At 42.2% G+C, this 72,089-nt stretch overlaps 2 long non-coding RNA genes across 2 annotated transcripts; both read left to right on the top strand.

Moving 5' to 3' along the window:
- Positions 1-33,572: 33,572 nt before the first annotated feature.
- Positions 33,573-38,948, top strand: LOC144365392 (uncharacterized). Its single transcript, XR_013423764.1, has 2 exons — positions 33,573-34,976; positions 36,361-38,948. It is a non-coding gene; the product is annotated as an uncharacterized LOC144365392 (long non-coding RNA).
- A 7,588-nt stretch (positions 38,949-46,536) lies between these two features.
- On the top strand, positions 46,537-57,735 carry LOC144365391 (uncharacterized). The gene is made up of 2 exons (XR_013423763.1): positions 46,537-52,192; positions 52,409-57,735. It is a non-coding gene; the product is annotated as an uncharacterized LOC144365391 (long non-coding RNA).
- Positions 57,736-72,089: the final 14,354 nt, after the last annotated feature.

Here is a 72,089-nt window from a genome sequence, read left to right as displayed (position 1 = left end):
AGGAGGTAGACCTCACTTAGAATCCATGTTTCTATGCATCAGCTTTCATGACTGTAACAGATACCTGACATAATCAAGTTATAAAAAGAAAAGGTTTATTTTGGCTCATAGTTTTAGAAGTTTCAGCTCATGATTATTTATTTAACCCTATTGATTTTAGGCCTCTAGTGAAGCAACTCATTATGGTGGGAAGCATCTGCTATAACAAAATTGCTTTCCTCATGACAGGGACCTGAAAAAATAGGACCTAAATCCTATTCCTCCCATTTTTTGCTCATGAACTTCAAGCCCCAGGCTCCTATCTACACAATGCTTTGAGGTCTGAAAAAAGAGAGAAGAGGAAGAGACTGGGGTCCCAAAATCCCCTTTGAGTACATTCTCCCAGTGACCTAAAGCCTGCTAAGCTCCACTTCTAAGTTTCTACCACATCCCAATAGCATCATGCTGGGACCAAGCATTTTACACACGGGCTTTGGGGGATATTCCAGACTCAACCACAGCACTGCGGTGAGGATAGTGATTGAGGGACCCAGACTGCAGAAATAGGACGTGCAGGGTATCAGTTCTCCAGCCAGGCGTGCAAACGGGACCCCTGTGTGCTAAAGGAAAGCTGGGGTCTTCGTTAGTGCCGTCCTTTGGCGGTTTTAGCTTTGGGCTTTGCTGTTGACCTCTCAGTGGGATTTGCTCACTCTCACAGAGATATCAGGAGGACCTGAACTTGTTGTCAAGCTAATGTTTCTTACCTCTGCACAGAGGTTTCTGCTGTGAGCCACTGAGGAATCTGAGTGAAAGGGTGTGGCGCCAGATGGGATTCCAGCAGCAGAGCCTCAAAGCCATGGTGGTCTGGGGCCGTCTGCATGGACTAGTTGGGTTTGAAGATGGCGGGATCCAGCCACGGCAGGGGAGGGGCTGTGGAAACTTGTGGCCCAGAGTTGCACTACTACAAACTAAATCATTGCCTAGGGTTACCGGGATGAGATGCAGGTCGAACACAGGATTGGGGGACAAGAAATCACAGAACAAGTGAAGAGCCTGCAGATTGAAAGGGACAGGCTGGCCCCCTCTCACTGCACCGGAGGACCAAAAGAAAGCAGTTTGAAATATAAATTCTTGTCTCACGTCAAAGTCAGAGAAGCAAGAACTTCCTGGGACTAGACAAAAGGGTCTTTTAACTTTCCCGGTGGCTGTGTTAAAGTCACAGAATATCAAAACTAGAGTTTAATACTAAGGTAGATGGTTACAGTGTTGGTAGAATTCCAGCTCTTGCCTCGTTGCTTGTGTGACATTGGGACGTGGAACAGGAGACAGTAGAACTCTCCCACCCGTGATGCCACCCAGCCACAGGTGAGGTCTGGCTGAGTTATACCAGGCCAGGGGGTGAAGCCCAAGCCGTCACTCCCCCCCAGGTCCTGCCTCCATAAACATTTTACCTAGACACTGCCGTCTCCCTACAGAAGGGACCGGCTCCTTGTGGGGAGTCTCGATGAGCAAGGTCCCTGGAAGTCCAAGTTCCACAGCATGTTCTTGATGGGAGACCACAAGTCCTGTGCTTTCTGCTGAAAAGGGGGGGAGCATCGAGTTCCTGACCACAGGAGCTCAGCATGTGGCTGAGGGAGTTCCAAGAGAGCCTGCCCACCCTGCGTGGATCTCTTTGAAGTACAAAGTCAGATTAAGTTAATTTTTCCTTTAATTGGCACGTTTTAGCCAGAGCAGTCAAATGCACTGTGTGGTGGTTTTATGTTTTAGAGAAGTGAGCAGAGCTCCTGGGCTACTGAAGTGAAAGCCCACCTGTGGTCACAGCAGAGGGCCCGAACGGTGGTGCAACATCTGTCTTCAGGTGCTCAGTTACAAAGATGGATCATCAGCGGGGCCATGGAGGGGGATGGTTGAAAGGGCTGGGATGGATTGCTGTTGCTGCATTGCTACTTGATAAAACCAAAGAGAGTGGAAAGGGGCTTTTGGACTAGGTGACAATAAAAAATAAAAGTGAGCATTTGGCTGGATGAAAGGCTCAGCGACGTGGCATATGCCACTCATATTGATGTGGCACTGAGCCATTTCCACTCATTGTTTCGGACCTGTTATGGCTTGGATACAAGAGACCTCCAAAAGCTCTTGTGAATGCAGGCCTCTTCAGAGGTGAAATGGTTATATGATGAGAGCTGTAACCTAATCCCTCCACCCTAAACTGAATGGACCAACTGGGTGGTAACTACAGCAGGTGGGATGTGGCTGGGGGAGGTGGGTCACTGTGGGCCACCTGGAAGGGCACATCTTCCTGTGGCCCTTCCCCTCCCTCTCTGGGCTTCTTGAGGGCCATGTGCCGAGTATCTTTCCTGTGCTGGGTCCTGCCCCATGATGTGCTGCTGCCTCACCTTGGGCCTAGTAAAACAACAGAGCAGCCATCTATGGAGTAAGACTTGTGTGTATGTCTGTGTGTGTTAAAGAAAAGCTTCTTCTCAGCAAAGGAAACAATAAAGTGAGGAGACAGCCTACAAATTGGGAGAAAATCTTTACCTCATCCACCTCCGATAAAGCACTAATCTCTAGGAGAAAGAACTCCAAAAACTTAACACCAAAAAACCAAATAACCCAGTCAATAAATGGGCTAAGGAACTGAACAGACACTTCACAGAAGAAGAAATACAACTGATCAACAAATATATGAAAAAGTGTTCACCATCTCTAGCAATTAGAGAAATGCAAATCAAAACTACTCTAAGATTTCATCTCACTCCTGTCAGAATGGCAATCATCAAGAATACAGGCAACAATAAGTGTTGGCAAAGATGGGGTAAAAAAGGCACACTCATATATTGTTAGTGGGACCGCAAATATGGAAAGCAGCATGAGGATTCCTCAGAAATTGGGGAATGGAACCACCATTTGACCTAGCTATCCTACTCCTGGCTTTATTCCCAAAGAACTTAAAATCAGCATACTACAGTAACACAGCCACATCAATGTCTATAGTAGCTCGATTCATAATAGCTATACTATGGAACCAACAGCTAGACTATGGACATCAATCTAGGTGTCCCTCAATAGATGAACAGATGAAGAACTGTGGTATATATATATATATACTCAGTGGAATATTACTCAGTTTTAAAGAAGAGTAAAATTATGGCAGCTGCCAGTAAATGGTTGGAGTTGGAGAATATCATGCTAAGTGGATAAGCCAATCCCACAAAACCAAAGGCGAAATGTTTTCTCTAATATGTGGATGCTAATTCACAATAAGGTGGGGGGCACTAGGGAAGAATAGCATTACCTTGGATTAGGTAGAGGGAAGTGATGGGAAGGGAAGGGAAGGGAAGTGGATTAGGAAAGATGGTAGAATGAAACAGACATGATTATTGTATGTGTGTATGTGACTACATGACCAATATGATTCTGCAACATGTACATTCAGAAAAGTGAAATTTTATCCCATCTATGTATGATATATCAAAGTGCATGAATGTATTCTACTGTCATGTATAACTAATTAAAATAAATTAAAAAAATTAAAAAAAACCCATTTAAAACGGGATCTATCTTTTTTACCTATTTTAAGTGCACAACATCATAATACTGCATTGCTATTGGTTCTCTGTCCTGGAACAGATCTCTGGGACCTTGCTGTCTTGGGCTACTTACGCTTTAAACTCACTGAGCGGCGACTCCCTGAGTCCCCTCTCCACCTCTGACAACCACCCTCCCACTCTCTGCTTCCACATATTTGTCTATTTTTATGAAGCACACATAAGTGGAATCATGAAGTATTTAGTTCCCAAATTCTGGCAGCCAGAGTTGCCACTACGACAGCAGCTTTTAAGAGTCTGTTCTGGGAAATCTGACCAGTTTAGGCAGAAGATGCCAAGTGCCTGAAATGGTGGTTTCCAGGGAGTGGGCCCAGCTATGTCACCCTGCAGTGAGACCCACAGCCCCGTCTGGCCATGCTCAGAGCTTCTGATCATCTTCTGATGGTTCCATTTCTAAACACAAACAGACAAACTCAGTTTCCCAGGCAAGAAAATGTGTCACAACTAAGTGCATTTCACAGTCACTGAAATGGGACAAGCTGGGAGAAGATACATATGATGATTCTAACTATCATTAACATCAGCACATATGTTACGATGTTACAAAACTAAAAAAAAAAAAAAAAAAAAAAATCCCAGGGAGACCTAGAGAATAAAAAAAAAAATCTTAGAAAATCCAAAATTTCAACAGTAATAAAATTCTGAGTACAATGTTTGGAAAGTACGACTAAGATTTTCTAGAAAGCAAAACAAACAAAAACCCAAGAAGATTAGAAGAGAATATGATAATAATATAAAGATGATTAAGTGGAGAAAAACATAGTCCAAGAGGTCCGAATTCAAAACAATGAGAGGTTTATGAAGAAAGTTTTTAATTATAGGGAATTAAAAACCAAGCAATTCAAGAACATTTTCTGGAATTTATGTATGACTTTCAATTTTGAAGGATACACCCAGTTTCCAGGGGAAACAAAACAAAACACCACACAAACAAGAAACCTCACAAAGCCTCCTGTCTTCCCTCTAAGTATTCCAGATGTGCTACAACAAGACCGCCTGTACGCCTACTTGAGATGCAACCTACAGAGGACCCAGGGCTTGGGGTAGAGGCAGCAAGAACCCTCCAGTGGATGGCAAAGGAGGCCCTGGGAAACAGTTAGGGGTCAAGTGAGCCAGGGGGCCCAGACTGAAGAGAGCCAGAAAAATCCTAAGGAAATTCTTTAGACATTAAGGATGTTTTTGTTTGTTTGTTTGTTTAATAACACAAAGGAGAGAGCACAGAAAATGTGCCATATGAGAGGCTGGTTTGTAACATCCTGAGAGTTGAGTATCAGTCTAAAGGAAACCCACACTGGAGCTAATAATACTTTACACCGGATATTCCCCCTAAGATCTGGGGCCTTTCCAAGCCCGTAATGAACAGTTGTGAGCAGCAGAGGAAGCAATTATGGCTTCCACCCTGTCGGATGCATTTCAGCCATGATTTACGGCTGTGGTCGTCTGCCCACTTTGCCTTCCACCCGGAGGAGCAGGTGCCACGAGCAGTCTGCAGTCGACCTCCCAGGTCTTACGTCAGAGCATCTCTCAGGCTCCATTCATACCTGGCACCTGTCCTAAAAGGAGGCAAGCTGGCCAGGCAGAGCAAGAGGAGTCGTCCTAAAAATATCATCCCAGACCACCTCAGCACCATTAAAACTAAGTGGTACCATGTAGGGAACACATCCGTCATGCTGAGCTCTGTGCTCAGGGTACTGTCCCTATCCTCTGATTTATTTCTCAAGACATTCATAGGACAAAGATATCACCAAAAATATTGTTTTATGTGCCAAGAAACTGAGTCTCAAAGAGACAGGTTCGTTGTCTCCCATTTGCATAGCTAAGGTTCAACCCTGAATCCAGCAACTGCTCTTGATTGCATAGCTAAGGTTCAACCCTGAATCCAGCAACTGCTCTTGACTTTTACGCTACTTACATTGACACGCTAACAGGTATGTGCTAGACTTGGGCAAGTTACATTCACAAATCATATGTCTTGGAAAAAAATTGTTTTTTTGGTTTTTCATTTTCCACATTAAATTACATGAAGAATTTTTAATAAAATATAAAATACTCAGCATATAAATATTCAGCAGCTGCTGGCTATTATTTCTGTCATATTTCCTCTTACCTCTCTATTTCTTCCTTCCTTTCATCAACATGTATGAAGCTCTGGCTCCATACCAGGCACCAGTACATACAAGACAGATAATCCACTCATTGAGAAATCCTTTTTCCAGTTTTTGCCCTAGGAAAGAGAAGCTCTGCCAGCTAGAGATTTGAGCAAATCAGCTTCTTTTTCTTCTTGAGAAGAAAGAAGAATCGATGCACTAAATAGAACTAAATTTAAAAATAGTAATAGGATATCATGACGTGTGTTCAATCAGCCCTGTTGCAAAACCACAACAGAATAAGGTGATCTCTTGTCTTCATCTCTTTGTCTCAAACAAATCTGCTGCATACCTTGGGTAATTTAGAAGCAATTTTAAATTTTAATCTTAGGGGGCACATTACTGAAGAGAAAGGTGGAGGAAAAGAAACAACAAAGTTAAATTAGCTCCCAATACTGATATTCTAACCTTGATATCATATACACGGTGTCTACACACTCACACAGCCAAGAGTTCATCAAATTCCCAATAATAAAATATTTGTCTTTAGGTGGAAATGATTACACAAATGAGACGGCACTGGAGAAATACCCAGTATCCTAAATATGCTTATGCAAATAGGTCCACGCTGGCTTCTCCACTCCACTGACTTGAGGAAATCCTCTATGCTGGAGAATCCATTCTTTCCAAACCAGAGTTCCTGGACCCAGGAAGTTGTGACTTGGTCCCTGCCCTCAAGGTCTACATTGTATGATCTAGGAATAGACGTGAAAAAGTCCAACACTGACCAAATTATATTGCTACATTGCGTGCAGGTACAAATATGTCACAACAAATCCCGCTGTTATGCGTAACTGCAATGTACCTATAAAACGTTTTCATCTAAAGAAAGGGTCCCATCACTGAGAGATGTAAGGGGAGCTGAGAGGATGGGGCATGGGCTTCAGAAGCAGAGGAGCTCTTCCGGTGAGGGCCAGTGCCAGAAGGCGGAGAAGAGACCTGTTCAGACGGAGGAGCGCAGGTTCAGCTCAACTTCCTGAGCACTGAGAGGAACTCAGACGGCCACCACCTGGTTAGCAGTCTCCTAGGCTGCCCTGCCCCTGTTCAATGGCAGGAAAAGGGATCGTTTATTCTTCTCATTGCTTAGAAACTTAAGAATTTCCACTCCCCTAAAACTCCCCTCTGCCTTTCCTTGTCTCCAGGGCTGGCTCCCTGGGAAGCTGCCCCTTCGCTCTGCAGTGCTGCCCCTGCCCACACCTGCTGGCTGAGCCCTTCTACGGCTAGATGTTTGGGTACCAAGAGCCTTTTCCTCCCTTCTCCATGTAATCGGCTCTCATGGATAACATCCGTGTCTTTTGGAAATGAAGGGCCCGCTTCTGAAGTTTGAAGCTCAGCTGATATCCCGGAACTCGCTGACACCCATATGAACTACCCCTCCCCCAAAGAGAATCCTACCTCGTGATATTGAGGTCTTGAAGCATGTTCATTCAAATAGAGGGTTGTGCCTCTGAGCTGAGTTATGGATTGCCTTGTCTTTAATGACCTGCCTTTCCAGTGTCCCCTGTCTGGCTGTCATACTCTTTTATATTGCTAATTAGGTTATCAGTTCATCTAGGGAACAATAGAACTCATCTCCTACTGAGTCTTTGGATGGTGATAAGATCTGACACCAGTCTGTTTTCATCTTCCTCTCTGAGTCCCAGATTCCTGACCTTTGAAGTTCAAATCCAGTGTGCACGTGGCTTTATGAGATAATCACTGATAAACACAGGCACCGGCCACATGGATGGACCATCACAGAAGAGGCTTTAATAAATTACTGACTTCTGTCAGAAAATGCAGGAAATTGCCCTTGATGCCCAACAACTCATCCTCTAGATAGTGTCAACACATTCATGTGAAAGTCCTTTCTACCCAGACCCTCACTCCAACTCCACCACAGCAGATTTGGACATTCTCTGTTTGGTCTGGGAGAGGGGCAGGGTCCAGACACCATCCCCAGTGACACAGGGGTCACTTGAGTACTAAGGCACTCACTTGAGTACTAAGAATTTTGGCCACTCCAGCACACTGTCCCAATGAGGTTGAATCTCAGGATTCACGATCTCCTTTTCCTTCACAGTTTCTGCTGCATGTGGTTACAAAAATACAACTTCAAAACAAGTCTGGACTCCTTGGAATATGAATAGGTTTGGAATACATTTTTTATTTAGTTTGAAATTAAATAATGAGTACACTGTAGACCACATTCATCCCTAGATATCTGGGGCAGCATTCTGTCACCAAGCACAGTGATATTTTTGGCACAAGTTAATGTGTCGAAGCAGGATTAATAAAGATTACAGAAATGTACAATAAGCAGGATGAATAAAGATTATAAAAAGCAGGGAGGGTTAAATTGTCCCATTAACTAGCTTTACCTGGAAATTTCAGACTTCAGAGCTGAGGCCAGGACACTGGTCCATGTCAGTTTAACTGCTGCTGTTAAGGTCGCCTGTGCCTTGCTGGCCTCCATCTGGCTGGCCCCTGTCATTCCAATGAAGCCTCGCAAGGTCCTGGTGTCATTTCATGGATGAGGACATCCTCCGGCAAGAGGCTCAAGGTGAGGGCAGTTTCCGTGCACACATTCTCACGGGCAGAGCCGAGACTGGAGCGCTGGACTGCTTGGCCGTGTGCCAGTACCCTGCTGGCTTCATCGCATGCCGTAATTCAGACTTTTGGCAACTTCAGTTTAGGGTGATTCTTGTTTACTGGGGGGTCTTTTCCCCTAGGTAAGGCAAGAGTGTCGTAGTATTCATTTCTGACAAAGAAATGAAAGTAAAAGCCTTTCTAAAAGCTGACTGTAAAATGATCTTCACAAATATGTCAAGTTTACAATTCAAAAATCCGACCCCCAAACCCCTCATGTAATTTGTTTCTTATCTGTTCAGTTTACAGGATCATCAGAATACCCTTCTGCACTTAGACATCCTGTCCAGGCTTTGAGGGTTTTTATTCATTTATCCAACATTTTTTAACTGAACACCTAATGCGTGCCAGGTTCTATTTGAGGCACCAAGGACAAAGAAATGAGCAAACCAGGAAAAGATTCTTGTCTCTGTGAAGCTCACAGTCTAGGTGAGAGAGTCGATAATCAGCATAAAATAAGTGTACGTAATTAAATGTGGAAACTTTATAAATGATCAGGAAGGGGCATGGGAGTGTAGAGGGGGTCGTAGTTTTAAATAATTTATTCTCAGAAATCCTCATGGAGAAGGCAATATTGAACAAAGGTAGAAGCAGACATGAAGGGAGAAGTTTGCAGGTCGTGTCTGAGAAGCAGTAAGGACACCAGGGTGGAGGGACAGGTGGAGGGAAAGCACCTCACGGCTGGGAGCTGAAGAAAGCAGCACAGATGCCCCAATGTGGACCTGCACTCGGGATGAGGTGGAGACACCAGAGGCCTTGAGTATGTGGGTGCAGGTGTGTTGGCCTAAGAGAGACCAGAGGAGAGCAAGGGCGGAAGCAGCAAGGCTGGACGCTCCAGTCTGGCTCTTCACATCCTGCAGGCAGGCCCAGAGGAGCTGGCCTTGGGTCTGGATCTGGTTCTCTGGATCTAGCACTCTACTTTCCTAACTCCTGAGATCAGATTAAGGCTTAGCCACACAGGACAGGGGAGACTTCAGCCACACCAAGGCCACCCATCACAGGAGCACCACTCAGGGTCCCCGTGTCCCCAATGTTGGTCCATAAGTAGAACCCAGGTGTGATTTCCCAGCCAAGGCTCAGAGTCCGGTTGGAGGAGATGAGAAAACAGGGGGAGGTGAGAGTTGGACTTTGATGGTGGTGAGCAGGGTGGTTATCTCCCACTTGTCCTTGTGCCAGGTCCTGGGAGGATCATTACCTAGGCTAGGATGGTTTGAAGAACCTAAGGAACAAGACTTCTCCCTCCATGGATCACTGAAGTGAGGAGGGAGAGGTAGCAGAATAAAGCCCCAGACCCTTCTGTGCGCCAGCCCAGGCCTAGGACAGCCACATCCATGGAGCAACAGGGAGTTCAGGGGATTCGCAGATAGGATTCAGGGACCTGGGGAAATCGTATCAGGGTTCTCCAGAGAAACAGAACCGATAGGCTGTATAGGTGTGCACGGGAGAGACTTGTTGGGGTGGGGCTGTGTGATGGTGGAGGGGGGGGTCCCACAGTCTGCCCTTTCCAAGCTAGAGGCCCAAGAAAGCTGTGAGTGAAGATGTCATGATCCTAAATGTCTAAATGTCCTAGTGTTGCAGGAAACAGACTGGTCCAGGGACAGACTGGAGAAGGAGCAGGAGAACTCCAGACTTTATTGTATGCTGGTCTGCCCAGAGGAGATCAGACTCCATATTCTGGGCGCCTACCACCCGTTTTTCACATTTATAGGCTATCTAGTGTCATAAATTTTCTAGTATAAATGATACATAGTTGTGCACAGGGTTTCAAGCGGGAGGCATAGAGTGTAATACGGGAAAGAACTCCTTTTACGAGGCCTTGGATGAACCTATAGCCTGGGCCTGGGGGCTTCACAGGGGTTTCATTTCAAAGGAAATAGTTAGGTCCTAGGGGGAGTCATTTACAATCCAGAAGGTAGGAGTGAACGGAACTGACCAAGTTCTCTGAAGGCAAGCTGAGTAGAGAGGGGAGGGGAACGCTCCCTGTCCCAGGCACTTATTCTCAAGATAGTGTCCTTAGTTTTCACCCAGGCTTGGGTTCCTTACACTGGAACTAATTACACTGGAAGAGAGGGCAGCAGGAGAGGAGGGGCATCAGTTCACAAAGCCAATCCACCCTTTCTACACCTTTCACTTCTGTTGGCCCTGGAAGGACTGGGGATGCCCCTGCAATGGAGAAGGGGATCTTTACAGGTCCACTGACCCTGATGCTCTTATCTTCTGGAAACACCCCTACAGACAAACCCAGATGATGTCACACAGGCTCACCATCCATTTCTTGTCTCAGTCAAGCATCATAGTGAGTTCCTGACCGTGAGTGCTGATTTTTTTTTTTTTTTACATTGCCAGGGGAAGCCTCATCTTTAGTATTTTTTGAATGGACTATAATACTGCATTTCCCACAAATCCTATGAGCTACCTTGCTGTTGTTCTAGGAATATAATTGCTATTGTTGATGTGAACTATTCATCCTGGCAATCTCTCCATTCCAGGGAAGGTCTTATGAGAGCATCTTTTTCTTTCTGGCAAAATTCTTTAAAACCTGGGGGATTTTTTAATGACATTTTTTTTCTTAATAAATTGTTATAAATTCTTTGACCATTCATATTCGAAATATGTAGTTTTATCCCTCAGAGTATGGTTTTCCATATGCCTAGAGAACATTTAATTCTGAGATGGAGTTTTCTGGCTCCCCAACACCAGTGAGTTTTCTAGTTGTTAAGGAGGTAACAACTCTGCCTTCTCAAAGAGCTTCGCTGGCATCTGAGTTAGTCCCTCACCAGGGCCCCAGCCTCCTGGAATCCTGTAGTCGAATGCGCTCCAGTTTGCTGTTGTTATGATCAACAGGTGTTATGATCAATTCTTGTGCCGTCTGCATGGTGCTACGGAAGCTTCCATTCATTGCAAAATGAATGTAGTGTTTGAGGTTGGACAGACTGGATACAAATTGTGCACATGAATTTTGTTGTGATTCTGTTGCTTCCTGGCACATGAGTGAATCAGTTTCCCATCTATAGAATCAGAATAGGACAATTGCCTGAGATGATCATTGTGAGAAGGAAATTTTTAAAAATTATGTGTAATGAAGAACTCTTTATTCCATAAAGAACATAGCAAAAAATGATTAAATATTTAGGATTACAGGGCTGAGTTCATAATTCATACTATAGATGATAAGAGAATTAGGAGGGATTGAATGATTAAATATAAATATGGTGAAACATTAATAGAATTCAGCTCTTCAGTTCTTGATGTCTACCACATGCCAGGTAATTGTAACTACTAGGAATATAATAGTGATCAAAAGAGACAAAATTCATATTCTTTTTAGTCTTACCCACTGGGGAAGATAAAAATAAATACTACATTCTTTGATCAGTGAAAATACAAATAAATAAAATGGGTGAATGATTTCTATGAAAGGAATTTAAGCAGAGCAAGACAAGGGGACTGTTTGAGGGAAGGGTAACAGTTTAAAATAAGATTCTCACAAGTCTTGAGAGAAGGTGGAGCAAGTGGGAATTGAACCACTTTACCCACCCCACCCCACCCCGCCCTGGGGGCAGGGAGAATGTTCCAGGCAGTGGAAAGAGCAGCACAAAAGTCCTCAAGTGGGAGAACCACTTCATAATCTTGGAGTGTGAAAGAATTTCTATTTCTCAAAATCCAGGAAAACATCATTAATAAAAAATTAAATCATTTGCATGGTTAAAAATTTAAATTAGAAAAGAAAGGGAATACTTTCAATCCCTCTCGGAAAGAAAGGGGAAGAATTCTCAACCTACAAAGGACATAAACAAAGAGCCCGTAGGAATGTAGAACCCCATATGAAGGGTACTATCTATCAAATTATAAATTCATATAAATTCATATGGTCCAGAATCTTCTGAAAACTCATACTACAGAGTTAATTGCAGATGTGAAGAATGTCATATGTGAATGACTGTTCACTGCAGCGGAGTCTCTAGTAAAGCAGGAAAGTCCTTCTATGCCCTAGCTGGGGCATGCATGGAGGGCAGGAGAGCACCCAGGGGAATCAGGATGCTCAGGGAGAAGCAGGAGGGAGAGGAAGATGGAGATTGAGCACAACCTGGCATCTGTTCCTCACCCAGGAAGCCTCCATACTGATGCTGGGATTGGCAGCCCACTGTAAATTCTTCAACGAGTCCTCGTGTTGAACCACACACAAGCCCTCCACTGGGTACTGTACTTACCAACTGCTTTGCTCATTGGGGTTTGAAAATTAGTCATGAAGTCAGAGTTTTATGGTTGGGTGTATTGTAGACCTTGTCTTCCAGTGTGGGTAAAGTAGGGACAGGAAGCTCAATATTCATTGTGGGACTCTTCTCATGCACAGTGCTAGTTATTTTCTATTGATTTCAATGCTGAGGTCTAAACCTGTATGACTCTTTAGATATCTGCCTCTTTGTCTTTCTTATTATCACGTGGGCGGGCTTTATTGCAAAACCTGAAGGCAGCTTCCCTTTTGCTAGATAGTTCTGAAGGAGAAATGAACAGGTCTAGAAAAGGGACACCTTTGAAAGTTGGCTTCAGTCTGAATTTTTCTACTAGAACCAGTGAGCTCAGTACATAATAAGTGATCAATGCTGGAAAAAAATAAAAAGAAGAAGGAAGGAAGGAAGGGAGGGAGGGAGGGAGGGAGGGAGGAAGAAAATTCTGCTTCGGTTCCCTTATTCCTACTCTTTTTGCAAATTTCCTGCCCTCAGCTTCTGATTTTTATTCTTCATCATGATCTGCAGGTTTCTTCAAATCCAGTTTAAGAAATTAAATTTTTTATCTCTATTTCCCTCTTGCCTTGTTAACCATATTTCACTTTATCTTCCTATATTTCAACCGTGGCCTCTGAAAATGAATGGTTTGACTAGTCCATCCCCATCTTGAAATCCTTATCTTCATGTAGGTCATGATCAGAGTTTCTAGATAATCCATTTAAAATGTCATAAACAAGACTTTAAAAATGCCCAAAAGGATATGGAAAACGCTGGGTTAATAGAGGGCGATTGCATATTCAAAAAATAAGGCAAGGCTGAGGTTGTGGCTCAGAGGAAGAGTGCTTGCCTGGCATGCGTGAGGCACTGGGTTCAATCCTCAGCACCACATAAAATAACATAAAGGTACTATGTCCATCTACAGGTGGACCCATAAATAAACAAATGTTAAAAAATGAGTGTGTGTGTGTGTGTTTATGTGTCTAAGAAATAAGCAGAATTCAAGAGAGGAAAACGAAATCCACACAGTATTCAGTGTAATTGTGAGCCCCACACTTTTGGATATCAAGGTCAAAAAATTGGGCTGACTACCAGGGAGATCTAACAGGTCTGACCCTGACTGTCGCTGGTTTTCAGTCTTTCAATCTGGGCCTGACGGGCAAGAGCAAGACCTGGACAATGATTAAGGAACTTTGACTAGTCTCTTATTCCTTACCAGGACCTCCTGGGATAGGACATTCACTCCAGTCACATAGCACCACGAAGAGCATAGGTCCCCATCCCTGTCTTGACACCTCTGGACATGGGGCTGTGGGCAGGATTCTTAAGCTCTCTTGTCTCTGAAATGGAAGGAAGAAAGGCTTCGCATCACTATTGTGAGCAGGTGAGAAGCCACAGTTCTTCAAATCTTCTTCAAAAGCTACATTGTTTTCTGTCACTGTGAGGGTAAAGGAGGAAGTGCTCTCAAACACTAGCATTTTATGAATCAGGAAAATTTTAGGTAATGAGGAAAATTTGCCAAAGTCCAAACAGCTATCTTGGGTCAGAGTCTGACTAGAACTCAGGATATCTAGTATTAATATCAATTTTAATATTAACAATGATAATAGCAGACATAAATTGAATGCTGCATTTTGAACTTGATCATAGTTGAATTCATTTTGAAAAAGCAATCTATTAAGTTGATTCAAAAGGAAAGTTTAAAAAAAAATGTAGCACGGTGAAAAGCCTCACTCCCTAATTGTGCTTGATACATAAAATTATTTGCAGTTCTTCCTTACACAGTTTTAATTTTTCACTTTCTTTTTTTTCATATTTTTTAAAGTTGTAGATGGACACACAATATCTTTATTTATTTTTATGTGGTGCTGAGGACCGAACCCAGTGCCTCACACATGCAAGGAAAGTGCTTTACCACTAAGCTATAGCCCCAGCCCTGTAATTTTCTATTTTCACATATATTAATAATAATTGCTGGTGGTGCTGCTGAGGAAAAAAGACAAGCGGCCCTCTGTCCTCCCAGCAAGGCCCTCCCTTCAGGTGCTGCCTACTTGTAGTTCAAAACAAGCGCACGTGCATTTTAAAATTTTTTTTTATTTTTATATAAAAATATCACAATACATAACTTACCTTCCTAAATGTATTATATTTTGGAAATAATTCCACATGAAAGATTTTCTATTTCTCTCTTTTTGCAACTTGCACTGTAATTACATACAAGTGCCAGAACCTACAAACCTCTGCTTGCTCATTAACATGAGGGGAATTCAGCTGAGATATAGATGCAAGCTCTGCTTATAAACTTTCAGAGGCTTCCAGTGCCTTGAATCATTGTTTTTCACTATTTCTAAGCCTGTGCTTTCCTACAAAGCTTTCTCATACAAAGGTCCCGAAACATGTATGACACATGGTTAAGTCTACAACAAACAATTATCAAAGCCATCCCCATCAACAGCATCCTAGTTCACATTTCCTCACTAGTCAGGATTTTGTGAGATTTACTTTTTCAGAATTTGTGTTAGGAAAACAATAGATATGCTGAATTTTCCTTTTAAAGTGAGAACTAATTTTCCCTTCCAGAGTCTCCCCAGTTCTTGTATCTCTGCCCACCCCTAGCCTTACTCTTCTTACTGAGTCAGATGCCCCAGATATGAATTCCAAGGCTCTATGTGTGTACATTGTGCATATTGTTGCATGTACCCCTCCGGCTTTATCTCTGGCTGCTCCTCTCTCTCCTATAATGTTGCAGAACTACAAACCTTATGCCAGTGGCTGAAATCACTGGTGATTTGGGAATTTCTGGCTTGGCCTATAATTCCTCAGGCATTAACTTTCTTCAGGGATATTTCCTGCTAGGAAGCCTTCCCTGATGAGGATTCTCCAAGATTTGACTAACACCTCTTAGAGTTCCCAAGAAGCCCTTGTCAGTCTCTGGCATTGCCCGGATCTTATAATGACTGTACCTGAGATCCTAATTAAGGCTCCAAACTCTGAGGATCAGCACCTTGGCTGACTGTTAGTGAATTCAGAGGGTCAAGCTTAGAATGTGGCACTTGGTGTGCATGTCTCTTGAGTGGATTGGAGCACCAAGGCAGGAGCGACCTCTCCAAAGGCCCACTGAGATCAGGGAATGGGCTCCCTCAGAGCCCCACACCTGGATCCTCCATGAACTGTCTCTCTCTAGAGAATGGCTGAGCTGGGATTCTACCCCAGCTAATCTGGCTGCTTTGTTATAGCAAGGTTGCTGCCCTCTCCGACTCAGAAGCGATGATTTCTCTTCTTTATTTTCATCTCCTGGCCTCCTGTCTTTTACTATGCTGGTGGCTCCTGGAACTTGTAGGTCGCAAAAAAAAAAAAAAAAAACGAATTCACACTGATTTTCCTCCCCTGGACAAGAGGCCACTAGAGTCCTGAGTCCCAGGAAATTGGGATGGTGGTCCAGCTCATGCTGAGGACTTTTCTCATGGATGATGTGACTCATGGGATGTATGTGAGATGGATCGAGAAATGGAGGGGTGGGAACAGGTATTTGAGGGTGGGTTACAGTTTGAGAGAAATTTGGTAAGAAAAATCCTCACACTTCTATTATGTGTCTGGACAGACCTATGTTTCCAGCGGCTCTGGGTTTCAGAATCAGACGAACATCCCTACAGCTTAAAGGATGCCTTAATTGTGCCAGGCGATTTAGATGCACTTAGAAGTGACAATACCTGCGTGCTCAGCCCTCGCTGAAAGAAGTGTCGTTTATCAAAACGGCTTCCAAACGGCTGTTTTGTGTAAGCTCCATCCAAGGTGCTCATCAGTGTCGAGACTGAAGGCAGCAGCCAGTGTTCTGAGACTGAGAGCAGCCACCGGGGAAAGTGCTCGCTGGCCTTTCATTTGCAGCCCTGAAATCACTTTCTGCTGGTGGATGGAGGCCCTGATACGTTGTGATTCTTCAGGGGCTGAGGTTTTTAATCTCAGCCTCCGGTATGCTTTGGAAACCAACGATTAATTTTCTGATTGCTGCAGGGTTGTTTTAGGATCCACACCCCCCCACAGCCCCCCGAGTTTTAATTTTATTTTAGAGCTGGGGCACCGCAAGCCTCTGTAAACAATGTAATCGATCAGTGGCTATCAGCAATTCTTGTGAGAGGGCAGAATAATTTGATGGATTCCGGACAATAGGAAAAAAAAAAATAGAGCAAGCAAGTTGAATAAGTTAATGAGCATTGTTATCAGCAGAAATGGAGGTTCCCTCTGGTGCTTTTAAAGGTGCACACTCATACTTACGCTCAGGCTATCACAGGCCACATGCGGGTGGTGACCCATGGAAGGTTCAGGTTCACAGCCTCCAGGTCTGCTGTCGATCTCCGTGCCCTGAATTGCAGGTGGCAGAGATTTAAAATGGATCTTTGTTTATTATAAATGATTCTGAGAATCCTCATTCTAATTCTGCAGGAAGAGGGTCCTGCCTCCTAGACTCTCCTGTGAGAAGTGAGGATGCCACATCCCAGAAAGGATCACTGGTAGGGTCACGGTGACAGCTGCTGATTAACACAGGTGTCGGGCCTCACGCTCGCCTTTTCTGTCTGCACCTCTGTGCTCACCACATCCCCCTGCCAGGCTTCCTTATGTAACTGTGGCCTCTTCGCTGTTGCTCCTACTCCTCACTTCTTTCTTGAGTCCTTCTGTCACATGGCCCCTCTTTCATTTCTCCCAAATACTATTTTCATCCTTGGTAGGACTAGAGAGCCCCGAGCAGAGTTCACCATTCAGTGCTTGCTCTGTGCTGTGCTGACTGTGTACAAGCCTCCCCTCCTGCGTTTAAATCCTCTCCATATCCTTGCTGGGAGGGCCAGCCTCCTGCTGCTCATCCACAATCTCTGGCTCCAAAGCGGATGTCAGTGGGTTCATGTTCTGATCGTTAACACCCTCCACCCACATCATTTATTAAAATTCTCTTGGTGTTCAAGAAGCACGTTAGTTGACCTCTTTCATGAAGTTGTGACAGTTCTCCACACCTCTGACCTCCTGTGTACCATTGCCTTGCTGGCTCAGTTTCCGGAATGACTTTGCCATTCCTCTATTGAAGGTGGTAGAGCCACAGGATGGAAAGAACTTGGGGTCCTGAGTGGCCACGTGAGGGATGATTGTCCTACGCAGAACAACATTTGGGACTTTATTTGGGCAAGAAATAGAACTGTAAGGTAGAGTGGAGAATTATCTGACCAAGAGCTTTGTGGGTTGTTCAAGATATAGTGAGTCATTGTCTGTACGTAGATCAGGTTCTGTGACTCTGTCCCATGGTCTACATTTGGTCCTCTATCCAACTTTAAAAAGTTTTACTGGGACACAGGCACACTTATTGGTTTACACAGGACCTATGGTTTTCTTCATAATACAATAGCTGAGTCAATTAGTTGTGGCAGAAACTCTGCAGGCCATAAAGCTGAAACAATATATTATCCATCCCTTTTCAGAAAAGCATGGCCAACACCTGCTCTCTGCTGTCTCACCTCTGCAGAAAGAAGATAGGAAATGGGGCTCTTGATGCCATAAGTAATTTGCACTGTTCTGGCAAATGAGGACAGTAACCGTACCCAGCTCTTGTGGTTGTCTGAGGATAACGTGAATGAATACACAGTAGCACCTAGGATGACAGGTGTGCCTCGATTGTCTTGAAGAAAAGGAGGTACGATTATGGAATACATCGTGGACATGTTCCAAGTCACATATTTAAGTTAATTACATTTCTGCCCTACACAAGGACTTCGTAATTGAGGGGAAGAGTAGTGGATGCAGAGGCCATGGATAGAGCCTTCCAAGATGCTCTTCCTTTCCCAAAGAATACCCTAAATGAATTTTACTTAATCAGTTGCTGGTTAAACAAACTCAGGTACTCTTAATAAGATATTCTGAAGATGTCTGGAGATGTTTGACAGCTCTGAACTGGCGAGTTACTTGCTCTACACCTGCGTACTTCTGCTCCCAAGGGGCGAGTCGGTGCTTCCTGTAAAGCACTTGTGTTTGTGTCAGTTAAACTTGTTGTTGTATCTATACACTTAATTAATCACTATGAAAATGATGAAATGTGAGCACAAGGACAAGGAGAGTTGTTTCCATGAATCAAATGTAAATCCTTGGGGAAGATTTGATAAAGTGAGTGGTTTTAAAAAATATGGTTAAATCAGTAAAAGGAGGTAATAAAGTAAAAAAAAAAAATCCTGAAGTTTCTATTTTGTTGCTTTCCAAGGGTCCTTACATTTTTACTTTACTTTCAAGAAATTCATATTGGAAATCAAAGATCATACATTATGAGTACGGTTTATGTAAAAAAAACCAAAAACTAGGAGGAACTTCAATCAATCTAGAACCCATCTTTAAATCCAGGCCTTGGCTGTACGTCTGAACCATGGCAAATGAAGGCTCATTTTTATGTTTTAAGTTAGTATAAAATGTTTTAAGTGTATATGCATCATTTTTAAGATCTTCTCTTTAACTGATTTTTTTTTGATTAATTAACCAATGACAGCAGCCCTATTTTCTTGAGTACAAGGGTGTGAACGGATTTGAAGTCTCTTGAGACACTACTTCCCTATGAATCCTGCCATTGGTAGGTGTTCCTTTTCTATGACCCAGACTCCCAACCTCTCATAGAGCTGCATTAACACCTGTTTGCTTTAGATCTTAGTGTCCCCCAAATTGCTCATGTGGTGAAGGCTTGTCCCCCAGTGCAGCATGTTTCAGGAGTGGAGCATTTTATCAATGATCAGGTCTGATCTTATGGTTTTAGGGACTCATTGGAGGTGGGACCTAATTCAAGGAAGTTGGACACTCGGGACATGCCCTGGAAGGGTCTCCCTGGCTACCATGAGATGAACAGCTTCCTCCACCATGGCCTTCTGCTGTGATGTTTTGCAATGGACCAGGCCAACCCTGGACTGAGGCTTGGAAACCAGGAGTCAAAATAAATCTTTGCTCTCCTAGCTTGTTCGTGTCAACAGGCCTCCCTGAAAAGCTGACATCATACCTTTTGTTTTGAGATGCTTTGAGACAGGTTTCATCTTTGGTCTTGTTTTCCTAGTATTTGGTCCAAATTCTGGTGTAATTAAATTCCTCTACTCTGTAAGTGTTTAACTGTTTGGATGTCTAAGGGAGAGTTCAGGAGTAACTTGCCCTACCTTCTCTGCACACTGTCCTCCCGTCCTCCCATCTCAGTAGTGGGGGCTCTAGCTCAGGCCCAGAGTCAAGTCATCCTTGGCTCTCCTCTGTTGTCTCCCAGCCAGTCCATCCATTCACCCCGCACACTCCCCTCTCCATAACAAGCCCGCCTTGACCCCTTCTCTCCAGCTCCACTGTACCACGGTGTTCTGAGACCACTTCCTTTTTCATCCAGAAATTGCAATAGCCTCCTAACTGTTCCCTCTGCTTTCAGACTTGTCTTTTTACTGACTTATTCTCAATACAACAATCAGAATCATAATTCTGAAATATAAATGTAATTCTTTCACCTCTTTTCTCTCAAAGTACTTCGTAGCTTCCTAGCTTACTAAGAGCAAAAGTTGCTCAGTAAAGGTGCTTAAATGAACGACTGAGAGCTACTATTATGACTACAGTAGTAAACCCCGTAGTAATAAAAGCAAAAGCTAATGTGACTACTTAGTGGTAGCTCCTGTAACTCTCAGAAGAGACAGCAGCAAAGATAATGGGAAAATGAGGGAATCAGCACAGAACAGGAAGGTCTGTGCAACACTTTCAAATTGATATGACCGCCGGGATCAGGGAGGGCTACGCAGTCCCCAGGCAGGGGTCCTATCACTGCACAGAATGTGGAGAGGAAGAGGTGGCAGTTGGAGCCAGAGTGTGACGGGCCTTAAATGCTACACTGAGAAGTCTAGATTCTATTTCACGACCACCGCAAATAACACCAAAGCCCAGCCCAGGGCTGATGGAGGACAAGACACAGATCATCTCAACGTGCAATGACTCCTTATGTAGTAACAAAATTGGAACCCAATAGTTATTGGTTAAGTGTTTGGATGAGTGAATGAATACATGAATAGAAGAAAATCCCCAAGTAGGAGACATGAGGGGTATTGGAATTACTTACAAATATGAAGTTTCAGTCACCTGTATCCCACCTTCCCTCTAACAGGCCTCAATATGCCTCATGGGCATGACTTTGGGGAAACCAGGATGCTCTCTGTGCTTCCTGCTTTTCATGTTCTCATTCCCTTCCTCCATGATGTTCTGCCTCGCCTCTGGCCTAGAGCTACGGACTCAGCTGACCAGGGATTGAACCATAATAACCGTTTTCTCCTCTAAGTTGTTTTGTTGGGTCTTGGGGTCATAGCGACAACAGAAGCTGACTGAAACATCCCATCTCAGGAAACAGCACCACGATCCATCCAGCCGCTCAGGCGGGCCCTTTCCTAGTCCTCCATTTCTCTCATAAGCCACCTTTGGTCTTGGCTGAAAATCTTGTGTCAACCACAGGGTCATCTCAGATGGGGACGTATCTTACCACTGATGCTGTGGCCACCCCGGCCTCGGCACCACCATCTCTGGCTCATTATTTATCAGCATGGCCTCTAACGTGTTCTCTCCATTTCCATTGTCTTCTCTGTGCTTCAGTCAACTCTGATACAAAACTAACCAAGACTGTACCCTCAACATTTTCTTTGTTGTTCCTCTTAAATTCCCCATTAATCTCCTTTGGTGTAAAGTCCAAAGTTCTTACCATGGTTTGGGAGGTGACATATGAACTGTCCCACGACCTTCTCAAGGGTCATCCCTTTTCTGTTGCCCTTGCTTGTCCTCCTCCAGCCAGACCCCAGAGAATTCTCACTTAGGGGGCATCCCTTGCTCTCTCCACCTGCAGTGCCAGCCCCAGAGCTCCCCGGGGTTTGCTTTTTGGCACCACCAAATTTAAACTCAGCCCTTCTGCAGAGAGGCCTTCCCTGCCTCCTTCTAATTTGGGAACCATTGGCATTCCATCACCCCCTATCATTGAACATTTTTAATTTTATGAATAGCCTTAAGCATGACCTGAGACAGTACCACTTATTTGTTTACTTGTGTTTCCACCATGGAGGAGAAGCTTTATGAGAGTAGAGACATTAAAAACCAAAACAAAACAAAAACAAGTCTCTGTTTGCTCAGTGCATGGAATAAAACTATGCACATAGTAGGTGCATGGTAATTATTTACTGAATGAATGCATTGAAAGGACAAGCACTCTTTCTTAGATTCGGATTCTTTGGTTTGAGCGGCTGTTTTTTTCCCCCTCTTTAAATGTATTCAACATATTCTTGGCAAGAGAACACAGGAGAGTGAGTGTAAGTCAGATGATATATGGGGAAATGAGAAAATAAAATGGAAAAACTGCTGAGCTACTGAATAGTGAACCTTAAGGGGGAACTTTCTTATTTTCAATATCTTTATTTCCCGGAACAGAAGTAGAATATCTTCGTTTGGAAAGGAAATCCCAGTGGACTTGCAAAACATGAAAGAGAATTGCTTTGCCTTTTTGGGTTTTGTTTTGCTTCAGTGTATGAAAGTGGGTTTCTGTGCATCTTTATTAGGTCAATGTTTGCAATAATATTATCCTCAGGGTAGTGAGGGAGCATTGGGAAAGGGCATTGGGCAAGAAAAGGAGATGTGTTTTCAGACCACTAGAGCTTAGGGTTTCAGAGCAAGTGCGATAATAGCTGAAATTAACGTAGAGGTTCATCATTGTGTGTCACATGTACCCTCTGAGGTGGTTCTGCCTACTCGTGATGGCATCTGGATATGTTAGTGTGACTATTACTATTCTTGTAGATGAGGAAACTGAAACTCAGAAACAGTCTCCCTTTCCGAATCACAATGCACGTTCCTCTGCGTTGGTCCCACTGTGGGTGCTGGGGAGGACTCCCATGCACTCTAGTGTATTGCAGGGGTTACTTTAACTATTTCCTTGTCTCCAGGCTCATGTTTCCAATTCTTTCTCAGATGTGGACAGTTACTCCCTCATTCCTCCGGACATCCAGTGTGGGAAAAATGCTACTGTTGGTGCGAGGCCTCTGAGGTGCCACGGAGGGAACTTGAGCTTCCACTGAGGGTAGGAATGGGGGGAATGTGGAAAGCTTGGGCATAGGTCTTGAGCATTGTTCACCTCTGTATTTCCAGTGCTTACCATGGTGCAAAGAGCAGATGACACGCCATTTAATTATTCTTGATTATCTCCTAAGCATTCTTTTGCAGATCTTGAGTGTTGATATATGAGGCAACCAGGGGCAAATGGGAATAGAAATGGTGGCTAGAAACCACCTGTCCTTTCTACAAGGTTCTGTAGCAAATGTAGAGAAATAACAGTGTGTCATTTGTGGATTCCAGAGACTGTGTGGGATCAGTTTGAAGATCTTTCACTTAGCAATCTGTGGCCTTGGAATATTTCTGAAATCTTCTCATTTTCCTCCTCTCTAAAATAGATGAAGCTAAATAATCACACCTCCCTCCTGAGATGTCCGTGAGGATTCAGTGAGTTGAGGTACAACATGTAAAATGATACCAAAGAGTATAACAAGCATCAGTGAGTGTGATTTAAAACTGTGACCTTTCTTACCTAAACCTTGTGAGCCCCATCGATGCACATTCTGATGGTATAGATGCTATTGAGCCTTTGGAGGTTATGTGACTTGTCCCAGGATTCACAGCAAAGAAAGAAAAGTCCCTGGCTTGGTACCAGTGTCTGTTTGCCTCTCACATGTGGGCCTGAACTGGGAGCAGATTCGTTCTCCTATTTACAAGGCCTGGGGACAGCTGTATGTTCATAACTGGGTGGTCTACTGGCACTCCTGTGAAGAGGCCCAAGACACATCCTACAATAGGTAGGACAGTCCCTACAACAAATGACAATTCTATCATATGTTTCCTGGGCTGAGGTTGAGGAACCAGGCTTTATTCAACAACCTACTAGAGTCATTAGCCACTATACTGCAATCACAATGCAATAATGAAATGACCAGAAAGATGACCTCCATAGGCAGCACTTCAAGTCCTAATGACCAAGGGACCTGCCCATGCCCAGCTGAATGAAGTCTGGTTCCCTACACACAGAGCTGATCCAATTAGGTAGTCAGGGCTGTGAGCTGATCTTTCTCAGTAATAGTGAAACTTCCAGGAGCCTCTTTGGGTCACAACCTCAAAGTTATTTTTTATGGCTTTTATCAAAACTATAATTCATTAATTCAGAATGCTACTGAGTTTTTAAAGTTGTTCCCTCTACCTTGTAAATGCTGTAGTGACGAGAGCCACCTGGGTTTTCCCACTTCTTATCCTTAGCATTGAGAATCTACATCAACCATGTAAAGTCCCAAATAAATCCAGGCTGGAGAAATATGAATGAATGGGTAAAGAAAAGGGCATTCCAGCATTGGAAACATGGAAACAGGGTCCAGAGCCCAGGAGAGGAGTATATAATATTTGAGTGTTTAAGAGCACAGGATTCAAAGTTCAGGATTCATTCATTCACTCATTCATTGACCAGAGTCTGTGTTGTGCTTGTTGCAGTGAGACTAGGGGGATAGAGCTCAGGTACAGTGATGGGTCTGGCTTCATGTCCTGGACTTACCAATCCCATCTCTCAAGATATGCTAAGAGGATTAAATAAGACCATGTAGGGTATGGTGTAGTATCTGGGTAGAGAACATATTCAGCAAAGGGGTAATTCCATGTGATGACTTTAAGACATGTCCACACATGTACTGATATACTCTGCATCAAGAGGTAGCATCAATGTCCTCTCCCCTTGGGCAGAGGCAGGCTCTGGGAACAGAATGGGTAGAAGTGACATCATGTGGCTTCAAGGCTAGGTTGGGAAAGACCATGTGGTTCCTACATATTTCTTCAGGGACACTTACTCTTAGAGCCACTCTGAGGCTACCATGTTGATACAAAGGACAGAGATGAGGGGAGAAAAAGAGAGACGGAATACAGGGAGTGGATTTCAGGTATTTTAGTTGTGTAAACAAAGATGACTGAGGACCCAGACACCACTTGTTTGCAGTCTTACAATTGACTGCATTTGGAATACCCCTGGTTGGGCCCAGTGAACCTTAGATTTATGGATAGAGATAAATTACTCTTGTGTAAAGCCACTGCTTCAAGGTGATTTGGGGGGCAACAAAAAATGAATAAAATACTACAGTTTCTGCTTCTTAGTCAGATTTGATGTTTAGGTGGTGCTCTAGTGTCAGGGGTGCCTGGGAACAGGAGTGACAGAAGCCAACATGTGTGCTGGAAAACATGGCGGCAAGACATGGAGACTGCTGTCTGGTAGCACCAGGCCCACCAGACCTTGTACTTTGGGCAGCAAAACCAATAAAATACATTTCCTGTGTTGAGAATGTCAAATATGGAAAAATATGGTAATGAGGAGGTACTGTAGAAAAGGAGTCAAAACAGCTACATGGAAATAATATTTTAAATATTTATATGTCATTATGAAGATTGTTCAAGAATGGACTATTGAGATTTTTGTTCAGCATGAAGGCAATAAATTTAAAAAAACTTCAGAAGATTCAAGCCACTGTGAACAATAACTTCAGTGTATTATATAAGCCAGAGTAATAAAAGATTATAAGGTAGATAATAGCTTTACATCATTTATGCTGAAGAAAGACAATTAGAATCCAATCAAAGAAAACCAGCTTGCTATTGTTCTTTCATAATTTTTCAAGGTGTAAAATGTATTCAGAGTAGATCAAATAAATAGGAATTGATAGGCAATTAGGAAACTCCTAGAAGAAAATGTAGGGTTAATACTCCAACACATAGGCATGGGCAACAACTTTCTCAATAAGACCCCAAAAGCTCAGGAAATAAGAGAGAGTTTAATAAATGGGATGGAAGCAAATTAAAACACTTCTTTTCAGCAAAAGAAACAAGAATGGGAGAGAGAAAACTTAAAAGAGGAAATAAAATCTTTTCTAGCTACTCTTCTGACAGAGGATTAATATCAAGAATGTTAGAACTCAAAAATCTAAACACCAAAAAGATGAATAAGCCAATTAATAAATGGGCAAATGAACTAAACCAGACACTTCCTAAAATAAGAAATACAAATGACAAACAAAAATATGAAAAAGTGTTTAACATCATTAGCAATTAGTGAAATGCAAATGAAAACTACACTGAGATTTCATCTCACACCAGTCAGAATGGCAGTCATCAAGAATACAAATAATAAGTGCTGGAGAGAATGTGGAGCAAAAGGAAGACTTACACTGTGGGTGGGACTGTAAGTTAGTTTAACCACTGTGAAATCAGTATGGAGTTTCCTCAAAAGACCAAGAATGGAACTACCATAAGTCCCAGCCATACCACTCCTCAGTATTTATCCTAAAGAATCAAGGTCATCGTACTACAGTGATACATGCATAACCATGTTTATAGCAGCACAATTCATAATAGCCAAACTGTGGAACCAGACTAGGTGTCCATTAGTGAATAGAGGGATATATAAAATGAGGAACATATCCACAATGGAGTTTTATTGGGCCCTAAAGAAGAATGGAATGGGGCTGGGGTGGTGGCTCAGCGGTGAAGCTCTCGCCTCACACGTGCGAGGCCCTGGGTTTGATCCTCAGCAACACATAAAAATAAATAAAAATATATTTTGCCCAACTACAAATAAAACATGAATATTAAAAAAAGAAGAATGGAAGTATGTCATTTGCAGAGAAATGGATGGAACTGGAGACCATTATGTTAAGTGAAATAAGCCAAATTTAGGAGGTCAAGAGTCATATGGTTTTTCTCAAATGTGGAAGTTAGGGAGGAAAAAGGAAAAGGAAGATGTTGGGGGGAGAATCTTATGAAAATTGAAGGGAGATTGTAGAGGACAGGGCCAGGGAGAAGGGCTGAGGAGAGAAAGAGGAAACAGAGGACCTATTGGCTAAATTGTACTGCTACATTCTTTTCGTGTATGCACATATAACAACAAATCCTACCATTATGTGCATCTACAAATGTTCTGCTAAAAACAGGGAATAAAGAAGGTAATGATAGTCTTCACATTTTGCCCCACCTATTCTTCTAATAAAAACGTATGACATTTAATCATGTAACATTTCAGATATCTACCTCCTATTAGTGGTGAAAACAGCTATTTTAATCAATGCCCAAAGATTAGTTTCAAAAGAAATGAAACCAATTATTCATTTTTTTTGTTACCATAGAGAACAAGAAAAAGAATAATGTCAAGAAAGGAAGCCAAAATAAGCTTCCCTAAGGCTATGATCTTCTCCGTAGTAATCAAGGTCTGGCACATAAGGTATCGCGGGACACCGAAGATCAGAACGGAGATCTTTTCTCTGGGCACTTCATGTGTGGCTCCACCTTCTGACCTCTGAATCGTGTTACTGTGGGATTTGATGTCATCTACCATCGAGGTCACTTTTACTTAGTACCTGCTGGAGAAAGAATGCCCATCCTCATTTGGACCATTGGCTCTCCTCTGCCTAGGAAGCAGTCGCCTCAACAGGACACAGAGGGCTGAAGCACTGAGCATAGAACAAGCAGTGTTTGTGCAAAACAGCAGACTCTCGGCTTCTCCAGGTGCTTGAATGATTGATGGCCACTCCCGCACATGGCTAGTGAAGCCCGAAGCTCTTGTGACCCTTGGCTGGATGAGACGCAAGAAATGTTCCCAGAGCCAGGGACCTGTCTTACTGGAGACATGGGTTTTAGCACCACGTTGTAGGAGTGGGGGTTTGTGTCCCAGAAGCCCTTGGAAGACGATGTTGTTGCAGTGGGTTCTGGTGGGTCTCTGATAAACCATAAACTCTCCACATGTCTGCTTGTTCCTTGATTCATTAAATCCCCAGGGCACAGAGGATAGCCATGAGCTCTGACCTGCTAATACGTTAATATAAATGTAAAACCATGGCAGACACACAGAAAAGACACAATAAAAGTCAGGGCTGATTATTGGCAACCATGTAGGGACTTGGAGTGTCGAATGTGACTTGTATTACTGCACGCTGCTGCTTACACTCCTCCATGTTTCCCGTTGCTCTTAGAATAAACTGCACAGTAGGGTCCTGCCATGACCCAGCACCCACCTGCCCCTGCATCCTTGGCTCTGTTCCCAGAAGAGGCTGCCGTGGCTATTCCTTGATTAAGCCCATTCCCAACCAGTGGTGTGGCCTGTTGCTTCTTTCCTCTGGAAGGGTCTTCCTCTGACTCCTCTCAGTCCTGGCTTCTATCCCATGGCTTCTATCTATCTGTTCAAGCACCATGCCCCTGGAGTGGCCTGCAAAGACGGCCCTTGCTCATCAGTTACTCTCTTACAGTCCCATCCTCTTGCCTTCTGGAGTTATCACCATCTGCAGTTTGTTTACCAGTTTATTTTCTGTCTCCCTCACTAGAATATAAGCATCAAGGGGGCCAGGATCATGTCTGGTTTGTTCATTTCTCTATACTACCTGTCTCCATGGGGGTCTGGTTACAGCAAGTGCGCACTAAAATTATGTAGATTGAATGAATGGAAAGAACATGGTCTGTGGGCATAAACCCACCTGGATCCTAACCCCCACCCTACTGTCTGTGGATATTTAACCAGGCAAGACATTAAATCCGTGTTGCCCAGCCTCTGTCTCATCACTTCGAAAAAATGAGGATTGTACTCATGGTTATATCAGCATTGTTTATAATAGCAAAAAGGCAGAAGTAACCCATGTGTCCATCAGCACATAAAAGGACAAAAAAATGTATCTGCACGTAAAGGAACGTTATTCAGCCTCAAAGAAGCAAAGTAATTCTGACATGTGCCGTACTCCCGACGAGCCCCAGGGACAACAGCTAAGAGAAACAAGCTGGCCACAAGAAGGTAGCACTTTTATTTGGCTTAAATGAGACTTTTAGAGAAAAAAAAAATAGTAAGGGCAGAACATTGAGTGCTGTTGCCAGGATGGGGGAAGGAGGGAGGGAACAGGGGATTGTCTAACGGCAGCTTTTCAGTTTTGCAAGGTGAGAAGTCCTGGAGGGTGGTTTTACTGCCATCAGAGGGTACCGAACACTACCAGATTACACTCTCAGAAGTGGTTAAGATGCCAAGGTTTATGTTATACAGTTTTATAATTAAAAAAAAGGGGGGAAATAACTTTGTTAAAAGAAAAGATAAGAAAAGAAAGCACTCACCTTGTTAAAAAAAATAAAAATAAAAGCACTCAGGCAATCAAAAGTCCTCATGGGGGCTTTGAGTCTAGACTGGTACACACAAACTGTCCACCATAGGCAAGACTGGGTGTGGCACTGTTACCGCTGTTGACCGGTGAGAGTCCTTGCTTTCCCATTGCTGAAGAATAACACCAAAGAAGCACGCAGAGGCAAGGTCAGAGTAGAAATTAGAAGTTTATTAAAGGACAGCAGAAAAGACTTCTCCCGGAGGAAGAAGGGGACCCAAGAGGTGGAATCCGTGGAAGTGCGGTTGTCTCCCCTTTTTATAGTTTTGGTGATGGAATGTAGGTTGGAGGGCCAGAGGGGTGGGACACAGGTGGGCCAAAGAAGTAATCTGGGCAGGAAGGACTTCATTATCACTTCTTGGGATGAGCTATCTCCAAATCTGTTGGGGGCTGTTTCCTGGGGTCCATTAACATTTCTTTGGGGTGGACTTTGGCCTAGAGCCTTTCTGGGACTTCATTAACATTCCATGAGTTGTCCTGGTTTCCCTGGAATCATTATCAGCATGGCCTCCATTTTAGATTTCACTCGATGTGATATTAGACCCTTTACCTAACTACACTGACTACCTAATTTTAAATCTGGCTTCAGCACTTGACAGCGTCAGGAGAGCTACACACTGAGAACTGAGCTACTAAAACTATTATTAAACCCTAAATGACCTAAGCTTGCAATTAAATACTTTATATTAGAAACAAATATGAGAAATAAAATTGAGTGACCTTGACATATTGATACTTTTAGCATCTTCTGCACATAGTCAAGCGTATTTAGTTTATTGATCACTGCGGTGGTCTTCACACAAGAAACTAGGAAGGTCATTTAGCCTTGTTCCTTCTCTGCAGGGAGTGGCATTCAGCAATTGTTTAAAAAATATGGTCCCAGGGAGAAGAGGCCTGCATGTGCTCCTCACACACCCAGTTCAATAGATGTGTTTTCCTTTCCTACATATTGGGGTGTGTGTTAATATCTATAAAGCAACTGTGGTGGAACTGCAGTCTTGGCCACCCTTTATTTCCTGCTACCCTAAACCCAGATGCTGCCCCTTCTGTTTTCCGCTGGGTCTGTTTCTGCCGCCTTCTTTTCTCTTGATTGTTCTCCTTTTCCTTATGCTAAGACCTTTCTTCTGCAAATACAAATATGGAGAACTCTCTGAGGCTATTGCTGGGCAGAACCTGATCCACCCAGAATCAGGGCAGAGGCGGGCCAGAATGCTGGGGTTCATCTCCCTGGGAACAGCCCTAGCTGGGGTAGAGGTCACGGGCAGTGGGTATGATGCAGTCTTGCTGTCTGGCAATGGTGTGGACCCCACTTGCCTGCAGCAGGCACAGCTCATCAGTGCCCGTGCATTGTGTTCCTACATTCCTCTCCTCAGGTCTCCATGGATCTATGGAGCTTCTGGAAACTCCTCCCACCCAATGAAGTGCACTGAGACCTTGGCCCAGGGTGGCTTCCGGGACCTGCATTCTGAAGATGTCACAGCACTTCTGGCCTCTGCAGTACTTTTGGAAGCTTGCTTTTTCATGGCAAGCACAGCTGGGGTCTTTGATAGACTGAGCTGAGGGTGGTGAATGTGGATGGTGTGGTTTGGGCCCAGCCCCTCTGTGAGCATCAGTTCTAAGAACCTCTGTGACTGACCAATTGAAGGGCTGAGAGCCATGATGATGTCACTTTGACTCCTCTCCTTTCCCATGGCTGTTTTTCCCCCTCATATTTTTACTGGTGCATTACAGTTGTACATAGTGGTGGGGTTTGTTGTTACCTACTCACACATGCACATAATATAACAATATAATTTGGTCAATATGATTAGCCCCACAGCTGATTTTCAAGTTGGGAGATGGCACAGATAATCACAGTGTTAGTTGATAAGACCTGATTCTTCAGCAGTGGAGGGAAAGGAACAAACCCTCCTGTGTATACAAGGCGCCTCAAGCCAGGCACATTGCTCGTGGTTTAGAGTTTCAAGGGTAGGTGTACCTCCATGTGTTCATCTGTGAAGTGGAGATGATGTGACCCACTTATCACAACAGCAAACACAGAAGGTTTTCTGCAATTCAGTGTGCCATCTATGAATCTCTTATTTCTGTCACCTAGCTGATAAGTGACAAGGGCCGGAATCCATCCTGGGTTTGCACAAGTTCATGAATGCTCTTATTACCCAGAGGTACTGTGAAATACTAACATTCTGGGAGAGAATAATACTATCTAATGAAAATCGAATCAGGTATCACCAGGTTCTACAAGAAATGAGAATGATTTATAGGACTGTGAGTTCCAGATGTACTTTCTTTTCTAAGCTTGAGAATATCAGTTGCACAATATATTCTGGGAGTGATTGTGAGAATGAGTGTTTGAAAATATGTATACATATGATAAATATTTACATACCTGGGTGGTGTGACTCAGAATAAAATTATTTTATTTTGATCATTTTTGGTATTTTTAGTATTTCTGAGAATAGAACAGTTATTTTAATGATAGTATAACTTTTTAAAAAACATACTCTTTATAATTTTATTTTATTTATTTATTTTAATGTGATACTGAGGATCAAACTCAGTGCCTCACCCATGCTAGGCAAGTGCTCTACCACTGAGCTACAGCCCCAGCCCCATAATATTGTAACTTTTAAAAGTGTTCACATCATTGTTTGCATTAGAGTCAACATGAAGTACTCACTGGCTTCTCCATGTGAGACATGCTGGCACTGAGACTCTGTCCTTAAGCCCACCTGAAAATGGGAGCCACATCCGGAAGCTCAGAGGCACCACAGGGTTTCATGTGTGTTTTTAATACCAAGAAGCATGCACTCTAAAAGAAGTCATTTCTCATAACTGCAAACCTAAGTCCAAGAGGGTGTGCTTAATATAATCTTGAGATGTCCCAATAGATAATGCATTTGTGTTCTATTTATTTCCAGATACCATCAAATAATAGGTCTCTGGCCACCAAGCTCCCACCTAGATCAGGGGCAGCATAGGGCCAGGAACAGACCTGGGCACGCACATGAGGTCTACCACATGTTGGTCTCTTACCAGGTCTGACTAGCAATGAACATGGGCCTGGCACAGGTGTGGAGCTCGTCATCCTCCATTTATTCCAGAGAGCTGACAACAGTGCAGAAGACGGCAGAGCCGCCCTACCAGGGGAACCACAAACTGGAAAAACATTATACAAAATGACAATAAGGCACCATTTTATAAGCCCAAACTTAACAAAGAGAATCTGTAAAGGCTAATTATGGACAAAGTCAGGGGGAAACTAGAGTTTTCCTACTCTGCTATTAGAAAAATACAGAGATGTGACTAGCAAGGATGCCAGCTCTAGCACCCGCTGGTATACTAAGGAGTTCCCAGTCCCCCAGGCCACACAGACACACAGCTGGAGGCACACAGTGCAAAACATGCCATGATGCTGAATTTTGACCTTTGCCTGGGCTAGTTATGTGTGGTGAGACCCTCTCTCATGGTGCTGGGCAGCAGCAGTGGGATAGAGCATCCGGTTGGCCTCTCAGTCAAGTGGGTGAGCACAGAGGACTGTGTTGCTAAGCTGTGATGTTTGGGAGGTTAGAGGTATTCAGTGCTTTCTCGACTTACAATAATTTCAAGGTATGATAGAGTTTCAGGGTACATCCTGAAACTCATGGGGCATCCATGTTCACATTTGCTGAATTTGCCTCTTCACTTTTGAATACATGTTCTACAAGGACACCACTACATTTGTTTATTGCTGTTTGCTAATTGTATAAAATAGTGGTTGGCTTTAGAAAAAAATGTAGAATAGGTGAATAGACAAATGAATGAGGAAACAGAAATTGGGAATGACCCAATAATTAATTATGGAGTAATTTTACTTTGGGATCCCATACAGCAGTGAAACAGAATAGATCATCACTACACAGATTCACACAGGTGAGTCACATCGCACATTACTGAGTTAAACAAAAATGCGAATTCCAAGGAGAACTATGGAAATATGGAAATGAACCAGGCAAAAGACAAATGGTCTTGGACTAACCAGGGTCAGGAACCACAGACGAATATGCCTTTTCTCCATTTCTCAGAATGGGCCTGCGGTAGATTGCCCTTTCTTGACTGCGGATGAGAAAGTGGCCACCAGATTCACCACAATCATTTTCAACGTCCAAGGTGGGAGTGCTGGGGGAGTGCAGGCAGCTGAGCAAGCAGGTCTGGAGCCTCACTCTCAGTGACTCTCATGATAGCCAGCTGTAAAATCATCCTTCAAAGTGAAATGACATCATTTTTTTATGGCTAAGTGCAGGGAGTTTGGGTGTGGGGGGTGGTCATTGTTTCTTTTGGAACATGCAAAGACTAATGTTATGGAGGGGACCAGAGGTCAGCATCTCAGGCTGGCATGCAGCTCCTTTGATCTATGAGGCAGGTAGGTGGCTAGCATCTGTGTTCCTCTGAGTCATCCACTGGAAGAACGAGGAGTATATTAAACTACCTATTTACTAACCACTTTGGTAATGACCCAAAGCCTGGCTAAGACAAAGTGAATAGGACAATATGTCCCCCAAACACTGGAGTATCTATAGAACATGGACATTTAGGTCAGAGAGACCTAAGTTAAAATCCTAACTCTGTAATTTACAACTGGTATGCCTTTAGACAAAATGTCTAATTTTCCTGAACCTTAGTCTTCAAGAAGTATTACAATAAATGGAGGCCTTAACAAGTACATTAAAGATTTTTTTTGCAATGGTGAAAGAAAAAAATAAATATGAAATTACATAATATATGGGCCCCACATTAAAAGTCAAATCATTGCTTGAATGATTGTATAATAAGTAATAAAGGAATGTTGAACTCTGCCTCATGTAGGGAGATGTGCATGCAATGAAGCAGAAATCCACCTTCAAATGTGATGAAGGCATCCAAATTCTTAGTGTCTACTACTGTGTTAGAGAAATAGGGAGGGCATCGTGGAGGATCTGAGGCCTGGGGCATGATGGGAACAGAGGAGGTCTTTTCTATCAGGGTGAAAGGAGAAGGTGGCATAGAGAGAAAAAGCAAGACCCAGGATTGATAGAACTGGCAATATCTGCCCTTTGAACCCAAGGCTTTACACTAACAGAATATGTGTGCATCTGCTCAAGGTCATCAAGGCAGAAATGCGGTTGTGCAATAACTTATTAAGAATTTTGGGGGCCTGATGTGCTTTAGAATTTTTGCCTTTTCTTATTTCTCTCTCCCATCTTTTAATTTTAGAAAGGCAATATCCTTAGTGGATGAGGGACAGCAAACGCCTGAGTATTTCTGCAGTAAACCAGGAAAAGTAATGGGATCAGTTAAGACTAGAAAAAGCCTTACGGCAATTCGGACAGAGTTTCTCTGCAAAGTGCTTATGAAAAACTTTCAGCTTTCAAAGAGTTTTGAGTTTCAAAAGTGCAGATAAGACAGCCTGGACAGTCCTTAAGAAAAAAGCTTGACCACACGAATACACATTTGGCTGTGTCTGAGACAAACATCTTACAAAACCACTTAGGGCAAGAGGTGCCCTGGAAGGAATGCTAGAGCCACACTCCACCTCCTGCTCAGTGGATGTGCTTCTCCCTGCTTTAAATAAGTCGCAAGAATTAGGGGGCCCTCTGGAGAAATCCGAGTTGTCACGTAGTAATTAACACAAATAGCAATCCTCACACGGATGGATTATGTCTGAAAAATCATCTTTGACAGAGCACATCTAAGCATCAGAGAAAAGTGGTGACAAATGACTGTTTTCTCTCTGTAATGGCCTGAATTGCCAGATATTTCAGAAAGAAGATCAACAGAATACCAATTTGTCTGACAAGGGAAAGAAAATGCGAGGCATGTTTTTCTGACTATTTTTTTTTCCTTGTGATGTCAAAGATTTAACTCAAATCTGCAGCTCTTTGTCCTATTACTGATGTCATTCCAGAAGCCTGGTATAATGGTTAACTCCCTGAGAGCAGTGAACACCATCTCATCACACTCATTTCAGGATCTCTTAATTTCTAAAAGCATCTTTGCAAAGGAATTGGCAAGTGGACTCCTGCCCGTGGCTACTCTGAGGGATGTACACTCCAGGAGGCGGGACTGTGTGAACTTTGAATGTTTTGCATTAAAATTAAGACAATAAATGCTCACTAGAGACAAAGGATCACACGAGGTTGGTGAGAGCCCCTCTGAGAGGTAAGTGCTTGCATATCCTGGGAGCCCATTCTGACCACACACTCTTCATCTTCCTCCTGCTAAGAGGTTGTTCTCAGAACTCTGCACAGGGTGGCCAAATGCTGATGATTCAGAAGTCACTGCCAAGCCAGAAGGTCAGTGCAGAATTCAGTTAAAAAAATTCCAACAGACGGTGGTGGTAAGCTGGACTGTTTAAAGACCCAAACAATGCATCTGGGCTAAGAGGATTGAAATAAAAGGGAAGAGGCAGGCTCGCCCTGGGGGAAATAGATAGGTAGAACCAAACAGTTCCAAGCTTGGAACCCACTCCTTCATTTGCTAACTCTGACTCTGGGCAAGTCATTTAAACTGGGCTCGGAGCCAGCATTCTTCTTGAAGACTTAATGAGAAAGTCAGCAGTGCGTGGGCACGGCAGCGGGTTTGGTGAAGGCCGTCCTCGGGTGGTGATGTTGAGGTGACACCGAAGTGATCGTGCTGCTGGTGGTGGTTAGAAGTAACAACCAGATGAAATTCAGACCAGAGAGGGTCTGGGGTTCCAAACAACAGCAGCCTCATTGGCAACTCTGTGCTTCGTGGGGGTTTGTGGCAGTGAACAGATATCCACTTGGGAACATGCATTTTGATGGGAGGAAATTAAAAGAAAAAATATGTACGTAGTTGGTAATGAGAGCAGACTGTACACTCTCATGGGTGCCCAAAATTCTTCTATGTGCTAAGGACACAGGGTAGATGAGGTGGATAGAACTCCTGCCTAACAGAATTTATCTTTTAGGGAGGGAAATAATAACCAACTCAGAGACAAATGAGCACAGGAGAGATGCTCAGGTCCTGACAGAGTCTCTTTCCATTACACAGGAGTATGTGCAGGGAGCAGCATCCTGTGTGCTGTGGGGAGGGCAGGCACAGTGTGGCTTTACCTAGAGTGGTCTCAAAGTCTCCCCGAGAAGTAGATTTGCCAAATTGAAACTGAAATGGTTAAAGAAGACAAATCAGATTTATTTATGAAGAACTATATACATCATGGTTAGGATTATGGATTTTTTTTTCTGAGTGAAAAGGAATGTGATTGGATAGTTTTAAGCAGAGGATGACAATAATCTGATTATGCTTTAGAGAGATTATTCTGGTTGCTGACTGTGGGTATTAAGCTTTTGGGGGCAGGGGGGTAGCATGAGGGAAAACCAGAATAGCAACTAAGGAAGCTTTTGTAGAATTCCAGGAAAGATAGGACAGTGTTGTGAACTGAGTCCTTGTCATGGAGAAATGGGATATGGTAGAACTGGGGGAATACATTACTGTGTTAATCAGTATTCTATCACTGTGACAAAATACCTGAGAAAAATCTATTAAAGGAGGAAAGATTTATTTTGGTTTATGGTTTCAGAGATTTCAGTCCAAGATCAGCTGGCTGTATTGTTTCTGGGCCCGTGATGGGGCAGAACATCACGTCTGAATGAGTGATGTGGAAGACCACAGGTGCTCAACTCATGGAGCCCATGAAGCAGAGAGACGAAGGGACAGGTGACAAGAAATAATTCCAAGGGCATGCCCCAGCACCCCACTCCTGTGGGAAGTCTCCCCTTCTGTAGTTACAGCTCTTCCCAACAGTCCTTTCAGCAATGGATCATCAACAGCTTAATTCACTGATGAGATCAGAGCCTTATGACCCAATTGCTTCCCACAAGTCTCAGCTCTGGACTTCACTGCACTGGAGAGAAGCCTTCGACACATGAGCCTGTGGGGGACACTCCGGATCCAAATCACAACAACTATGAAGACAGACAATCTTTGCACCTGGAATGCATATTGAAGTTCCCAACTGACCTCCCAATCCTGTTTCCCATCATGCCCCTACCAACCTCTGCATTTTGATTGGAGGAAATTAAAAGAAAAAAAATATTTACTTAGTTGGTAATGAAAGCAAACTGAACACTCTCATCGGTGCCCAAAATTCTCTGCTTATGCTACATAGTCTTGATATGTCAGCCACATGGAACCCTTTTCATTGTACGGATGTTGTTGGTGCTGAAGCTGTTGCTCACGCTCGTCTTCCCAGCCCTTCTCTAAGAAACGCCTCAGGACTCTGCACCTGCCTGCCTCACTCGTCCTCCAGATCTGACTTTCAAATTCACTTCCTTGGAAGCCTGTGCTGACTGAGAAGGATAGGTTCACACCCCTGGTCTGTGCTGATGCAGCACCCTGAACTTCTTGGTAATAAATAATAAAGGAAGGATTAACAGGTGTTCTTCTCGAGGGTCTGCTATGTAGTTGTCACTCTTAGGCAGTTTACATGAATTGTCTAACTTAACTCTCATGGCACAATTATGAATTCAGGTAGCTACATTATCTCTATTTTACATGCAAGGTACCTGGTCCTCAGAATGTTCAGTTAGACAGCTCATCAGTGGTGGAACTGGGGTTCAGGCAAAGCAGTCTGAGTTAAATAACTTAATTATAAACTGCTCCACTTTCTGATACTCTCATCCTGTGACCTTCACATTGCTTACAATTATTGGCTTCTGCATGTTTTCTCTTGGGCTTAAGCCTTCATTAGTCTCAGAAGCATGTCTGTATTGTTTTGAAGTATTGTACCAGTAACCAAGGGCCTAGTGTAGAGCCTGGGATGACAACTATTTGTTAATTGATCATTATCCCTTCAAACACATGCCCTGTGGGGCCAAGAAGAGATCTCCTGGGCACCTGGGAGCCATTCCCGTGTTGAATCGGGTCCGTTCTGCCCACTGGGGCTTTGATTCATGGAACCCAAAGGTCAGCTTGGGGCTGCCCTTGCAGGTGTTTCCTCCCTCAGCCCCACTCACCGAGCTCCAGGTAGGACACCTTTGCTGAGCTGCAGGCTCATAGAGCCCCTACCCCACCAGGATACCAGTCCTGTGACCCTTGAGTCTGCCCTGCTGGAGGAATTGCTGATGAGACTTGAGGCTGTGGCTGGGAGAGGGAGGGGGAGAGTCCAGCAGGGAGCAGCACGCAGCTTTCACAGGAAAAGCCCTGTCCTTCTGAGCAGGCCCAGGGGCCAGCACCTCTTTATCTGGATGCTCTCCTTCGGTGTGAGGGGTATATTCCTGAGTCCGGCACAAGGTTCCTGAAGCTCCAGGTGACCCAAGGCAATGGCGGTCTCATAGGAGCCTGCTTTTCGTGGCGGATGAGTTGGAAAATCAGTCTGGGCTTCACACTGAAGGACAGGCTGGGAGTCTGGACCCCACCACTGATACGTTCCATGTGCGTGACTGTGAACAGGCTCCTCCATTGACGAAGCACAGACCCCTCACCTGCACAGGGAGGTGACATCATCCAGAGTTTTGGGCATTCATGTGGGTGGTGTTGAACACACCAGCTCTCGTAAAAGCAGCTCTGTTTGTACAGCACTTTCCAGCTTAGGAGGCTTAGTCATATCCACCTCGCCTGTTGTCTGTTGCAATTGACATTCCAATTTCAAACTTCAGGCAATCATTTGAGCTTATTTTGACCTACTGCATCAATAAAGGTCGGATTGACCACGATGTAACAATAACAACAATGATGGCCACCACAGCGGCAAGGAAATAAACATGGAATTTTAGTGACTTGATGACACGTCGCTGTTCTCCTCAGTGCGGATGTGGACAAGCAGAAACCCAGAATGGTTCTCACCTGTAATTCCACCACCACAAGGTCCTTCATTTCCAATCACAGGAACAAGAGGGAGGGGAATGGCCGACCTGCTGGACAGAGTGAAATGACAATACCTGGTTCCATGGGGGTGGAAAATAAAAGAGCATAGATGGTCGTGGGCAGGAACCACCTCTACCACCCCTGCTCTGTGTGGGGGGCTAAGATCTAGAATTTAGTTAACAGGTCCTATTGCTCAACATTGTTTTATCTGGTAAAGTAATGAAATTGGGATGTGTTTTATCGTCAATGCTTATATTTCATAAGTAGGTTTTCTTAAATCAACTAAAGTGATTTTTAAACTGGTGATGTGTGTTACCATCAGTGACATGTTAAAATCAAGGCATTTCTCCCTCCTGAAGATCATGTCCTGTGGTAGGAATTCACATGGAGACCATCTTTGCAATGGAGTTGCATGGAGTTTGCAAGAGCGGGGCAAGATGTGATCAAGGCGCGGAGGTAGGTGATACAGCCATGGACAGGTCAGAAAGGGCTTCCTAGAAGAGGTGTATCTGAGATTCAGAGAATAAGTAGGAGTTATTTGTGGGAAAGAAAGAGGCAGCGTTTATTACTGAGGAGGCAGGACAGAGCATGGCTCAGTTTGGAAATGCAATTTATATCACTATGAGACCGAAGTGAGAGGAGGTGATGGATAGAGAGAGCACAGAATCATGCTGATTCTGGACTCAAAATGCACAAACAAAGAACCTAGTTGGACCTGCTTCTTATTAAGGGTATCATCTTGTTAAAGTATTCCAAGTCATGGTCCTGAGAGGTGGCAAGAGCCTTCAGAAGGTCACAGAGTATGTAACAGATCCTGCTCAAATTTTGAGAGAGATATATTGCTGTAATCTGGAAATTGAATCCAGGAGTCTTGCATGCTGTGAAGTCTTTCCAGCCAGGGATGTGAGTGGGGAGGGAGAGTGGAGAAGGGGAGGTCGAGGGTACATTGTGTGAGGAGGTAGAATGGGAGGATCTAAAGGAGGAGGGGGTTTGCGGAGGAGTCATCTCAGAAGAGTAAGGAATTCAAACAACTGTGCATTTAGAGAAGCTGGACTTCTGGATCAGAGCCCTGTTCTATCTGTCAGGGGAAATACTTGGGCATAGCAAAGAATGAGCACCTGTGTCTTGATTTATGGTCTTGTGTCTGCCAGTGACCTTGGGCAATATGGCCTGCCCTGCAAGATGAGAATCAGCTCCACGGAGAGGTGGGAGCCTGCCACTGTACCTTGCCTGGACAATGACCTTGTTCCCTCATCTCCTTTCCATGGTGCCCTGTTGAGCTACCATCATCAAACCCTTCCTGCATGTCCTCACCAAGGGGAACCATCTCCAGAGAGAAGCAAGAGCTAGCTCTCAGATTAGAGAGGCAGGGGCCAGCAGGGCAGTGTGAACTGAGCCATGCTGATTCACTTGCATGCCACACATGCACAAGCAGATGTCACAGGAGACTCACAAAACAGTGCACCACATCACACATGTGCTTAGTGGTCACGATCACCCCATACACTGGGGTCCTGCTTCTTGTTATTCTGGGGGTGGCCAACCTCCAGACTGGACAAAGGGCCACATCTTTCCTCTGTGGAGCTTCCTGCATGGGCTTCCTGTCCCAATACCACAAGTATGTGCTTAGGCACCTGAGAGCAGGACTCAAAACGAGTAAGGAGACGGGGTTCAATATGGTTCTATTGAACTGTAATTTCCAGAAAAAAATCTAGGAAAGCATTTAAAATTGTACCAGATGCATAACTTTTCCGTTTTATGGTTTAATATTGTACTTGATTTAAATTCTATTGGATGATGTGGGCAGGGGGAGGGGCAGGTAACCTTTCACGGTACCAGGTTCACTGAGGAAGAGAGCCTTGCCTGGTCCATCCAGGTCAAATCCCAACTCTCCTACATCTACCGTGCACCCAGCCCCCATCTACTGTCACATGTATGCAGACCTGGTCTTCCTGCAGCACAGGCTGGTGGTGCTCTTCTTCCTATAAAGCTCCACAGCTCGAAGCTAATGCTCAGGCTCTCTCTCAGCATGCACAGGGCCTCTGTGTGCACTGGCCTTCCCCTGCCCTGCCCTCTCCCAAGGCTGCACCTCTGCCTGCACCTGCCTGATAGGACGGCTTTCTGTCCTCTATTCCTCTTTCTCCTGAGCCAGAGTTGAAACCTTTCTTCTCTGAGCTTCGTTTATTTTGCTGGTGGAGCTTATCATTTTGATGTACCTGTGTCCTCAGCAGGCTGTCAGGAACTCAAGGCAAGGGCTTATGTTTTCTCTATCTTTATGTTGCAGAACTTGGTGGGGGCAAGGAATAGTTAACACTCACTAAATTAAAACAAGTGAAAAGCAAGACAAACAGGAGTGGAGGGCCAGAGGTGGGAACGCAGCACCCTGGCCCAGCAGTGCCAGTCCCCTCCACAAAGCCCAGGAGACCATGTTTCCAGTAAGGCAAGAGCTTCTGGCCACCACTGACACAAATACCCTTGATCCTAGGGTAAGATTCGACTCTGGCACCAAACAGAACCTAGACAGACTGCAAAATCAGAAATGAGTTAATGAGAGTGGGGACGTGGGAGGGCTCTCCAAGTGTCTCTGTGGTAAGAGTTCTGCAGATCCCTGGGCTCAAGCTGAGTTCCAACCAGCCCCCCAGCAGGGGCACCACTGGGTGTCTGGGAGGGTCTTCTGGTTGTTCACATTCAGGGTTAATATTGACATCCACATTATTTTTCCATTTCCTGCCCAGAGCTTGGCACCACCAAGTGGTTAGCTGTTCCTGCAAAGTCCACCATGGAAGATGCAGGGTGTCTTGTAAGCTTCACCCTCACTGAGGCTTCAAGATCCTCCTCCACACCCTGACCCAAGTGCTCTACCCTATCTTCTTTTTTCTCACCTGACTCAGTAGAACTGATCTAACTGCACATTCTAGACTGACGTTTCTGGATGAAATACACAGAATTAAGAGTACCAGTTAGTTCCTGACTCTGCTACTTTTAAACACTTTGACCTTGGAAAATGCCCTTTAGCTCTTCAAAACTCTAAAAATAACAATTTAAAAAATATGCTGTATCCTGCTGATTTCATAAGATTGCAATGAGGATCAAGTTAATAGGCCTAATACTGTTCAGTGAACCATAGAGGGCTATTCAAAATTGAGCAGTTATTGCTTGATCTCTGTTTTCTTATTTACTTTGCATATTTCTCTCCAAACTCCAGTTCTGACCTCTCTCAAGCATCCTAAGGGCTGGAGGGAGGGACTTGGGCATCCAAGCTGCTGCAGGAGATTATCTTCCTCATCAGCACTTACTGACCACCAGCCCTGGCTTGGCCTGATGCCAACTCTAGGTGCATTTCATTGTTGATGGTCCTAGGAAACCTGCATAACAAGTGTGTTTTGTTGTGTCTCAGTTAACAGATGAAACCAAGATTGAGAAACATAAACAGAAAAAAAAAACATACAATTTCAAGGTGACACAGCTACAGAATGCAAGTTTGAAAATTACACTCAAATTCTGTCTCTAAAGCATTTGCTGTTTCCAAAGACCGTGCAAGAATTGTATTACTATCTGCATCTCCCATGCAAAAAGCTTTGTCCAGAACAATGCTGGGATTCAGAAAATATTTGAGAATTAAACAGAATTGATCATCACTTGGAAAAATTTTTATGGGTCTATTGAGAATTTTAAAAAAAGATGTTTTGTGAGAACAACTTGCAGAGGAATTGCCCAAGGATGCAAGCTGAGAGTCTCGTCTCTCTTCCTCCTTTCTTGCATGCCCCTCTCCTCACCAGTGTTTCCTCTCCTCTGTCTACACATCTTAGTTCATTAGTCACCGTCCATGCACATGCTTCTCTGAGCATCAGCCCTTTGGATACTGAGAAAGGTCCTGGTCAGGTGGGACTTCTTATTAGCCACCCTGAAGTGCTGCTGTGAGCATTGAATGGGGAGAGCAATTCCTGGGGCTTTGCAAACTCTCAGTAAATAGAATGGAACACACCAACCCTCTCTGTCCTCTCTAGGATGTTCGTCCGGCACCATGATATTAAAACCCCAAATTACAGATCTACAGAATGATTTGCTTGGTTTTACTGGCTAAGGCAAAAGTCTTAACAGAAACAGAGCTCCAAAGACAACAAGAGAAAAGCTTAGAAGGAAGGCAGATCCTGAGTCCGGTCCTACCTGGGTTTGCACGGTTGGTAAGAGAAAATGTCCTCTTCCTTGTTGGTCACAAGGCATTGAGGAGTGAGACACTTAAATGGTGGACTGTGTCTTAAGTTTTAGATAACCAATACTAATCTGTACTGGGGGAACATGCTGGGGAGGGGTTGGACACACTGACTTTTGTGGGGGTCTGGAGAGGAAGTGGAAATGCTTCCCTAGTGCTTGGGAACTGTCCCCAAGGGAGGAGCACTGTCCCCACTCTTCAGCACTCTCCTCGGTACTTGGGGATCCTTCCCTCTGCTCTGGCACCCTCCAGGATTACAGAAGGTTCCCTAGTGCTCTGGGCCCTGCATAATACCCCAGCACCCTGCCCCAGTGACTTAGCATCCTTCTAGAATTTCAGCTTCTTCCCCCAGTACTTCAGAGAGTGTGCAAGAGTTGGGAAAGATCCCTCATTGATGGGCCAAGTAGGAATGGAGGAAAGGGAAAGAAAAAAAGAAAAAAAAAGTTCCCTAAGATCAACAAATATGTGTGAGTGTGTGTGTAAAATATATATATATTTTAGTTGTTGATGGGTATATATATATATATATATATATATATATATATATATCCTCCATGTTATAGATTTTTTAAAAAAATCCCTGAGGTTTAGAGAAGTGGGATTTTTAAAAAAATCTATAACATGGAGAAGATATATATATATACACCCATCAACAACTAATATATATATATATATATATATATATATATATATATATATATTAGTTGTTGATAGGCTTTTATTTTATTCATTTTATTTATATGTAGTGCTGAGAATTGAACCCAGTGCCTCACATATGCTGGGCCAGTGCTTTACCACTGAGCCACAGACCCAGCCCAGAACATTTTATTTCTGAAACAGAAATTTCAAATGAAAAGTACCAGGTGTGCAGATGTGCAATAAACTGCAGCTATTATTGTGTATTTCAACCTTACTTCCCAATGATTTATGTTTCTTATCTCCACTGTTTGACTTTAAGTGCCCGACAACAGGATGCTTTTCTGATTTATTTATTTTTATTGCCTATAGGGATTGTACATGGAAAAAACTAAAAAGATATTTGTGCAATAGGTGATGTTTGTGTGTTTGTGTGTATGTGTGTATGTGTGTATGTGTTTGTGTGTGTGTTTAATCACAGAAGACTAACCACTAGTTTGGTAATCATCAATACATATGAAATATACTCCTTGAAAAGAGTTCCTACACACTGAGTACAGATTGTAGGCATGAACAAAATCAGAATGATGGGATTAGAAGCAAAATTTAAAACTGACCCAAAATTCTGAATCTTAAGATTAATTTGCCACCAAAAATTTGTCTTAGATTTTTAAGAATTTTTGATTGACTCTATTTCTGAACATTAAGAGTTTCCACATGATATTTTAAGTTAGAGGATCTCTGAAAGAGAAAGGTTATAACCTCCATATTGTAGAATTTTTAAAACATCCCTGAGGTTTAGGGAAGTGGGAACTAAATTATTTTAGCTCATGTACCTAGTCAACTGAATTGAACTGAGAAGGTGAATCCAGGCACCTTTTCCTAAGAAGGACCATGAATTTCACCAGCCTAGGTAACTTATTCATTTGAATCAGGAAAAAGGATACTCAATGTAAGGTGTTAAATAGTTCCTTTGTATGAAAAATAGGTTTTCTTAATTTTCTCTAAATAATTTTTATAGCCATCAGACTGCTTCACTGATTAGCGTCTCGGATTTGAGTACAGAACATTTATATAATTGTATTGATCGAAATGGTGGGGGGCATTGACCTGGGTCCAGAAAACATTTAGTAATACAGAGAATCTCTATTGCAGTGAGACACAGTGTGTTCCAGAAGAAGGGTCTGAAGCTGAGGGTCCCCAGCAGGTCCCATTAGCCAGAGCAGTGCTGTGTCCTGATTGCCTCGCTCGGTTTTCTTGTTGAACACCAGAGACCGTCCTCTCCAATCAGCCCCTGGTTCAGGTTCTCTTCTGCACACTCTGTTGCCTTTGTAGCTTCACCCCAGCGGCTCCTCACATCCTGATTTACTGCATTCAACAAGACAGCAGGCGTTCTGCACACCACGGCCTCCTCGGGGCATGTGAAAGGCACACGCATGCGAGTCAGGCAGAGCACACAGCCGGGGTGAGTTGCTGACGCCTGCAAACCAGGTGGACGCAGGCTGGCAGGACTGTGCGCAGGAGTCAGGCTCTGACGCTGGAGAGACTCAGGCATGGACTTCCGTGAACAAAGTGTTGGTTGGGATTGTAAGAGATCCTTATGAAAGTATTGAGCTCAGAGTCTGGCCCCACCACAAACAAAAAATTCAAGGTTTCCCACTGTTCTTTCTCCTGTTCTCATTTTTTTTTTTTAGGGAAAAGTCAGGGGTTGAAAAGGTTTCTTGAGTGGGAAACTTAAAGAAAGATGTCAGAATAGATAGAGGACAAGATTAAATCATAAGAAGTTGGATGTGTAGAGCCCCCAGACAGCTTATAAGCACTCGGGTGTTTGTTTACAGCCATCTCTAATCTATTTTAGAAGCAATTAAAACATTTTGAACCCTGTCCTCCTCTGCTGAGGGTAAGCATGCAATGGAGTACAATATCTGCCTTTCTCTGTCCTAATAACTGGTCTCACTGCCCCAGGCCTCATGAATATTTGATCACACAATCCACCTGGTTCTGTTACTTGAACTATGAGAAGTGAAGTGTGGATAGCATTTTTTTCCTAATCAATTAACCCAGATATACCAATTGATTGAAGATAACAGTGGGGTTTCGGGTTCCTGGGATGAAACCCTGAGGCCTGGAGTGTGCAGTTCAGTTCTTGACCCTGAAGAACAGCTGTCACATGGGCTAAGAAGCTGCAGGTACAATGATAGTGGCTGGATCAGCAGTCAGAGATTGCTCCATCAGCAGAGGGCCCATTCTGCAAACAGAACACCCGAGAAAACCAAGTTGCTTGTGGAGTGTGTCTTTAAAAACAAGAAACTTTACTGAGGTGAGATTGATATTCAAAGCATTTCATGCATTTAATGTGTACAATTTGATATGGGTGGACTTCGTCACACACTCAAAATATCATTGCCACATTCTACGTAATGGAGATATTCAACATAGCCCAAGATTTCTTTGTGTTCCTTGTTTTGTATTTCTTTTCAATTTTTTATTCTTGTAGTAAGAACATTGAGCATGAGGTCTACTCCCTTACATTTTGAAGTACATGATATTCTATGACCATATTGATACCTGTGGGCACCACATGGTAGAGCAGCTTTTTGGAATTGATTCATCTAGAATAATTCAGACTTTCTCTACATTGAAACACAGCTCTCCATTTATTCTACCCCAGTGCCTGGCAACCACTACCTATTCTCTGCTTTTATGAGTTTGACTATTATAAATACCTCACATGAGTGTAACATGAAATATTTGTATTATGATTGATTTATTTCACTTTTTACAATGTTTTCAAGGTTTATTCTTGTTTTAGCATGCTTTGGACTCTTATTCTTTTAAAAACTGTATGATGTACAAATGTATGTATATACATATACATATATGTCTATAAAGCTATATTGACATATATCTACATCTACACATATAGATCTATTCATATAGATAGATATGGGTACAGATAAAAAGTATGTGCTAAACTAGTTTTACCTAGTTAAGCCATTAATAATTTATGTATCTGATTTATCATTTTCTTGTCAAATCTAATCATGTTTTATTGTCATTAAGTTTTTTTAGTTTATTAACAAACTTTAAATTTAAGAACATTTAAAGAACTTAATATTTTAATAGACTTTTTAGTGCCCACCATTCAATTTGCTAATCCTGATATCCCAGTTTGTCTGCTAAAGAAAGATATTTGCAATGAGGAGCAATTCTTAGTTCTAATCGACATAAATATAATCTTAGAATTTGTATTGAAGCTTAAACTAAAAGTGAGCTTGGTTTATAGTTCTCTAGATTTTGACTTTAGCAAATATATTTCAGCTTCCAGTGACCAAAGTTCAGTCTAATTGATTTAGTTAAATTGTCAGTCAGCCTGGTTGGAGAGGAGGTGAGGCGACTTCATTGGGAACTATTTTTCAGATCAAAAGAGCTTGTTGGTTGGCATTTGTCGTCATTGGTGAGTCCCCTGAGTCAGGGGAAAGACAAGCTGATCCTGAAGCCATAGCAAGATCCCCAGGACCAAGGCACGTATCTCAGCGGTGAGGGAAGGCGAGTGGAATTGTAGATATTGTTGTTTTCTATAAATTGTTCTGCTTTAAAAGAAAGAAGGAAACAAATAAGTAGGCAGACACAGAGAGCAAGAATCACCCAAATGCAGCTTAGACGGCGTGGTGTTTCCTGTTAAATTCCCTGTGTATATACATGGGATGGAGCAAGGAGGCCCTCCTGGGTGGCCGTGGGTTTAGGATACTTGTATTCCTGTCGATTTCTAAGAAAGATTGGTGCAAATAAAGAGGTCAATGATCACTTGGAAATGCAAAACCAACTTCTTTGTCTGAAAACACAAAACAGTGTTTAATTCATTTATCTGCAGAGAGTAGCCCTGTGCTCTGGGAGTGGTTTTCTTCCATGCTCTGGGGTGCCATGGAGAAAGTGCAGCTATTTTCCTTGGCATCTGCATATGTGCAAGTTAACAGACACCACAAGAAACCAGAGCCAAAAGAGAATTCAAGGCAGAGCCAAAGGAGAGTGCAAAGCCCCAGGTTCTAGAAGCCTGTGGAAGGAGGGAGAAGAAAGAGAAGGACCAACCTGAGTCCAGAGTGTGGGAAGGAGTGAAGTCATGGAGCAAACAAGGTGGCTCTTTTGTACTAGGGTTGGTGACGTGAGTTGGGAGTCACCTAGTCTTACATAGAGACCGAGTCCTACCTCTGGGTATCCTCTGCCACCACAGGCCCTCAAGAGGCAGAGAAGAACATCATAATGGCTTGGTTTGAAAATTAAACACTTTACACTCATGCCATCCTTGTTTGAGAATTATTTTTCTTGTTTAATGGACGACGGAGCATGTAACCAAGATAATCTTGATGCAAGTCCCCCTCCCGAGCCATGGTCAGCAGGTACTTATTGCTGATTCTGAAGGCTATGGTTGCTTCCCTGTACCATGTTGGCTCTGTAGATTAGGAAGGAAGGACGTTGGTCAGGGACTATTTATAATGAATGGAAAATGGGAGGAAGCACAGGCCGGGGAAGACCAAGGTTACAGTTAACTGTGTGGCATAGGAGGCAGGGTGAGAGGTTAACAGGGCTTTCTGTTCTAGTTTTTGGGAATGGTAGTCTGATCAAGTGTGAGAATTCTGGGCCTGGGGATGTGGCTCAAGTGGTATCTCCCTCGCCTGGCATGCGTGTGGCCCGGGTTCGATCCTCAGCACTACATACAAACAAAGATGTTGTGTCCGCCAATAACTTAAAAAAATAAATAAATATTAAAAAATTCTCTCTCTCTCTCTCTCTCTCTCTCTCTCTCTCTCTCTCTCTCTCTCTCTCTCTCTTTCAAAAAATAAAAAAAAAAATTTAAAAAAGTGTGAGAATTCTGTGAATCCAATGTAGAAGGGAAGACAGAAAGGAGGCTCTGTGCCCAGAAAAAGTAATCCATTCTTCTGGGGCTGGACTTCAATTAACCAAGCTTTAGACCCTTATTAGAGCTGTTTGAGGTGACCTCATAGTTAGTAGGTAGACAAGCCCAAGGTGAGAATCTGGGATTTGGGGTCAGGCAGATTTGAGCTCAAGTCTTGGCTCTGTTGCTTACTATTTAAGGAAAACCAAACATACTTAAACATCTCATGAGTATTAGTTTCAAAATAAAAAAACAGAAATGAAATCTAGTTAGTTTATGAAGGCAGTTGAGAAGGTAATGTCTATCAGAGGGCCTGCTATGATGACTGATGACATATTTAACAAGCTGACATGAGTATAGCTTCAGTGCCACACACAGCGCATGCTCTTACCTTTCCCAGAACCTAATGCAGCATTCGGGTGATTGCCTGGGTCCAGACAGTGGCAAGGTTGCAAAGTGGGTCGAGAGTGATTTCAGTCTAGCAGAAAGCCCTTCTGGAATTAGTTCTCCTTTCAAAACATCTGACCTCCATCCATCCAACACTTTAATTAAATCATGGAAGGGTTTGCTTTCATCCGGCTCTGTCTAAACTTAGACCTCATTGAACTACTTGAGGGACAGGGTAGACTACAGTTCTGTGGACCTTCACTCTTACTGTTACCCCACATGATGACTGCTTCTGGCATTGTGAACGTCTTCATTCTTATGCCTCTTGGTTCACTTTCAAATATTTGAAAATATCATCCAATAAATTAGGAAGACTGAGAGATGGGCAGAATGTTTTCAAGTGTCTTGATGATTGTGACATCTAGGGGTGTCACATGGCCATACAAGATGATAGCCCCATTCTTAGCAAACAGATTTCGTTTCTGCACTGTACTCTGTGTCTATTTTTTTTTTTTTTTTTTTTGGCCTGAGGTTGAGAAACCCATAGGATGAAAGTTAAGTACAGCATTGATAATGCTTCAGATATCCCACATTGATGAAACACTTTATCCTGTTTCAAATGAGGACAATAACAATATTGACGCTTTTTTGCAGATAGACACTGAATAATGACTGTTGTAGTACTTTGCTCAACTAAAATATGTCATCAGTCATGACAGTATCTATACGGTATGGCCTCTTTCTTATTGGTGCTATTCTTAACAGGGGTCCCTTTGTGAATTTGATGAGGAGTTGGTAGAGGTTAGGTATCACTGTTCATCTAGTTCAGCTTATGAGCACGTGCATATCTAGCTATTTGATTTTCCATTAGGTGCCTCAATATTGATACTCAGTATTGGTGAATATGAGGATCCTTCATGGAAGCTGATTGAAATCCAAAGTACCAAAATACCTCATTTGCAAAAGGAAATTTTACAAATGAGAAATGAGGTAGGATTTCCTCAACAGATGAGAAGTGTAAAATAAAGAGGGTAAAGCAGAGCTGAAAGTCTGGTTATATAAGGTTGAAATAATGCCATATGAAATGAGCTTTAACATGCACTGCATTTGATAATCTAGAAAATCCATGCCACATTTCACTCATTCGTTTGTCCATTTATCAATAATTTCTGTGATGTATTATGTTCTTATTCCTGTGGACCACTATCTTACAGTTCTGTATCAATTTCATGGGTTTACTTTAATTTGAGTTCCCCCTACCACTTTGGGATTTATTTGGATGGGTTAATGCATCTTCTTTGCAGAGATGATGCCTACTTATCAGGAAGACTGGGCTTCAGGGTTCCTGAGCTGATCATGATGCTCTCGGGGTGGCTGGGTGATTGATGTGTTGTATAAATAGAAGGTTGAAAACACAATATGGGAATAGGAAGAGCCAAATGTCAAAAAAAAATTGTTCTGAAAATAACAATTTAAATGTATGCAAATTGCCTAATTAATTGACCTCATTTGTGCTTGCAGATATCCTCTGCCTTCCCCTTTGTGAATTGGGTATTTTTCATTGTGCTCCAAAACAATATTCCAAGGTTAATTAAACCCTTTCAAGCTATAGGTTAATATTCAATTCATATGTAAACACATTTATAAACATTAATCAAATCCAAATTGCTCATTTTATAAATACTGCTTTATTCATTTTCAGGTAATGAATGTGCTCTGCATTTATGCAGGGTTGGTCTTGGGGAGTTCTCGTTGGGGAGATGATGTTTATTTAAACGGCAACTTAGTGTTTGTTTTCCAGTCAATTGCCACCTTCCCTTGTTCCCAGTTGTTGTTTTGTTTTTCTTCCATAAAGACTTAGCACAAAGGCTTCCTCTGGTGCTGATGGGGCGTATACAATATAATGATGATGATTTCATCCAGGAGCATTTGTGTTTAAAGAGATGTCAAAGGAAGACTTGCCTCTTCAGGCCTGGCTCATGTAAGAACAGGTCGAATAGGCATGCAATCAGTACAATCTCTAGCCTCAAATCATCAGTGTATTTATTTGTCTATTCATTAATTAAATGGATAAGTGGTGTGCTCATTCTTTGTTAGCCGTCTATCTATCCATCCATCCAGACACAAACTTATTCAATAAGCATCTGATAAATATTCTTATACATCAGATTTGAAAAGTCTTTGATCTGCTCCTAATTCCCAGGCTCCATCAGAGAATCATGGAATCTGATGTGTCTAATTTTAAAAAAATAAATCCCAGAATAATTATTATGTGCAATGAAACTTAGTAAATTTTTTCTCATATTCATATGTGTTATGCTCATGCTTTGTGCTGGGTGCTGAAACATATTGGGCACCAAGTGTAAGATTTTGACTGAGACAGATATTTCCTTAGGTACTATTATTATTTACAGTTAGTTTCATAGTAGGTGTTATGGGACTCTGACTTGAGATTCTAAAATAGGGCAAGGGCCAGGAAAGGGCTCCCTGAAAATGTCATTTTAAGCAGAGCCTGAAGACTGAATGGGAATCAGCCACAGGCGGATGATTTCTCAGGGCAGTGGCCGAGCCACCTGGAACAGTGGCTCCTTGATGGTGGACTTGGAGACATCAAGCCCCGGCAGCAGACCCTGGCAGGAAGCTGGAGCAGGCAAAGAAGGAAAACTGTGAGCACTCTGTGGTCACCCAACATCCCTGGGGAGTCTCAGCAGTGCAGGAGAGGTGAGAAACCTAAAAGGAAGGAGAGATCCAAAAATAAAATCTATTTAGTGATCATTTTTGTGATGGCACTTTATCCCGTTAGGTGTGGTCTCCTGACACAAGCGAGGGTGTTTGGGACCACAGTGACATCAGACAGGATGGCGGTGGTAATCCTGCTTCATGATTTAAATGATGTTACCCCTGACTTTGCATGCTTTATTCTTGAGCTTTGTGAGAACATGGAAGAGTAGATGTCCTTTATCCTTAACAGAGAGGCTTTTTAAGTACACACCAGATCATGATTTTATCCCAGAATGAATTCAGAGATTAAATAAAATGTTATCTGTACACTGTTCCTTCCTCAAAGTCAGAGATGATTTCTCATCTGGCGTTGGGAAATGGGAATCATTCTCCTCTCCTCTCTCTTCTCTCTCATTTCCTCTGTTTTCTATTTGTCCTTCTTCCTTTTACATCCACCCGGGGATCTGACTTGAACCCTTCCCTCAGCTCATACAGACGCGAGTGAACTCCCTGGCTGACTTTCGTGTCAAGTGTAAAGAAAGACTTCTTCCCCCTCCGGAAAAGATTGCGTTCCATTTACTTCTCTCCTAACTTTTAGACAGGACCCTGACATCCTCACTTTCTAGATGAAGCCACCTGCTTGAATTAATTCCTGGTGCTGAGACTCCTGAAAGCTGAAACAGATGTTTCCTTAAGGTACTATTATTATTTACAGTTAGTTTCATAGTAGGGGGCGTATAAGGTGTTATGGGACTCTGACTTGAGATTCTAAAATAGGGCAAGGGCCAGGAGAGGCCTCCCTGAAAATGTCATTTTAAGCAGAGCCTGAAGACTGAATGGCTTTTGACCTGACCCAGCTTCTGTGCATGACTAATAAACGTGTGTTTATTTCTGTGTGTGTCACACCTTCAGGTAGGTCCAGCGAGGAGCAAGGAGAAAGCAGTTTTGGAATTCCTGAATGGTGAGCTTGGAAGGTGACGACGCAGACAGGGAAAAGGCCATCAGGAAAGACATCCCATAACCCAGACGAGTGTGTGTGTGCAGCCACACGTGCATGTCCATGAGGGTACATGTGTATATCTGCATGTGTTCCGTGGGCATGTGCGGGGTATACAGCTGTGAGAGAGTGCTCTCAGAGGAGGGTGGATGCCTTTGAGAGCATGTTTGTAGAATGGCTCCAGGAACTGCAGAAAGTAGAGAAAACCAGGGACTCCAAATTGCAATTTGAGATGAGAGAAAATACTTTCTGAAACATCACTTTTAAAATAATGTTGTCACAGTACAGCATTTATCATGGCGAGTGCGTGAGTAACTAGGATGGATTTTCACAGATTAAACACATTCAATGCCAAAACCAAGGAACAAAACATTACCAGAAGCACAGTGTCCTCTCTTGTCCCCTTCCACTTACACCCACTCCTCAAAGGTGAACTTTACCTTGGCTCCCAACACTAGGAAGTGCTTGACCTGTTGTCCCAACTTTATGTACAGTCTATGTGGCCCATGCTGCTTCTCCTCTGGCATCTCTCACTCATGTCTTTGATGACACTTTTTAAAAGCATTGAGGGATTTAATTTTTAATTTTCCTCACTGTGAAATATTCTGTTGTGCGAACAAATGTCAATTTACCCAAACTTCTATTGCTAAACATGTGGGAAAATTACAGTTTTTGACTAGTATGAATAGTAAGAATGTTCTTGAATATTGTGTTTGGTGAATAAAGGTCTAAGTTTGTTGTTGGAAATCTAGGAGTAAAATTGCTGGCTCATATTGTGTGTGTGTCCATCCTTGAAAGATTCTGCTAGACGGTTTGCCAATTTTCTTATATCCCTGTATATTTCTACCAGGAATGCACAAGAATTGCAATTTCCTGACACCCTCATTGACATTTTAAAATCTAGATTCAGCATAATGGAGGCTGACAGGAGTATCTTAAGCCTTAATCTAAAATGCTGCTTCCAGGACTGATTTGTAGTGTTACCTTGGTTAACTGTGTAGCGTCTCTGTGTCTCAGCTTCCTCAGATACTTTAATAAATAATAATCATGTGTGTATGTATATTTACGTATATGTGCTTGTACACTTGTCCTCTTAGAAACATTTATGACATAATTATACAATTAAAATATAGTGTAGATTTAAGGCCTAGAAACATACAGACTTATTCCTTCTCATCCGTTACTGGGGGTTGTCTGTTAGGTAGCAGCAGCATCATTAGGAAGGTCATGTTAGAGAACTCAGGAGCACCTGAAGGTTCAAGGTTAAAACAGTTCCCTCATGGGCCTGGCCTAGAAGAAATTTGTCAGAAACTTGGCACAATGACTAACCTGGCTGGTGTTCACATCAAAGGTTTGGTTCTGCAGCCTAAGCCAGGAGTGTGGGAAAGAGAAGTCCCTTCACAGACCAGTGTCTTGGGCCAGCTAGGTGCGTCAATGGCAGTTCTGAAGACACGCAGGTGTCACGGGGCTCAGCCTCTGCTCAGAGGAGAAGATTTGAAATGCAGACCCATTTATGTGGTATGAGTGCTTTTCATGCCTCTGAACCCTTTCTACCCCAGCTCCCCTTGGCAATTACTGGTTGTAAATTATGCCTTTGTTCATGGGCCTCTTGCTCTGGGCACCTCTGAACCTCAAAACACATGCAGGCTTCACGTAAGAGGGGCCAGAACCCACAGAGCTGCCTCCTGTGAGAGTGGTGTTCAACAGAGGAGCTCCACGCTGGGTGCAGACTGGACCCCACAGAGTCTGTCTTGGAAGTCTTGAATAAGAGACCTCAAACAGGAGGCAGGAAGAGCAGGGGCATGACTAATCGGAAAAAAAGAATCAGAGTAGGAAACTGGATACAGACCGTAGGCTCAGAAAACAGGCAGTTATTCCAAATGCTGAATCCTGGTCGGACAATCATGGGTGAATTAGTTAATATTTCTGGGAATCTGCTTCCTTATTTTAAAACTTGACTGGTAGTAATAATACTTAACATGGGGTCATCATGAGGCTTAAACGAAGGCATATTTGGATGGGTTTAAAGCCTCAGAAGAGTCTAAGAACCCATGAAGACTCTAAGAGAAACCTTCAGTTACTCTTGATGCACAGGGCATGGAAAGCAGAGTCATGACTCCTTGCTGCTGTATTTCCTGTCCACTCTCTTTTCTTTTATCAATAGCTCTCTGGTTTGAGGCCATGCTTAAATGTCACCTCTCCCTGTGGTTCTCACTGATTCCCAGCCTTGACACCAAATATAAAATGCCCTGATCTACATCCTCAGAATTGCTGTGTCTCCCCCTCTATACCTTCCCCTAATTTCCACGTTACGAGTGCTTCAAGTATAGAGATTGGTTTCTTTTCATCTTTGTATCTCAAGAATAGTGCTAGCGGGGCTGGGGCTGGGGCTCAGTGGTAGAGTGCTTTCCTTGCATGTGTGAGGCACTGAGTTCGATTCTCAGCACCACATAAAAATAAATAGATAAAATAAAGGAATTGTATCCATCTACAACTAAAAAAAATATTTTTTAAAAAAGAATAGTGCTAGGGCTGGGGTTGTGGCTCAGTGGTAGAGTGCTCGCCCAGCAAGCTTGAGACACTGAGTTCGATCCTCAGCACCACATCAATGTAAAATAAAGATATTGTGTCCACATAAAAAACTAAAAAAATAAAATATCAGTGCTAGAAAATATAGGAAAAACTCAATGCTTTTTGTATTATTGATAATATAAAATAGTTCTTCAAATTGTTATCTTAACAAGGGCACAGCAAATGTTGCTGCTAACACATGAGAAAGGCTTCACCTTCAGATGTGCAGAATTGTTCCTTTTTCCTATTGTAATCCCTCATTCCCACCTGGATCTGTTTTTTTATCCTTATCTTTATTTTATTTTGCTTTAAATTTCTACAATTTTTCTCCTACATATGTTGCAATAAATCCCTGAACTAGTTTTGCTTCTTTGAGCTCATATTTCCTGTTAAAGCAGAAACTACTGGTAACTATTATTGTGAAATGGGCAAATGATTGCATATTTTGAGTACTGATTTATAACTGTTTCCATAGATACCTGATCATAATAGCTAATTAACTGAACATGTTTTCTGAAGTTCTTTGAATGACATTTCTGCAATAATAAACATCCCACTTTTATTCAATTAGTACATTTTTCTTATTTCTCTTCTGCAACATTCATAAATGCTACATGATGTCTTGCTTCAATAGATAGAATGTAATAGGACTCAGGTAATCTTTTGATCCCCGTGAGGAGGCTGTTCTGCTCATTGCTCCACCTCAAAGTCATCTTTATCCATTTAATGAACTCCCTGTGCTGAAGGCTCAACAACAATGCACACTTGAAAAGCACATTTTAGGTTAGAAAAGTGCTTTTATACATACTAATCCATTAAAACTTCACAAAGAGCCCAGAAATATCAGGCAGCTATGATCCTCATTTTGCAGACTGGGGTGTAGAAGCTCCTCTGTGCACAAGCATGGTGTGTGAAATTGCTGGTGCCTGTGCATCCTGGCACTCAGCAATCACTAGTTAGAACTGAGGCTTCACCCAAGATTGTGCAGGTGGAGAGCTCTGTGGATGGTTTTAAAACTCTCTTTCTTCATTTTGATCCATCACACTTTGGTATTTTCCTTGGCCTCCATTTGTGTTAAACTTAGAGCGATCACCACTTTCTGTACTGCATTATTGGTACTTGCTAAGGTACAAGGCTCAAATTGAGGCTTTTTCTACTCCGTTCACTCAAAACACTTTTATTGATGATCTAACATCTGATATATATTGTAGATACAAAAAACAATAAATAAATACAATTTCTGCTTCAAGGAGTCAATTCACTCTTGCATTCCTCAAATGTTCTATATGGTACCTGTGAAGAATGGAGGTCCACTAACCATTTTTAAAATAATATTAGTTTGTAATGTGTGCCCCCAAAGAATGATTAGGTAAAATTTTCCCATCGCTTGATTTTTATCAAGTATTTTCTCATTGGAATTAACATCCTGTGTCTCCTTTGGTTTGAGTTTGTCTACACTACCTCCATCTTGATTCCAAAAAGCTCTTCTAATTTTCTAATCACTGCACACACTTGCTCTTAGGATGAATTTTCAGAATTGAGATGAATGTTTAATATGAATAACTATTGGCAAAAGCCCTCTTCACCATGCATTCTCAGTTTTAATTCTCAAATTATGAGGTAGTTAATGATACTATATCTATTTTACAAAAAGAAAATAGAGGATTAGATAGGTAAATGGCTTCCCCAAGTTCACAGTGATTGGCACGGTAAGATGGTGAACTCCTCTTTTACTGATCCTAACACCTATGCCCTTTTAATTATGTATTTTAAATTGAAACATCAAGTTTTACATTTTTTAGGGTGTTATGTAATGTTCCATTATGCATAACATTGTGTAAGGTTCAAATCAAGGTAAACATATCTGTCTCCTAAAACATTTAAAATTTTAAAGGTAAAACATTTAAAATATTTTTGTAGCTTTTTGAAATATGCAGCACATTGGTATTACCTATAGTCACAGACTTACTATGCAACTGGACTAAAAAACTCCTTTCTCCCTCCTCTGTAGCTTAGGATACCTACCGTAGTCTTCCCATCCTTCCCTGCCAGCTATTGCCTGCAGAGGCCTGGGGCCATCATTCCATTCTCCACCTCTATGAAAGTCAAGTTGTTCAGATTCTGCATGAGAGAGACCGTGCAGCACTTGTCTCTCTGAGTCTGCTATTTCACTTCACATAGTGACTTCCAGCACCATCCATCCCTTGGCCTGTGTTCTTACACTTTGATGCCTGGTGTGTCAAGGTTCTCTGCTTCATAGCTCTTATTGAGATAAAATGATTTCTTATTGTTTTAAAGAGTAAAATCCCCAAGGGTCATGCTTTCCTGGGGTAGAGCATTCCCTTCTTTGAGAATTTAGAAAGGCAACAAATTCCTTGAACACGGGAAGTTGTAAAGTACATTATTTCACATTTCTATTCCTTTCTATTGAAATTTCAGTTGTATGCTGACAAGAGGCACCTTCATGGGGAGATGGATAGCATGCCCTAGAGAAAAATGAAAGTAAGCATGAAGATGCCTGGAGCATCGTTCTCAAGGGAAATAGAATGATGCGGGGCGTCAATTGGATTGAGACTGAGAGACCCTGAAAGTCAAATCTTCACTCTTGTGAAGTTCCTGAACCACCCTCAGTTGGAAACTGGCAATTTTTAAATAAATATCTGTACCCAGATTCTATCCAATTCTTGATGTGTGATAAAAGGAAGAACTGATAAGAAAGGAAGAACAGGTGTCTCTTTTTCTGGAAGACTATTCGACCCTTCCTGTCACTTGGGCATTTCTTCAGTGCTCCTTCAATTCTTGGCCTCTTTCTGTCTCTTTGTATCTCTTTCTTTCTGTGTGTATACATTTACAACTTTGGAAAATAATGCTATTGTTAATCTGTTTCCTGCGCCCCCCTCTTCCATGGCACTGTGAGCACTTAACCTTAGGGTTGTTTATTCAATTTACAAGTTGAGTGTACACAGGACGGGGCTTACAATCTCTGCCAACAGATGCTTGCTGAGTAGGGAGGCGCACCCACATGATACTGAAAGAGACAAGTAAGTGATGAACAGCGCTACTCATTGTTATAAGTGCCAAAATGGTACTGAATACTAATGCAGTGGGGAAACACCAAGAGGAGTATAATGAGCACTAAATTGCAAAGAACAAAACACAACAATTATTTGAAAGCTTTGGAGATTTTCTTCAGTATAGGCATATTTGAGAGAGATCAATCAGATGCCAAGACATCCCCCCAACCAAAGGCAGAAGCCACAAAGTTTCACAGAGAAAAGTCAGGTAAAAGAGGTCACCATCCATCCATTCAGCATTTGTTAGCTGCAATGGAGCTGGCTATGCCCATCTGAGCCTGAGCTTGCCTCAGAGAGCCCAGAAGGTACAGCAGCACCCATGGATTCTGAACAGCTCTTCTGGAAAATTGGGGGTTTCTTTTGTAGAGTCCTGATCAGTGTTGCTCTCCACTCTCTCAAGTGGTAAACTAAGTAAGTCTGGGTGCTCATGCTCCAGGCTCAATAAATACATCCTTAACCAGTTCAAAAAAGAGAGGGTGCCAAAGGGCCCTGCTTGTCACCCCCCTGTACAGGTGAGGGAAGGCCACCCAGACCCTTTCCATTTAGTTGCTCCTTTCCTGATATTTTCATGGTTTAATAGATTGCATTTGAAAAGTAAGAAATAACACAAAGAATCCAAGGGTTCAAATACCTAATAAATATATATTAGAATTAGCCCCAAACAGAGAATGCAATGCACAGAAAGTCCATTAAACTTTGCAGATGCAGTGCAGTGGAGGTGTTGTAAAGGCAAGGAGACTTGCTTTTTGCAAAGGTAGATTCAGAGTCAAGCAAAATGGGCCTATGCAATTATCTTTAGCAATAATGAGGTTAGTGAATATTTAATGCACACAGCATATGTCTTACCTCACAGCCTGGGAAGGAAAACAAAACCCCAGGGAAGAGAATAGTGCTACCATGGTCACTCATATTAACCATGCCACCACAGACATGATGGAGGCTTAGCATCTGTTGGAAAAGCACCAGGACAGCAGGTCATCCAAAGTTACAAGAATTGTGGGCACCAGAGCCTGTTTAACAGGCAATGTAGGACTCAGACTTCCCTCCTCCTGTTATTCCTCTGTTCTTTTATGTTGCAGGAACCAGATGCCAGCTGAACTCTGGATGAAAGCCTGCAGAATTAGTAACAAGGGTTAATCTGTTAATTCTTACTTGTGTGTATATTTAATTATCATTTTTATTTGTACTGTTAATGGAGGCAGTGCTGACCATACCTTCAGGTATTCAATTCAGACACCTTTCATTTAAAACGTTTCAGTCTTTTCTAGTTAACTGAAATCTGTAGTCTTTTAAGTTTTTCATCTCAAGATGAAGGATAATAATAGAAATCACCACTGAATTATCATGAGTGTTACTTAGACAATGGATGTCATGTACATAGCACGGTATTTTATGTTAGAAATGCTTACTAATATGAATGATAGTACAAAAAGAAGTAGCCCAAATTTTGTTCCTATCACAAGTACCAGGAAGCAGGCTTGCTTCTAATAACCACAGAGCTACAACATAGACATTTTTATGACATTCTGTGAATGAGAATGGAGAAGTGAGGTATTGGGTAATGTGGATAAATAGAGTATGGGGCATTACATTAGGACTTGGGCTCATTTGTCTGATATATTTAAAGAGGATGGCTGAGTCTTAGTGTAGCCAGTAACTTGCCCAAACAACCCCACTACATGTGCTAGAAATAATACCAACAGTCACACTCCACTGTCAGATCCAGAGTAGGTCTGTACACCTTCCTGTTAAAGCAGGGATCTTCTCACTTAGAATGGTGGGAATCCAGCTGCACAGGGGATGGGGGAGCTGCCTGGGCCCTGAGGAAGCCTGGAGGCTCAGGGTTATGGGGCACAGTTTGGAAACCATCACTCTGACTCCTTCATTTTTCTGACACCCTCTGTGGCCCTGGGAACTTAGCAGGGAAATGAGCATTGGTCTAGATCCAAAACTTACTTAGTTCAGCTGTACATGGCAAGGCCCTTTCCATTTAGTTGCTCCTTTCCTGATATTTCCATGGTTTAATAGATTGCATTTGAAAAGTAAGAAATAACATAAAGAATCCAAGGGTTCAAATAACCTAATAAACATATATTAGAATTAGCCCCAAACAGAGAGAGAATGCAATGCACGGAAAGTCCATTAAACTTTGCAGATGCAGTGCAGTGATCTGGCTCTCCCTGTCGAGGTGTGTGTGGAGAGCCGTGGCCTCCATCCATGAGGGCTGGAGAAGAAGTGGAAGCCGGAAGATGCCGGGCTTCAGCATCAATCATGGTTTTGAATTTCTGCTGCTAATTAGCTGTGTGATTTGGGCAAGACTGGGTTTGTTTGGTGTTTTACATACCCAGGCCTCAGTTTTTTTTTTTCATATGCAAGTTAAAAATGCAACTTAGTAGAGAGTAGAATAACTCATCTCACATCCTTCCTTTGACAGCACTCCTGCCACCAGGATTGTCAGTCGTGGTGCCGTTTCCTTTCAGCACAGGGCATGTCCTCCTCCCCACTACACAGTGCACAGTGGCCCTTGTCACCTTGATGGTGAGGAAGAGTGAGAGGAAAGTCACATGCTCCAAGCAGAGTGATGAGTGTCCTCTGGGGGATTGTTTGGCAGCCAGTGGGGAAGAGAGAGTTCTTCAATTTCCATATTGTAAGGACCTTGGGCTCTAGTGTAGGTGTTTTCAACCCGGGCCTCACGACAAAGCCACCATGGAGGAACGCAGAGCAGGGACACTGAAAAAGAAAGTAAAGCTAAAATTGAAGTCAAAACTCCACCTGAGCTTCCGAATCCAGCTATGCTTGGTTGTGGTCCAACCCTGGGATCCCTGGTTCGGGGAACCAGCATGACCTCTCTTGTGAGTTAATTTTGGTCATTTGCAGTGGGTGAGTTCCAATAAGACTGCCTAACATTTGGAACAGTTTTCAGGATTATAGGAATAACACGGGAAGCTCAAAAATGGCAAATCCTTTCATTACAACTTTAGATAAATGAAGAAAGCCTAACGACTTGAACTGATCTTGATATTTTTTTCTGATATTTTGCTGACACTAAACCCCAAGGCCTCGTGAAATAGGTCTATTTGAGCAGTTTACTCAAATATTGAGGTTATCTTTTAATTTCCACATTTAAATACATTTAGTGGACTTTAGGAATATTGTGATGTTTAATTTTCTATTCATATGTTATTATACTAATAAAAATGATTTCTCTTAAATGGAAATGGGAGAGTTGTGAAATTAATAATATCTGCAATGATGTTCCCATTTATCATACTGTTAATCCTCTTTAATGAGGAACAGAAAGAAATACTATTTATTAAGTGTATGGTATGTCTCAGGAAATTTGCTAAGTGCTCATAAATGTTTTATCTCTTTTGAGTCTGACTCTGAGTATCTACAATAGAGCCTCTTATCTTTATTGCACAGGTAAAGAAACAGGGGCAGCAAGATTTTGAATACTTTACCTAAATTAATGGAGATAAAGAGAGATGGCTTCAAAGCCTGTGTCACTTCTAGTGTGCCAAACTGTTCCTCTAAAAAATGAAAAGCTGGGAAATTGAGAAGCAATAATGGTCTTCCAGAATAGAATTTTGGATATTAAATCTGGCTTCTACATGGATATACAAGACACACATTTGCTGTGGGATCTTTGTATTTGGTTAGGCCGTTTCCCATGCTGTGCCCTTGGCCTCTAGTCCTGCTCAGGAAGCAGGGTTGACTCCTGCTTATGCTACTTTCTGATCTCAAAGGCACCCTGCCCTGGGAGCCTCCCATATGCATGCTTTCAAAATTATCTCTTCCTCTTTCTTCATTTTCTTTATAGAATTTGATTTGTTCATATCCATCCCCCCTCCACTAAAATATCATCTTCCCGAAAACAAAAAACAAAAAACAAAAAACTTGTCTTTCTTTCCCCACTTGTAATTTCCAAGTCCTTAAATCGTGGGTGCATGGTGTGACTACAAGCATCTGTTGCATGTGGAGAACCACACTCAGTGAGCCACATTACACCTCAGATTCCCAGGAGACAAAATTTACTCCAGACACAATTAGAACTCCCCCCCACCCCCACATGCCTCATGCACTTGGTACAGATGCTCACTGTGACTGCTTGTCCTGTCCTGGCCTTGCTGGGAACACACATATGGCCAGAGCAGCAGATTGTAGGGTTCTCCATGGAGAAATAATCACACTGCAATCTTCAAGAAGAACATGGCCAATATGAGGCCATTTGGAACATGAAAACTGCTCTGCAATTCAGAACAGCCAAGCTAAGCCTAGGTGTCCTTTAACAGGTGAATGGATAAAGGAAATATGGTGTAGACATACAAGGGGTTTTCACTCTGCCATAAAGAAAAATGAAATTATGTCATTGGCAGGAAAGCGGGTGGAGGTAGAGCTCATGCTAAATGAAATAAACCAGATTTAAAAAATCGAGGGGTGTATGTTTTTCTCTCATATATAAAACCTTGAAAGGAAAAAGGGATTAAAAAAAAGAGTGTGGAGAGAGGATCTCATGAAAATCAAAGGAAATCAGTAGAAAAAATGATGAGTAATAGAGGCAGGAGCAAGAAAAAGAATAAGACCAAATTATGCTATGTGCAGGCATGAGTATATCACAATGAAACCTACTATGATATACAATTATAACTCATTAATACAATTATTAAAAACCCTGCATTCTGATCAAGCCACTCATTCATGCATGAAGGCTTAGCTGAATGTGATGACGTATGCCTGTAATCCTGGCGATTCAGGAGACTGAGGCAGAAGGATAAAACATTTGAGGCAGCCTGGGCAACCTATTGTGCTGTCTCAAAAGTGAAAAAAGGGGCTGAGGGTGTAGCACCCCTGGGTTCGATCTGCAGTATCAGAAAAATTGTAAAATCTATGGTGGCTGGCTAGTGGACCGAGTTCAGGACCAGCTCAAGTCCAGTGCTGGTTAGGCAGGACATCATCCAAGGCAGTTTCCAGCAGTTAGTGGGGTTGGATAATCCCACCCAGGGTCACTGAGGAAGGCAGAGTCAATGGAGGAGGAAAACACAGGAAGACAGCAGCAATCACCAGATCTGAGAGGACAGGATGAGGTTAGGAATAGGAGATGGAGTCTGGGATCCCCAAGCTGCATGGGGTCCCCTTTCTACAGTTGAGTAGGTTGCCACTATATAAAATCCAACTCTGCAGGGCAAAGGGCAGAGGACAGGGACAGGCAGGCCCTGATATCCACTTGCACTTGGGTTCTAGAAATGGTACAAATCAGCCACTTCTTGTGCTGGATGCCTCCCTGCTTCTCAAAACTCTCCCCTGGTATTATAACTAGATAACAAGTTTAAAATCTTAAAAATTCTAGCCCTCACCCCTGAATCTCCACTCTCCTTGCCTTAGCCAGTGCTGTTATCTTGGGTTGCTTACAGTATCTACTCACTGATTTCCTTTCCTCAGTTACATATGCCTCCAGCAAATTTTTGCAGTTCTCATAGTAATATTTAAATAATATTTAGTTATAGATAGACATAATACCTTTATTTTATTTATTTATATGTGGTGCTAAGGATCAAATCCAGGGCCCCACATGTGTTAGGGAAGCACTCTAACACTGAGCTACACCCCCAGCCCCTCATAATAATATTTTTAAACGTTTAGACTTCATTTTCATGTCCCTAGGTAAAGGGCTGCCTTTGACAACATACTGCTGCATACCTCCATCATATCCTTTATCGCTCTCATCCATGTCAGTGGACACCAACAGCTACTGCACCATAGCTAATCAGGAACAGGTGCTCAAATAATTGTGGCTGGATGGCTGGGTGCTTATTCCTGTAGAGAGAACCCAAGGGCTGGGAAAGTTATGCACAAGGCCTGAGTAAAAAAAAGCCCCAATTTTGCAGTTTTGCCTTGGAATCACTGGTTCCTTGGAGAGCAATCTCACCATGGAGAGCTTTGTTAATTGAGTTTCCTTAGTTTTATCAGTGAGAGCCCCTGGTACTCAAAGAGCTTGTACACTGCCTGCTTGTGATGGAAAATCACTCACCTGTGCTAGCATGTATGGCAACACGCCACCTCTGTGATTGACGGAAGCTTTGCCATGAAAAAGTAAGTCATGGGAAGGAGCAGCGTGCTTGTGACTGTGGATCGCATGGTGGTGCAAGCCCCTTATCCTGATGCAGGATGGAAACTCACCCTCATGAGCTCCCGGAGAGGCCCCTGGATCACACTCCTAGAGGCCTGTGCTGAGCACAGGGGAGAGGGTTGCATGTCAGCAGTCCGTTTCCACCTGCTGAAACAGCTTGAGACGAAACATAGGACTGCCATTTCTTTACTTGTTTCTTCCCATGGCTCAAATTAATATCTCCCTCTGGGTTTAAAAAGTAATAAGAGAAAAGAAACTAAAGCTGGCTCTAGCCAGCTTTGCCCCTCCCTGCCTTCCTGACCTTGGCCAATTCATATCCTATCCTTTGTACATTAAAAAGGGCAGATTAATCCCCATCCTGTGTTCTTTCCTGGCATTTGTGAAGATTAAATGTGATAATGGTTGGGAAAGTGCTTGAAGTACTGTAAATTGATGTACAAATGGAAGGGATTAAGGGATTAGCTTCAATCCAGAGAAGGTTTTCTCTTTCCTAGTACAGCCCTCTAAGCATGGGTCCCGTAAGCTGCCTGCACGCACCCAGGACACACGCCGGAGCCCTGACTTCCTACCCTTCCCTGACTCTTGCCCACGAGATCTCTGTCCACTATGACTTAAAGGACACTGTATCAATTTAAAGACTTCTCACACTCAGGGAAAATGTGTACAATGAAAGTAGTGTGTGTGTGTGTGTGTGTGTGTGTGTGTGTGTGTTTATTTTTTGGTCTTTCAGTTTGATTTGTGAAAGGAGAAATCCCCAAACAAATAAAAAAATAACAATAACAAAAAAGACAGTATAAAAATGTTGTAATTTTATGCTTCTTTACTGGAGTTAAATATAAAGAGAATACTGATGAGAAAATATTGTTCCCTTCCTGAGTTAACAGGTCATAATTCCTCACCTCTTTTTTTTTTAAAGGTAGTTGTTATTTGATTTTATTAAAATTTTATTTGAACGACACCTCACCTTGCAAGTGCCTTGCAAATTCCCTCCCTTGACAGAGGACTGCAGTTGACTGTCACAGACTACAGGATCACTTTTCCACTGATCAGCTGTTGGGCTTCAGCCCGTTCACAGGTTCTGGTCTAAACCAACCATTATTAGAAAGTGGGAAACTTGGCCAAAGACTACTTTCATGGTAACTTTTAAAATACCATTCCTACTCCCCTGAAGTCTGTCTCCCTCCCTTCAGGTGCTGCCTGAGGGCAGGGGCCACCTGTATTCCTCTGTCCCCAACTTAGCTCTGAAATGCTAGGGCAGTGCTCTTATTTATTGAATGACTAAAATAATATATGAACCTGTGTAAATGTACATACATATATTGAGCCCCGATTCTCATACTTTCAGTGCATATTTTCCCGTATTATACATAAAAGATGGGCCTCTTGGTAATAAATGACTCTATCAGCATTTTTCTACATACAGACCTAATGTGGAATTTAGAGACCATCTCCATTCACTCACAAACATATTTTTGTAACAATGTGTACATTCACTACAAAAAGAAAGAAAGAAAGAAAAGAAAGAAGGAAACAAAAGAACAGTTCAGCTTCATCCTCCTGTTTTCAACTTAACTCCCCTGGAGTAGACCTGGTTTGACAGAGAAGCAGATTCCAAGAAGGAACCCGCTTTGTGTTTCTCTCTGACTTCATATTCTGTCTGCAGCAGCGGGGCTGGGCAGGATGGGGAGGTCGATGGAAGATGAGGTGGGAGGAGGAAGCATTTGAAGGCAGTGGATAGGAAATCAACAAAATGAAAAGGTGCATCAGTTATGGGTGAGCATCCCGGGCAGTAGTCAGCCAGGAAAATGATGTTTTTCCTTGAAACCTGGCAAGGGAAATTAAACTCCTCCCACCACAGCCGCACAGCATCTCCCAGAGGCCATTGCCATGCACCTTCAGTCAAGGAGAGCTGCACTCACTGAGTTTCTGCCATTTTCATGCATTTACAAAACAGTTATTGGTGGGGAAAATAATTAAAGTCCTATGCAAACTGTTTCTAAATTCCGGGTAGTGAAGGCACAATATCTCCAAGATTCAAGGGTTGTCAAAGCACCCTCAGAACCAGCATTTTATTTAATTAGGACCAATTCATTTGCAACACAAATAAGTTGGTATTAGAATTGCACATGGTCTGCCTTCACCAGCAATGGAACAGTCAGCGTCACCATGAGGAAGAAGTGATAAGTAGCCCAAAACCTACTCTTTAGGCTAGTTTTGCAAATTATCTTACATAGCAGATTTGACCTAAAATTTCATAAAGTCCACACAGATAAACACTTCTTCCATTAAAATGTGCACACATATGGAGAACGTTCCTATTTGATACGTTCCTGTTTGATACGGTACTGTGTGGAAATTGCTTAATAAATTGACTGAATATATCAATAAATTGCAAGTTTGCTGCTATTTCATTAAACAGAACGTGATTCATCTGTCTAGACTGAGTTTTGATATTTATTTGTTTGTGCTGCTGGGGATCCAACCCGGCGCCTTGCAAATGCTTAAGCAAGCAAGCCCTGTGCCATGAGCTGTTCCCAGCCCCTTTTGTTTTACCCTTCTTTGTTTTAACATTTCTATGTAAAAAACACTGAAAAGGAGGTTTGCACTGCCATTGGTACTTGTGGGTGTGAGCTTCACCTTGCACAGACAGCAGAGGAGGCAGTTCAATGTGGCATGCTGCTTGCTCTTTCCATGAGCATAGGGCAGATTCTGAATTTGATTCAGTAGACAAACCCCTGAACTTCACCCCTTTTTGATTATGTGATGGTGGTCAACTCACAAGATTTCCTTACTTTTTATTTTCTTCTCTGCGATAATGAAAATCATGCCATTTCAAGGATGATGCAGGGATTAAATGGGGCAACATTTTAGAGTTTTGTCTAGTTTTAGAGACATGATAGAACATACTAATTTAAAACTCCATGTAAACTATTAAAATGTTATGTGAGTGCTTTATATAAATTACCAGGTCACCCTCATAGATACTCTGAGAGCTAATAAACATTTTGTTTCCTCTATGTGACAACATGTTGAAATCCAAGGTTAAGCCATTTGTCCTGACCTGTATGGCTATTAATAGACTTATTTATCATTTTCACTCATCTCTTTCGGGACCATAGGAGAGAATATTTATGCCCCTCAAATGTGTCTGTTGAAATCCCGATTCCCAAGGTGATGGTATGAGGATATGGGCCTTGGAGGGTTCTAAGTCATAAGCCTGGGGTCCTCAGGATGGATTAGTGCCCTTCTAAAGGAAGCCTGAGGGAGAGCCTGAGTCCTTGCCACCATGTGAGGACCTAGCAACAAGGTGCCCTCTGTGAACCTGAAGCAGGCCCTCAATAGATAGGGCGTCTGCCAGCATTTCCACCTGGACTTCCAGCCTCCAGAACCCTGAGGAATGAGCTCTGGCCGTCCAGGAGCCACAGAGCCCTTGGTGTTCTGTGAGAGCAGCCTGAAGGATGAAGACAGGCCCTTTGCCATATCGCTTGTTCATGACCTCCACCGTCTCTGCATTCCTAGACGGTGCAGTAACTGTCCTATCACGTTCAGAGTCTGTCCCTACAGGACACACACATGCTGTCTAAATTTCAGATGACCAGCTGAGAGGAGATCTAGCGTTAGCTTTAAAAAAAAGCATATTTCCCTCCCAGAGAATCTTCCTTTTTTTTTTCTTTCAATGTCATGATCAAGGTTACTGACACAACATGTCGTTTATGAGTTTGGGGTTAGAGGACCAAATAGAAACAGGAATAGAAAACACAAATATGAAAAGTCACAGATTGTATATTTAAAAAAAAAATTCTAACAGCTGTTCCTTGAAAATGTACAAAATGCTATTCTCCACTTTCTGATAGTTAATCTACTTAATACATTGAGAATATACTATCATTCTCCTCCTATTATGACTGGATGGTTGACACAGGCATTTAGGCACAATTGTGATGTATTTCAATCATAAATTAAAGGCAGAATTACATAAGTTTTAATGCATTTTTCCCATGCTACACAATTGTTTATATATGTACCAAATAATGAAGATGGGGGAGATAGGCTATCAGAGATTGTTTTTGGAAAAACCTTATCTGCTCCAGCCACTCTAACCTGGAGCTAGTTTCTCTCTTGAGACAAAGAAGCCAGATTCAAGAATAGCAGGTGATATTTAAATTCCTACATCAGGAATATTCTGAATAAGATTTTTTTAAAAAGGCATAATAAGTTAATGCTTCAGTGTATCCCTAAATTTTTAACAATGCTCTACATCTTTAGTTATGGTAAAATTTTTAGTGGATGTGAATCCTCTCAAAGCAAACTGTGGGCATTCCTGCATGGAATTCTCCCTGGGAGACTTTTACCTGCTTCACACAGAATGCAGAAGTACAAGAAAAATAAATATCAAATCAGAGAAATGTATTATGGTGTTAACTTCTAGAACTTAAAGAACTTGTGAATACCATGCTGTAGAATATTTAAAACTTACATGCAATATTTTGAAGTAAAAATGTCATAAGAAAATATTCGATTATAAATAAATTGTATAGACTACATTTGGAAAGCATATATGGTGTGTGTGTGTGTCTGTCTGTCTGTGTAACAAATGAGTAGATATTTAGTTAAACACTGGGAAGCTGTCTCTAAGACCCACTCCCAACAATGGGTTGCAACAATGGGCTCCCTATTTCAAAAGTGTCCTGGTAACAGATTCCATGTCCACCATAATCCACCTCCTGTCTGCTCAGTTGAACTTCTCCATTTGTATTTGGAGACTAGGCAGCTAACCTGGTGGAGCCCTGCTTGCAGACTTGGGAAACACAAATTTCCTCTCTGTGTCACTGTGAGTGGTGTATCTACCTCTAAATTACTGAAGCAGGCATTCTTCTTGGGAGCAGACTGATTCATTCACAGCATAGACTGGATCCTGGGGGACAAAAGCCAGTGCTTCTATTGTCTCTGAACTGCTGTGCTCAGTTGTGCTGCAGTAGACCAGTTCAAGATCCTAAGTGGGGTAATCAAAATAATCAAGATGCAATCAGAGCAGAGACCTACTTTCAAATTAGGGTTACAAGAGTAGTCGTATCCAAGCCCAGGTTTGCACACTGCCTGTGAAAACTCTGTGAGCTTGGGCCAGTCACTTTACTTCTGAGCACTGGTTTTCCCTTTGCAATGAGAAATGTCATTCCTTTCTTTTGGCTTCACCAGGTTGTTGAACAATTATCCATAACTCATCTGTTGGAAACACCTTTGTAGATTATCAGGTACCATTCAGTTATTGCCTACTATACTGCCTCATAGCTCGCTCTACTCTGAATAGGAGAGAGCGAGCTAAGCCTGAAGTGGAAAATGGCTGCCTTGGAGATACAGGATTGCACGGTGATTAAGGGAGTGGGTATTCTGATCCTGACGTGTTGCTTAACTTCTCAATCACCTCATCTTTAAAATGAGGATAATAATAAATAATAATAACAGCTTCATAGCATTACCATCATCAAGATTCAATATGTTAATTTAGTATTTATATATTTATGAGGGGGAGCTTAGCACCATAAAAAGCTTGGTAAGAACTAGGTTCTTAGACTTTGTCATAGCTACCTTGATTATGCTAGGTACTTACAAATAATGTCTATTCTAAACATTTTAATTATGTAGAAAGGGTTTAATTAATTAATATTGTGTTTTAATATTAGATATACATGTATATGCATATCATTCTTATTACTTCTTTCTACTTATAACAAAAATGCATACATAATTTGAATAAAATGTTTATTGTTTTCCATATGTAAAACATTCTCATGTTTTCTTACATGATATTATGTAATACATTGCATTATAATCAGTTCCTGGTCCAAGACTTATGTAGGTCTGTAATTCATGTGCACCTGCTGCCTTATTATATATCAATGTTTTGACTGTTATAAAGTCTTTATTAGATTTTTTTCTGCATGTTTTCTCATGTAACTGTGTGATAGTTTTATTTACAACCTATTTGCTTAAATCTTTGCTGTATTGAACTTTATTAAATTTAGTAAAAATCATATTCAAAATTGTTTCACCAATATACAATATCAATTTATGTAATTTACATAACCTATATCTAATACTAAACTAAGTGCCAATTAATATTTTATAGTCATACTACTATATTCTAATATTTTAATTTCATTAAATTATTAACTACCAACTTATTACTATTTTGATTTATATAATTTATATTTATTTACATTTATCAAAAGGTCAGTACTCATGATTACTATGTTTTAAAATGTTTTTCATTAGGTTATTAGTGTTTTCTGAATGATTAGTGAAATTAAGCATCTGCTCATATTTTTGCAATGTAAATTTTCCCCTTCTGCCTTCTTGCTCCCTCCTTTCTCTGTGCTCAGGGGTGGCAGACTTTTGCTTATTTTGCTCTTCAACCTTTCCTCTGATTTTGGTCTTTGTCCACCTGACATATTATGTATCTGTCTAAATCCATATCATCTATGCATGCCATCTGCATGTGTGTGTGTGTGTGTGTGTGTGTGTGTGTGTGTGTGTGTGTGTCTTTAATGTCAATTAAGGATCCAGTTTATTTTTCATATATATTTTCATTGTCCCTGTACTATTTTTGTGGCCTCTTGTTATAATTATGTATCAAAATAAAATAAAGAGCAAAGGCAATCCCTTTTCTAGGTTGGTTACAATGTTTCTGTATTATTATTTTATTTTATTTTGATTACAATACATTTGTTTTATTTTTATGTGGTGCTGAGGATTGAACCCAGCCCTTACATGAGCTAGGCAAGTGCATCACCAACTGAGCCCTAGCCCCAGGCCTTCTGTATTATTTTTATAGATTTTTGATATATTTCAGTTATGGTCTGAGGAGTCTGCTTTCCTCCACTTTGGCTTACAATTTGATATGGCTGTGTTTGAATTTTCATCTTCCTATAAGAACTTAAATATTAGCTTTTTATATCACATAAAAAATTGGTTTTGATTAAAGATGAATTCGTGATAGTTGGTATACCTTAAGAGTATTGAATGTTTTCTTTCAAAATGTGAGACATTTTCATTAGTTAAATCATTTTATGTGTCTATTCACAAAGGTAATTTATTTTAATTGATTTTAGCTGGCATATAGAAGCATTATTTATATTTTTCTTTGAATCTATATCTCTCAACTTTCTTTTAGTTCTGATAATGTAGATTATCATTTTTCTATATAATGATAATGTATGATAATGTTGTCAGTATGTTGACAATATATAGAATATACATCAATTTCTACATATTGTTCATCAGTTTGTCATAATATCAGTGTTAATTCTTTTTATTATTATTATTATTATTGTTTTGGGGGCCTCATTTTTCTTCTTTGTCTTCATTGTCTTACTGTGCTTCAAGAATCTCTAGGTAGAGGTCAGGACTTTAGGATACTGGTTCTTTTATCATTGGAGACTTGCTTTATGAATTATAATGTGATTAATTGTTATGAATTTTCATTATTAACTCAAAAAGAATGTGTGTATTTTGGGTTTGCTCTGTGTAGGATGTAGCAAATGTTTATTAGATTGGTCCCGTCACCTGTGTTCTTGTCTGTCAGACTGGGGTTTTGGAAACAATAATCCACTAGACAAATTCAGTCCAAGGCTGCTTCTATGTGTTCAGTGAGTTCAGAATGGCCTTCAAATACTGACGGGATCGTATAAACACAGTAACATATAATTATATATTAATAACAATTTATATTATATGTCATTAAAATAATTATATACAATATATTTTGTATGAAATATTTCATATGAAATAGAGAAAAAGAAAATATTATAGATTTTATGTCATGTG

This window comes from Ictidomys tridecemlineatus, chromosome 7 (genome assembly GCF_052094955.1).
Source record: "Ictidomys tridecemlineatus isolate mIctTri1 chromosome 7, mIctTri1.hap1, whole genome shotgun sequence".
NCBI lineage: Eukaryota > Metazoa > Chordata > Mammalia > Rodentia > Sciuridae > Ictidomys > Ictidomys tridecemlineatus.
The sequence above is the reverse complement of the archived record's forward strand: the minus strand, read 5'-3'. Positions and strand labels throughout refer to the sequence as shown.